The sequence below is a fragment of the Camelus dromedarius genome, chromosome X (assembly GCF_036321535.1).
Source record: "Camelus dromedarius isolate mCamDro1 chromosome X, mCamDro1.pat, whole genome shotgun sequence".
Taxonomy (NCBI): Eukaryota; Metazoa; Chordata; class Mammalia; order Artiodactyla; family Camelidae; genus Camelus; species Camelus dromedarius.
The window spans coordinates 71671768-71743856 of NC_087472.1; the positions used below are offsets into that span (position 1 = coordinate 71671768).

The window sequence follows — 72089 nt, forward strand, 5'->3', positions numbered from 1 at the left end:
GAGTCAAAATCTGTTTTGTATTTATGCTTTGATTTTTTCTATTTTGTTTTGTTTTGTTTTGTTCTTTTCAGATTCTACATATGCGTGATCTCATATGGTATTATCCGTTATCTTTCTGGCTTACTTCACTTTGAATGACATTCTCCAGGAGCATCCATGTTGCTACAAATGGCGTCATATTGTCACTTTTTATGGCTGAATAGTATTCCATTGTATAAATATACCACCAATTCTTTATCCAGTCATCTGTTGATGGATATTTAGGCTGTTTCCATGTCTTGGCTATTGTAAATAGTGCTGCTATGAATATTGCGGTGCAGGTGTCATCCTGAAGTAGGGTTCCTTCTGGATATAAGCCCAGGAATGGGACTTCTGGGTCATACAGTAAGTCTACTCCTAGCCTTTTGAGGAATCTCCATACTATTTTAAACAGTGGCTGCACCAAACGGCATTCTCACCAGTAGATAAGGAGGGTTCCCTTTTCTCCACAGACTATCCAGCATTTGTCATTTGTGGATATTTGAATGATGGCTGTTCTGACTGGTGTGAGGAGATATCTCATTGTAGTTTTGATTTGCATTTCTCTGATAATTTGTGATATTGATCATTTTTTTTCATGTGCCAATTGATCATTTGTATGTCTTCCCTAAAGAATTGCTTCTTTAGGTCTTCTGCCCATTTTTGGATTAGGTTATTTGGTTGTTTCTTACTAAGTCTTATGAGCTGCTGATATATTCTGGAGATCAAGCCTTTTTCGGTTTCATTTGCAAAAATTTTCTCCCATTCCAGACATTGTCATTTTGTTTTGCTTAGGGTTTCCTTTGCTGTGCAGAAGCTTGTAAGTTTTATTAGGTCCCATTTGTTTATTCTTGCTTTTATTTCAATTGCTTGATTAGACTGTTTTAGGAGAACATTTTTGAGATATATGTCAGATAATGTTTTGCCTATGTTTTCCTCTAGGAGGTTTATTGTATCTTGTCTGATGTTTATGTCTTCAATCCATTTTGACTTTATTTTTTGTGTATGATATAAGGGAGTGTTATAGCTTCATTGTTTTACATGCTGTTGTCCAGTTTTCCCAACACCATTTGCTGAAGAGACTGTCCTTATTCCATTATATATTCTTGCCGCCTTTGTCCAAGGTTAGTTGACCAAAATTTTGTGGGTTCATTTATGGGCTCTCTATTCTGTTCCATTGGTCTATATTTCTGGTTTTGTACCAATACCATGCTGTCTTGATGACTGTAGCTCTATAGTATTGTCTGAAGACTCGGAGAGTTATTTCATCAGCCTCTTTCTTTCTCTTCAGTAATGCTTTGGCAATTCTAGGTCTTTGATGGCTCCATATAAATTTTATTATGATTTATTCTAGTTCTGTGAAATATGTCCTGGGTAGTTTGATAGGGATTTCATTAAATCTGTAGATTACCTTGGACAGTGTGACCATTTTAACAATATTGATTCTTCAAATCCAAGAGCATGGAATATCTTTCCATTTTTTAAAGTCTTCTTTAATTTCCTTCATCAATGGTTTATAGTTTTCTGTGAATAATTCTTTCACCTCATTGGTTAGATTTATTCCTAGGTATTTTATTACTTTGGGTGCTAATTTAAAGGGGATTGTTTCTTTACTTTCTTTTCCTGTTGATTCCTTGTTAGTGTAAAGAAACACAACTGATTTTGAACATTAATCTTGTAACCTGCTACCTTGCTGAGTTCTTTGCTCAGCTCTAGCAGTTTTTGTGTGAACTTTTTAGGGTTTTCTATATATAGTAACATGTCTTTGGCATATAGTGACAGTTTTACCTCTTCTTTTCTAATTTGGATCCCTTTTGTTTCTCTCTCTTGCCTGATTGCTGAGCCTAGGACTTCCAAGACTATGTACAATAGGAGTGGTGCAAGTGGGTAGCCTTGCCTTGTCCCAGATTTTAGTGGGAAGCTTTTGAGATTTTCACCGTTGAGTACTATGCTGGCTGTAGGTTTGTCATATATAGCTTTTATTATGTTGAGACATGTTCCCTCTATACCCACTTTGGTGAGAATTTTTATTATAAATGGGTGTTGAATTTTGTCAAATGCTTTTTCTGCATCTATTGAGATGATCATGTGGTTTTTGTCTTTTCTCTTGTTGCTGTGATGTATTACTTTGATTGATTTGCGTATGTTGAACCACTCTTGTGTCCATGGGATGAATCCCACTTGGTCATGATATATAATATTTTTATGTGCTGTTGGATTCTATTTACTAATATTTCAGTGAGGAATTTTGCATCTATGTTCATCAGAGATATTGGCCTATAATTCTCTTTTTTGTTAGTGTCTTTGCCTGGTTTTGGAATCAGGGTGATGGTGGCTTCATAGAATGAGCTTGGGAGTATTCCCTTCTGTTTCATCTTCTGGAATATTTTGAAAAGGACTGGTATGAGTTCTTTGAATGTTTGGTAGAATTCCTCAGTGAAACCATCTGGTCTTGGACTTTTATTTTTTGGGAGGTTTTTTAATTCCTATTTCGATTTCATTTCAAGTGATTGGTATCCTCAAGTAGTCAGTTTCCTCATGATTGACTCTTGATGGACAGTATGCTTCCAGAAACTTGTTCATCTCCTCTAGGTTATCCAGTTTGATTCCATATCATTTTTCATAATATTCTCGTGATATTCTGTATTTCTATTTTTTGATGTAATTTCTCCATTTTGTTCTCTTATTTTGCTTATTTGTGCTCTCTCCTTTTTCTTCTTTCTGAGTTTGGCCAGAGGTTTGTCAATTTTATTTACTTTTTCAAAATACCACCTTCTGGTTTCATTAATTTATTTCTATGGTGTTTTAACTCTATTTTAATTATTTCCCCCTAATTTTTATAATTTTCATCCTTCTGTTGCCTTAGGATTTTTTATTCTTCTTTTTCTAGTACATTCAGCTAGTGGGTTAAATTGTTTATTTGAGATTTTTCTTCTTTTTTGAGGAAAGCCTGTATCGCTATAAACTTCCTTCTTAGCACAGCCTTTCTTCTGTCTCATAAATTTTGTGTGGCTGCCCTGTCATTTTCATTAGTCTCAAGGTATTTTTTAATTATAACTTTGATTTGCTCATTGACCCATGGGATTTTTAACAGCATGTTGTTTAATCTCCATTCTTTCCTTTTTTTTTCTCCTTTGTTTCTCTGTTATTGATTTCTACTTTCATGACATTGTGGTCAGTAAAGATGCTTGAGATAATTTCTAACTTCTTAAAATTGTTGAGGTTTCCTTTGTGCACAAGGACATGATCAATCTTAGAAAATATTCCATGTGCATTTGAAAGGAATGTATATACTATTTCTGGGGGGTGTAATGCTTTGAAAATATCCACCAAATCTAATTTTTCTACTGTATTATTTAGTGTTTCTGTTGTGTTATTTATTTTCTGTCTGGAAGATCTGTCTAGTGATGTTAATGCGGTGTTAAAATCTCCAACTATGATTGTATTCACATCAATATCCCCCTTTATCTCTGTTAGTAATAGTTTTATGTACTTAGATGCTCCTATGTAGGTGCATATATATTAACAAGTGTAATATCCTCATCTTGTATCACTCCTTTAATCATTATAAAATGTCCGTATTTACCTTTCTTTATGGTCTTTGTTTTAAAGTCTATTTTGTCTGAAATCAGTACTGCAACACCTGCTTTTTTGGTTTTCCCATTTGCATGGAATACCCTTTTCCATCCTTTCACTCTCAATCTATATGTGTCCTTCTCGCTAAAGTGGGTCTCTTTTATGCTGCATATTGAAGGTTCTTGCTTTATTATCCAGTCTGCCACTCTACGTCTTTTGACTGAAGCATTTAGTTTATTAACATTTATAGAAATTAGTGATAGATGTGTGTTTACTGCCATTTTGAACTTACCTTTGCAGTTGACCTGGTGTTCCCTCTTTCTTCCTTACTTCTTCTTTTTGTGGTTTGGTAATTTTCCTTTGTATTATCATGACTTTTATTTTGTTTTTGTGACTTCCTTTTAAGGTTTTGGTTTCTGGTTACCCTTCTTTGTAAGTCTATTAGCCCATTACTATAACTGTTTTTATTAAGCTGATAGTAACATGATCTCAAACCCATCCTACTGAAAGCAACATTTTAAAAAAGAAAGAAAAGAAATATTCTATTATTTCCTGCCTCCCTCTCCCACTCTCAATGATTTGCGTGTCTTCTTTTATAATTTTGTGTTTATTTTATTTGTAATTCATGAATTTTCACCTTTCCAGTTGTGAGTTTCTCATTTCTGTAGCATCCTGCTGCTTTTCTATTTAGAGTAGATATTTCAATATTTCTTTTAGCATGGGTTTAGTATTGCTAATCTCTTGTACCTTTTTCTTCTCTGTGAAATTATTTATGTCTCCTTGTAACCTAAAGTATAGCCTTGCTGGATAAAGTATCCCAGGCTGCATCTTTTTTTCATTCAAGACTTTGAATATATCTTTCCACACCCTTCTGGGCTGTAGTGTCTGCTTAGAGAAATCAGCTGAGAGCCTTATGGTGGTTCCCTTGTAACTCACTCTTTGCTTTTCTCTTGCTGCCTTTAGGATCATTTCTTTATCATTGACTCTGGCCATCTTGATTTTGGTATGTCCTGGTGTGGGTCTGTTTGGGTTCTTTCTATTTGGGACCCTCTGAGGTTCCTGTACTTGGATATCTGAGTCCTCCTTTAAGTTTGGAAAGTTTTCAATCATGATTTCTTCAAAAACCTTTTCAATTCCCTTTTATCTTTCTTCCCCTTCTGGGACCCCTATTATGTGAAGATTGGCATGATTTATATTATCCCAAAGGTCCCTTATGCTATTTTCATTTGTTTTATTTGTTTATCTTGTAGCTGTTCTGATTGGGTGCTTTCTATGTTCCTGACTTCTAAGTCACTAATTCATTCCTCTGAATTATCTAGTATGCTTTTCACAGCCTTTAGATCAATCCTCATCTCAGCCAATGAGTTTACCAATTCTTTGGCTCTTCTTTATAGCTTTGATTTCATTTTTGACATATTTTATATCTCTAAACACTATCTCTTTTAGTTCCTTCAATACTTTGATCACTCCTTTTTTGAAATCTTGATCTAGTAGGCTATCAATGTTTATTTCATTGATCATTCTTACAGGGGATTTCTCTCGTTATATTAATTGGGAATGGTTTTTCTGCTTCTTCATCTTGCTCATACCTCTCTGGCACTGTGGTTTATGGAGTATCAGTTATCTATTGTGATCCTTAAGGAGTTTATCTATCTAATTCCTATGTAGGAATAAAACTTAGAAAAAAAGAGAGAGAGAGAGAAAGAATTTTAAAAGAAGGGAGAAAAAAATTTGAAAAGAGTGTATGATGAATAATAGAAAATTAAGTTGAAGCAGAATAGCAATCGGGGTGAGATATCCTTAAAAACCTTTAAAAAAAGGAGAAAAGAGGAAAGGATGGATTTGAAACCTGTGTATAATCAATAACAGGGCATCAAAACCAAGAGAAATAAAAATGAAAAGATGTGGATTTTTTAAAATAATAATAACAAAAATATTTTTTAAAAATCTAAAAGGGATTAAAACTGGGGGTATATACAATTGTTTAAGAAGTAAAAATTAAAAGGGTAATAGAAAATAGAACAAGTAAAAACAGATTTAAAAAAATTGGGGGGGTCAGTGTTCTCCTGGAGACTACTTTTTCAATGTGAGTCTTTCTGTCTTAATAATGTTTTGGAAGCTCAGCTTGCTGTTTACAGAGATCCTTCATTGGCATCCTTGTCTGTGCTGTCCCAGTGCCTGTCAGAAAACAGATTGCACCTCCTCCCAACACTGGGTCAGATGCAGCTCTCCTTTGCTGTGGGCAGGTGTGTCACTGCCCCTCCCGATGCTACAGTCAGATGTTGCACACTGGCCAGGTAGGAGGCCGGGTCATGACCCCTCCCAGTACCACAGTCTGGGGCTGCGTTCCTGCCAGAAATGTGGGGAGCTGCCCACCCTCTCCTGGTACCAGTCGCTCCACTGCTCTGTGCCACTGTGCTCTGCCTCAGGTCGGCACTCCACAGACAGGCTTGGGGCAGACTGAGGAACATCCCTGTCTCTGCTCCGGGCCAAATCTCAGCTCCTTGTTTGTCTTGGAGCAGCAAGTTCTCTGAGGGACCAGAACTGAGGGATCCTATCTGCCTCAGGCTGTAGACAAGTCTCCCTCTGGCTTTTGAGGCTACTAAGTCCTTAGGTGCAGATGCAGGTTTCACCCCCACCCCCAGCTGGGTGCTAAGCACCAGAGGATATGGTGGCTGTGACTGAGCCCCGCCTCTCTTCACCTGAAAACTTTCTGCAGTTTTTCAGAGATGGAGGTATGCACCCTTACCCCCAGGGCACATGAGCCATGTTGTTTCATGAAAGGCCCTGGTTGTTCTGCCCTGTGCACCCACAGCCACGGCACACAGCCCCCTGAAGTCCCCAAGGCCTGCCTCATTGCAGCCATCCCCATTCTCCACCCATCTCAGTAAGCCTGGCCCTGTCCACACCTGCTGGGCCGCATCTCGGCCTGGGTGTCACGGGGACCCTCTCTGTTGGTTTAACTTAGTTCTGTCAGTCAAGGGCTGCTCTGAACAGATCCAAGCCTCAGAGGCTCCCTCTCTGTCCCACTGGACTCTCAGTTGGAGAGGAGTTACCCAGTGAATGAGCATCAGTCCTCCTTTGCCACTTCCTTCCCATGGGACCCTTCCCACTCTGTTTTCCCTTTTCTTCTTTCTTTTTTACTTTTCTCCTACCAGATTTTTAGCATCTCTATGTTTTGAAGAGGATGATGTTCTGTTGGAGTTCTGCAGGTGCTCTGGTTGGCTGAGTGGGTCTGTGGATGTGAGTCTTTGTGTATTTGTGGGAGAGGGTGAGCTAGAAGCATACTTCTACACTGCCATTTTGGCCTCCTCTAGGCTTCTATTTTTAATTCCTTTTAAATTTTTCTCTTAAAGTAGTTATATTATTTTTTTTTAAATCCACCTGTTTATATTTTCAATTCTTCTGGGATTGATCTCCTGTTATTGATTATAAATAGGCTTCAAATATCATTTTTTCGTATTTTTTCTTTTTTTAAGGGTTTTTAAAGAGATGTATCAACTTGAATGCTAGTCTGATTCAAATTGCTCTTCTATGTTTGAATATAAATTGTTTTCAAACCTTTTCTTCCTCCCTTATTTTAAAATTCTCTCTTTATGTTTTTTACTCTGTTCTATATTCTATTAACTTTTTAAATTTCTACATTCTAAACAATTGTATATGCTTCTTGTTTTAATTCCTTTTTAAATTTTTCTTATAGGTAGTTATATTATTTTTTTAAAAAAAAACTACATGTGGTTTCAATTTCATTTCTTTTGGTATTTATCTACTGTTACTGATTATATATAGGTTTCAAATATCGTTTCTGGATTTTTTTTTTTCCTTCTTTTCTTTAAGGTTTCAAAAAAAGACATTGCAACTCTAATGTTAGACTGATTCAAATTGCATTTCTATAATTGATTATACACTATTTTCAAACTGTTTTCTTCCTTCTTTTAAAATTCTCTTTCTCTCTCTCTCTTTTTTTGATGTTTTAAGTTTTATTTCTACATAGGTATTAGATAGATAAATAAATAAACTCCTTTAAGGACCAAAATAGATAACAGATACTCCATAAGACACAGTGCCAGAGAGATATGAGTAAGATGATGAAGTAGAGAAAGCATTCCCAATTAAGAGAACAAGAGAAATTCCCTGAAAGAATGATCAATGAAATAAGCATTGATAGCCTACTAGAACAAGATTTCAAAAAAGGAGTGATCAAAGTATTGAAGGAACTAAAAGAGATAATGTTTAGAGGTATAAAATATGTCAAAAATGAAATGGAAGCTATAAAGAAGAGCCAAGTAGAATTGGTAAACTCATTGGCTGAGATGAGGAATGATCTAAAGACTGTGAACAGCACACTACATAATTCAGAGGAATGAATTAGTGACTTAGAAGTCAGGAATATAGAAAGCACCCAATCAGAACAGCTACAAGATAAACAAAAACAAATGAAAGCAACATAAAGTTCCTATGAGATAATACAAAGAGTGCCAATCTTCACATAATAGGGGTCTGAGAAAGGAAAGAAAGATCAAAGGGGATTTAAAATGTTTTTGAGGAAATCATGACTGGAAACTTCCCAGACTTAAAGAAAGGATCAGATATCCAAATATAGGAAGTTCAAAGGGTCCCAAAGAGGAAAAACTTAAACAGACCCACACCAGGACATATCATAATCAAGACGGCCAGAGTCAATTATAAAGATATGACCCAAAAGGCAGCAAGAGAAAAGCAAAGAGTGAGTTACAAGGGAACCACCATAAGGCTCTCAGCTGATTTCTCTAAGCAGACACTACAGCCCAGAAGGGTGTGGAAAGATATATTCAAAGTCTTGAATGAAAAATAGATGCAGCCTGGGATACTTTATCCAGCAAGGCTATACTTTAAGTTACAAGAGACATAAATAATTTCACAGAGAAAAAAAGGCTACAAGAGATTAGCAACACTAAACTTATGCTAAAAGAAATATTGAAATGTCTACTCTAAATAGAAAAGCAGCAGGATGCTACAGAAATGAGAAACTCACAACTGGAAAGGTGAAAATTCATGAATTACAAATAAAATAAACATGAAATTATAAAAGAAGACACACAAATCATTGAGAGTGGGAAAGAGAGGCAAGAAAATATAGAATTTTTTCTTTCTTTTTTAAGTTTTTTGTTCTCAGTAGGATGGGTTTGAGATCATGTTACTATCAGCTTAATAAAAACAGTTATAGTAATGGGCTAATAGACTTACAAAGAAGGGTAACCAGAAACCAAAACCTTAAAAGGAAGTCACAAAAACAAAATAAAAGTCATGATAATACAAAGGAAAATTACCAAACCATAAAAGGAAGAAGTAAGGAAGAAAGAGGGAACACCAGATCAACTGCAAAAATAAGTTCAAAATGGCATTAAACACACATCTATCATTGATTATTGTAAATGTTAATGGACAGAATTCTCCAATCAAAATACATAGAGTGGCACACTGGATAATAAAGCATAACGTTCAATATGCAGCATAAAAGATACCCACATTAGGGAGGACACATATAGATTGAGAGTGAAAGGATGGAAAAGGATATTCCATGCAAATGGAAAAGCCGCAAAAAGCAAGTGTAGCAGTACTGATTTCAGACAAATTAGACGTCAAAACAAAGGCCATAAAGAAAGATAAAGAAAGACATTTTATAATGACTAAAGGAGTGATACAAGATGAGGATATTACACTCATTAATATATATGCACCCAATATAGGAGCATCGAAGTGCATAAAATAATTACTAATAGAGATAAAGAGAGATATTGATGGGATTACAATCATAGTTGGAGATTTTAACACCGCATTAACATCACTAGACAGATCTTCCAGACAGAAAATAAATAACTCAACAGAGACACTAAGAAATACAATAAAAAATTTAGATTTGGTGGATATTTTCAGAGCATTATACACCCGAAGATAGAATATTCTTTTCAAGTGCCCATGGAGCACTTTCTAGGATTGATCATGTCCTTGGGTACAAAAGAAACCTCAGCAATTTTAAGAAGATAGAAATTATCTCAAGCATCTTTACTGACCACAATGTCATGAAACTACAAATCAACAACAGAGAAACAAAGGAGAAAAAAAGGAAAACATAGAGATTAAACAATATGCTATTAAAAAACCAATTGTATAATGAGAAAATCAAAGCTGAAATTAAAAAACATCTTGAGGCAAATGAAAATGAAAGCACAACCACACAAAATTTATGGAACACAGTAAAGGCAGTGCTAAGAGTGAAGTTTATAGTGATAAAGGCCTTCCTAAAAAGGAACAACAATCTCAAATAAACAATTTAACCCACCAACTAAAAAACTAGAAAAAGAAGAACAAAAAAAAAAACAAAAAAGGCAGCAGAAGGAAGGGAATTTTAAAGATTAGGGAGGAAATAAATAAAATAGAGTTTTAAAATATGAGAAAAAAATCAATCAAACCAAAAGCTGGTTTTTTGGAAAAGTAAATTAAATTGACAAACCTCTGACCAAACTCACAAAGAAGAAAAAAGAGAGAGTACAAATAAGCAAAATAACAAAGGAAAATGGACAAATTACAATAAATAACAAAGAAATACAGAATATCATATGAGAATATTATGAAAAACTATGTGGAATGACACTGGATAATCTAGAGGAAGTGGACTAGTTTCTGGAAACATACTATCCAGCAAGACTGAATCAAGAAGAAACTGACCACTGGAGTAAACGGATCACTAGAAATGAAGTTGAAATGAAAATTAAAAACCTCCCAACAAATAAAAGTCCAGGAGAGGATGGCTTCACCCAGGAATTCTACCAAACATATATAGCAGAACTCATACCAGTCCTTCTCAAAATCTTCCAGAATATTGAAAAGGAGGGAATACCTCCAAACACATTCTATGAGGCCATCATCACCCTGATACCAAAACCAGGCAAAGGCAGCACCAAAAAAGAGACTTGCAGGCCAGTATCACTGATGAACATAGATGCAAAAATCCTCACTGAAATATTACCAAATAGAATCCAACAGCACATAAAAAAGATTATACATCTTGACTAAGAAAGGTCATTCCAGGGACACAAGGGTGGTTCAATATACTCAAATTGATCAATGCAGTCCTTCACACCAACAAGACAAAGGACAAAAACCACATAATCATCTCAATGGATGCAGGAAAAACTTTTAATAAAATTCAACACACATTTATGATAATAATTCTCACAAAACTGGGTATAGAGGTACCTTATCTCAACACAATAAAAGCTATATATGACAAAAATACAGCCAGCATAGTACTCAATGGTGAAAAACTCAAAATCATACCTCTAAAATCTGGGGCAAGACAAGGCTGCCCACTATCACCACTCCTATTGAACATAGACTTGGAATTCCTAGCCACAGCAATCAGGCAAGTGAGAGAAATAAAAGGGATCCAAATTGGAAAAGAAAAGGTAAAAGTGACACTACATGCCGACGATATGTTACTATATATAGAAAACCCTAAAAGGTCCAAATAAAAACTACTAGAGCTGATCAAAGAATTCACCAGAGTAGCAGGTTACAACATTAATGTTCAAAAATCAGTTGCATTTCTTTTCACTAATGATCAATCAATAGAAAATGAAGTAAGGGAATCAATCCCCTTTAAAATAGCACCCAAATTAATAAAATACATAGGAATAAATGTAACCAAGGAGGTGAAAGAATTGTACACAGAAAACTATAAACCATTGATGAAGGAAATGTAAGAAGACTTTAAAAAATGGATAGATATCCCATGCTCTTGGATTCGAAGAATCAATATTGTTAACGTAGTCACACTGCCCAAGGCAATCTACAGATTAATGTAATCTCTAACAAACTACCCAGGACATATTAAACAGAAATAGAATAAATCATAATAAAATTTATATGGAACCATCAAAGACCTAGAATTGCCAAAGCATTACTGAAGAGAATGAAAGGCTGGAGAAATAACTCTCCCAGACATCAGACAATACTATAGAGCTACAGTCATCAAGACAGCATGGTATTGGAGCAAAAACAGAAATATAGACCAATGGAACAGAATAGAGAGCCCAGAAATGAACCCACAAAATTTTGGTAAACTAATCTTTAACAAAGGAGGCAAGAATATACAATGGAATAAGGACTGTCTCTTCAGAAAGTGGTGTTGGGAAAACTGGACAGCAACATGTAAAGCAATGAAGCTAGAACTCTCCCTTACACCATACACAAAATAAACTGAAAATGGACCAAAGACTTAAACATAAGACAAGATACAATAAACCTCCTAGAAGAAAATACAGGCAAAACATTATCTGACATAAATCTCAAAAATGTTCTCCTAGAACAGTCTAATGAAGCAATAGAAATAAAAGCAAGAATAAAAAAATGGGACCTAATGAAACTTAAAATCTTCTGCACAGCAAAAGAAACCATAAGTAAAACAAAAAGACAACCTTCGGAATGGGAGAAAATTTTTGCAAAGGAAACTGACAAAGGCTTGGTCTCCATAATATACAAGCAGCTCATACAGCTTAATAAGAAACAACCAAACAACCCAATACAAAAATGGGCAAAAGACCTAAACAAGCAATTCTCCAAGGAAGACATACAAATGATCAATAGGCACATGAAAAAATGCTCAATATCACTGATTATCAGAGAAATGCAAATCAAAACTACAATGAGGTATCACCTCACACCAGTCAGAATGGCCGTCATTCAAAAATCCACAAACGACAAATGCTGGAGAGGCTGTGGAGAAAGGGGAACCCTCCTACACTCTGGTGGGAATGCAGTTTGGTGCAGCCACTGTGGAAAACAGTATGGAGATTCCTCAAAAGACTAGGAATAGACTTACCATATGACCCCGGAATCACGCTCCTGGGCATATCTCTAGAAGGAACCCTACCTCAGGATGACACCTGCACCCCAATTCTCATAGAAGCAGTATTTACAATAGCCAAGACATAGAGACAGCCTAAATGTCCATTAACGGATAACTGGATAAAGAAGAAGTGGTATATTTCTACAATGGAATACTACTGAGCCATAAACAGTGACAACATAACGCCATTTGCAGCAACATGGTTGCTCCTGGAGAATGTCATTCTAAGTGAAGTAAGCCAGAAAGAGAAAGAAAAATATCATATGTGGTCACTCGTTTGTGGAAACTTAAAAAGAAGTTAAAAAAACAAAAAAAAAAGCATAAATGCAAAACAGAAATAGACTCAAAGGCATAGAATATAAACTTGTGGTTGCCAAGGAGGCAGAGGCTGGGAAGGGATAGACGTGATTTCAAAATTGTAGAATAGATAAACAAAATTATACTGTATAGCACAGGGAAATACACACAAGATCTTATGGTATCTCACAGAGAAAAAAATGTGACAATGAATATATATATATGTTCATGTATAACTGAAAAATTATACTCTATACTGGAATTTGACACAATATTGTAAAATTATTATAAATCAATAAAAATTTTTAAATATATGAGAACTGACTCTAGGAAGCATATTAAGAATGGTGAAATGGGGTGTGGCCAACATGGTGGTGTAAAGGATGCTCATAGCTCATTCTCACAAGAATACACCAAGACTGACATCCATGGACACATCCTGCAAATCAGAGCTCCTGATAAACTTTGATGGAACATTATCTTCTTCAAAGGAGAAATTACACAATATGTTTTATTTCCACATCCACTTTAGATAGATAAATAAATAATTTCCTTAAGGACCAAAATAGATAATTGATACTCCACAAGCCATAGTGCCAGAGAGGTATGAGCAAAATGAAGAAACAAAGGAATCACGCCCAATTAAAAGAAGAATAAAAATCCCCTGAAAGAATTGTCAATGAAATAGGCATTGATGGAGTACTAGACCATGATTTCAAAAAAGGAGTGAACAAAGTACCGAAGGAACTAAAAGAAGTTGTGTGTAGAGACAGAGAACATGTTAAAAAGGAATTTGAAGCTATATAGAGGAGCCAGTTAATATTGGAAAACTCGTTTGCTGAGATGAGAGCTGACCTAAATGCTGTAAAAAGTAGGATAGATAATATTGAGGGAAGAAGAAGTGACTTACAGGACAGGACAAAAGAAATCACCCAATCACAACGGCTGAGAGAAAAACAACTAAAAACTAATGAAAGCAATATAATGGACCTAGTGGATAATATAAAGCATGCCAATCTAGCATAATGAGGATCCCAAAAGGAGAAGAAAAAGGAAAGGGGATAGAAAAGGTATTTGTAAAAATCATGACTGAAAATTTTCCAAACCTAAAGAGGAATCAGATATCCAAGTACAAGAAATACAGAGGGTCCCAAATGGGAAGAACCCAAACAGACCCACACGAAGACATATAATCAGGATGGCCAGTGTTACGAACAAAGAAATGATCCTAAAAGTAGCAAGAGGAAAACAAAGATTAAGTTACAAGAGAACCCCTATAAGGCTTTCAGCTGATTTCTCTACACAAACACTACAGGCCAGAAGGGAGTGGCAAGATATATACAAAGTCCTGAATGAAAAAAAAAAAAGATGCAGCCTATAATAAAGGCTGTTATAGTAAAGTTATCCTTTTGAATAAAAAATACATAAATATCTTCACATACAAGTAAAAACTAGAAGAGTTTAGCAAAACTAAACCCATACTAAAGGAAATGTTGAGAGGTCTACTCTAAATTAAAAAAAAAAATGCTATAGATATGTGAAAACCATAACTGGAGAATTGATAACTACCATGAATTACAATACAATAAACATGAAATTGTAAATGAAGACAACTTAATCATTAAGAGAGGGAGAGAAAAGCAAGAAAATATAGAGTTTCTTCTTTTTTCAATTGTTTGTTCTCAGTAGGATGAATTTCAGCTTTTATTACTATCTGTTTCATACAAAGAGTTATAATAATGGATTAATATACTCACAAAAAAGGGTAAACACAAGAAAATACCTTACAAGTGAGTCACAAAAACTAAATAAAATCCAAAATAATACAAAGGAAAATTATCAAACCAAAAAAGGAAGTAGAAAGGAACAAATAGGAAATACTGAGTCATCTGCAAAAATAAGTTCAAAATGGCAAAAAACACACATCTATCATTAACTACTGAATGTGTCAAAGGACTTAATGCTCCAATCAGAAGACATAGAGTGGCAGACTGGATAAGAAAACAAAAGCCTTCAATAAGCTGCATACAAGAGACCTACATTAAAGAGAAAGACACATATATGTTCAGAGTGAGAGGATGGAAAGGATATTCCACGTAAATGTAAATGACTAGAAAGCAGGAGTACCAATATTGATTTCAGATAAAATAGACTTTAAAACAAAGGCCATAAAGAAAGATAAAGTAGGACATTTATAATGAAATAAAGAAGTAGTAAAATATGAGGATATTACACTCATTAATATATATGTACACAATATAGGAGCACCTTAGTATATAAAGCTAATACTAACAGAGATTAAGGGGGAAATTGATGGGAATGTAAACATTGTCAGAAATTTTAACACCTAATTAACATAACTGGAAAAGTCTTCCAGACAGAAAATAAATAAGGCAGGAGAGAAATTAAATGATACAATAGAAGAAAAATACTTGGTTGATATTTACAGAATATTACACCCCCCAAAAATAGAATATTCATTCTCTTTAAGTGCACATGGAATATTTTCTAGAATTGATCATGTACTTGGGCACAAAAGAAGCCTCAACAATTTTAAGAAGATAGAAGTTATCTCAAGCATCTTTTCTGACCACAATGCCATGAAACTAGAAATCAATTACAGAAAAACAAAAGAAAAAATGACACCATAGGGAGTAAAAAACATGCTAGTAAAAAATCAACTGGTCAGTGGTGAAACCACTGATGAAATTAATAAATGCTTTGAGATGAATGACAATGAAAACACAGCCATACAAAATTTATGGGACACAACAAATGCAGTGGTAAGAGGGAAGTTTATAGTGATACAGGTCTTCCACAAAAAATAAGAACAATCTCAAATAAGCAATTTAACATACCAGCTAAAATAATTAGAAAAAGAAGAGCAAAAAACACAAAAAAAATCAGCAGAAGGAAGGAAACAATAAAGATTAGGCAGGAAATAAGTAAAATAGAGATTGAGAAAACTATAGGAAAAAATCAATCAAACCAAGAACTTGTTTTTTGAGAGAGTGAACAAAATTGAGAGATCTCTGGCTAAGCTCACAAAAAAGAGAAAATAGAGCACAAATAAGCAAAACAAGACAGGAAAATGAAGAAATTACAAAAAAAAACCCCACAGAAATACAAAATATCATACTGGAATACTAAGGACAATTATACAGAAATAAAATGGATAACCTAATAGAATTGGACAAGTATTTGGGAACACAGAAGTCACCAAGACTGAATCAAGAAGAAATTGACCACCTGAACAAACCGATCATGAGAAGTGAAATTAAAAAAGCAGTAGAAAATCACCCTACACATAAAAGTCCAGGACTGGACATCTTCACTGTGGAATTCTACAAAACATACAAAAAACACATACCAGTCCTTCTAAAACTCTTCCAGAAGATTGAAAAAGAGGGAATACTCTCAAACTCATTCTATGAAGCCACCATCACCCTGATACCAAAATCAGGCAATGACACTACCAAAAAAGAGAATTACAGACCAACGTCACTGATGAATATATATGCAAAAATCCTAAACAAAATATTATCAAATAGAATCCAGCAGCATATAAAAAAGATCATACACCATGATCAACTAGGGTTAATCTCAGGGATACAAAGATGGCTCAAAATATGCAAGTCAATCAATGTAATACATCACATCAACAGGAGAAAGGGCAAAAAACACTTCATCATCTCAGTAGATGCAGAAAAAGCATTTGATAAAATTCAACACCCATTTATGATAAAACCTCTCACAAAAGTGGGTATAATGGCAACATGTCTCAATATAATAAAAGCTATATATGAGCAACAACAGCCAGCATATTACTCAATGGTGAAAAACTGAAAAACTGTCCACTAAAATCTGGGACAAGACAAGGCTGTCCACTCCAACCACTCCTAATCAATATAGTCATGGAAGTCCTAGCCACAGCAATCAGGCATGAGAAAGAAAAAACAAGGGATCCAAATTGGAATAGAAGAAGTAAAAGTGTCACCCTATGCAGATGACATGGTACTATATATAGAAAACCCTAAAAGTTATACACAAAATCTTCTAGAGCTGATCAAAGAATTTAGCAAGGTAGCAGGTTACAAGATTAACGTACAAAAATCAGATACATTGCATTACACTCATGATGAATAACAGGAAGAGAAAGTAAAGAAACAATCTCCTTTAAAATAGCACCCAAAATAATAAAATAGCAAAGAATAAATATAACCAAGGAGGTGAAGGACTTATACGTGGAGAACTACAAATCATTGATTAAGGAAATCAATGAAGATTTAATAAAATGGAAAGCTATCCCATGCTCATGAATTGGAAGACTCAACATTGTAAAAATGGTCATACTGCCCAAAGCAATCTGCATATTTACTGCAATCCCTATCAAATTACCCAGGACATATTTCACAGAACAGGAAAAAATCATAATAAAGTTTATACAGAATCATAAAAGACCTAGAATTGCCAAAGCATTACTGAAGAGAAGGAAAGAGCCGGGAGGAATAACTCTCCCAGACTTCAGACAATACTATAAAGCTACAGTAATCAGGAAAGCACGGTATTAGTACAAAAACAGACATATGGACCAATGGAACAGAATAGAGAGCCCCAAAATGAACCCACAAGCTTCTGGATAATTAATCTTTGACAAGGAGGCAAGAATATACAATGGAATAAAGACAGTCTCTTCAGCAAATTGTGTTGGGAAAATTGGACAGCAGCATGTAAATCAATGAAGCTAGAACACTCTGTTACACCATACACAAAAATAAACTCAAAATGATTCAAAGACTTAAACATTAGGAGAAGAGGCCAAGATGGCAGAGTAGTAGGACGCTCGCAGCTCAACCTCTCCCACAAATACACCAAGTCTCACATCCACAGACCCACTCAGCCAACCAAAGCACCTGCAGAACTACAACAGAACAACGTCCTCTTCAAAAGAAAGAGATGCCAAAAATCTGGTAGGAGAAAAGAAAAAAGAAAGAAGAAAAGGCAAAACAGTGACGGACTGGTCCCACGGGGAGGGAGCAGCAAGGGGGACTGGTGCTCGTTTGCTGGGTCACCCCCCTCCAATGGAGAGGCCAGTGGGATGGAGGGGGAGCCTCCGAGGCTTCGATCTGACTGGAGCACCCCTTGACTGAAAGAACCAATTTAAATAGGCACAAAGTGTCTCTGCGACTCCCAGCCTGAAACAGAAGCCAGCATCTGAGGGCCAGGACAGGCTGCCCGAGCCTGGAGGAGGACTGAGGCAGCTACACTGAGGCAGCCCTGAGGACTGCAAGATGCTGTGTGCTGTGGATGAGTGGGTGCACAAGGCAGAACAACCTGGGCCCTCCATAAAACAACATGGATGATGTGCCCGGGGGGGAAGGGTGCATACCCCCATATCTGAAAACCCATGGAAGGTTTTTGGAGAAGAGATGTGGGGCTCAGGCACAGCCACCATATCCTCCGGTGCTTAGCACCCAGGTGGGGGCAGGGGTGAAACCTGAATCCGCACCTAAGGGCTCAGCAGCCTCAAAAGCCAGACAGTGACTTGTTTCCAGCCTGAGGCAGATAGGATCCTTCTGCCCTAGCACCTAACAGAATTCTGCCTCCAAGACAAACAAGGAGCTGAGTTTGGCACAGAGCAGGGGCTGGGCTGTTCTGTGGTCTTCCAGGGGCCCGGCTATGGAGAGCCGACCGGAGGTGGAACACACAGTGGCACAGAGCTGCAGAACAACAGAGGTCAGGAGGCAGCAGGTGGCCCCCTGCCTTTCCGGGAGGAATGCTGCACATGACAGCAGTGCTGGGAGGGGGCGTGATCCGCCCGGACAAGTGGCCAGTCTGCAACATCTGATTGTGGCATTGGGAAGGGCAGTGACCCGCCTGCCCACAGTGAAGGAGAGTTGCACCTGATCAAGTGTTGGGAGGGGTCGTGATCTGCTTGCTAACAGGCACTGAGAGCAGCACAGATGGGGGCACCAATGGAGGGCCTCTGGAAATAAGAAGCTGAGTTCGCAAAACAGGGCAAAGACAGAAAGACTTCTCATTAAGACCACACAGACTCCAGGAGACCACACTACTTTATTTTTAATCTGTTTTCACCTGTTCTATTTTCTATTAATTTTAAAATTTTTATGTTTTAAACAGTTATATATGCTCCCAGTTTTAATCCCTTTAATTTTTTTCTTTTAAAATAATGTTATTACTATTATTTTAAAAATCCGCATCATGTCATTTTTATTTCTCTTGGTTTTGATGGCCTGTTATTGATTATACACAGGTTTCAAATATATATTTTTCTCTTTTTTCCTTTTATAAAGGTATTTAAGAGACATCTCAACCCAATTGCTATTCTGCTTCACTTGTTCTTCTATTATTCATTATACACTGTTTTCAAACCTTTTTTTACTTCCTTTTTAAAAAAATTCTCTCTTTATTATATCTTTTCTTCCCTGTTCTATTTTATATTACCTTTTTAATTTCTATGTTCTAAACAATTGTAAATGCTTCCAGTTTTAATTCCTTTTAAATTTTTGTTGGAAAGAAGGAATATTATTATTATTTTTAAAAACCGACCTGATTTCATTTTCATTTCTTTTGGTTTTCATCTCTTATTATTGATTATACAGAGGTTTCAAATATTGTTTTTTGATTTTTTTCCCTTTTTTAAGGGTTTTTACAAAGACATCTCAACTCGATTGCTAATCTGATTCAAATTGCTTTTCTATATTTGATTATACACTGCTTCCAAAACTTTCTTTCTCCCTTCTTTTAAAATTTTCTTTCTTTCTCTCTCTTTTTCTTAAGATTTATTCCTACATAAGCATTAGATAGATAAATAAATAAACTCCTTAAGGACCAAAATAGGTAACTGATACTCCATAAGCCACAGTGCCAGAGAGATATGAGCAAGATGAAGAAGCAGAGAAACCATTCCCAATTAAAAGAACAAGAGAAATTACCTTAAATAATGATCAAAGAAATAGATGTTGATAGCCTACTAGATCAAGGTTCCAAAAAAGGAGTGATCAAATTACTGAATGAAGTAAAACAGATAGTGTTTAGAGATATACAATACATCAAAAATGAAATTGAAGCAATAAAGAAGAGCAAAGTAGAATTGGTAAACTCATTGGCTGAGATGAGAATGGATCTAAAGGCTGTGCAAAGCAGACTAGACAATGTAGAGGAACGAACAAGTGACCTAGAAGATAGGACAATAGGAAGCACCCAATCAGAACAACTGAGAGATGAACAAATAAAAATAAATGAAAACGACATAAGGGACCTATGGGATAATGGAAAGCATGCCAATCTTTGCATAATAGGGGTCCAAGAAGGGGAAGAAAGATCAAAGGGGATTGAAAAGGTTTTTGAAGAAATCATGACTGAAAACTTCCCAAACCTAAAGAAGGAATCAGATATCCAAGGACAGGAAGTTCAGAGGGTCCCAAACAGGAAGAACACAAACAGATCCACACTAAGACATATCATAATCAAGATGGCCAGAGTCAAGGATAAAGAAATAATCCTAAAGGCAGCAAGAGAACAGCAAAGAGTAAGTTACAAGGGAACCCCCATAAGGCTCTCAGCTGATTTCTCTACAAAAACACTACAGACCTGAAAGGAGTGGCTAGATATATTCAAAGCCTTGAATGAAAAAAAGGTGCAGCCTAGGATACTTTATCCAACAAGGCTATCCTTTAGGATAGAAGGAGAGGTAAAGAACTTCACAGACAAGAAAAAAGTAGAAGAGATTAGCAACAGCAACCCCATGCTGAAAAAAACATTGAAATTTGTAATCAAAATAGAAAAGCAGCAGGATGCTACAGAAATGAGAAACTTACAACTGGAAAGGTGGTAACTCATTAATTACAAATAAAATAAACACAAAATTGTAAAAGAAGACATCTAAATCATTAAGAGTGGGAGAGGGAAACAAGATAGTATACAGTCTTTCTTTTTTTTCTTTTTTAAATATTTTGTTCTTGGTAGCATGGGTTTGATATCATGTTACTACCTGTTTAATATAAACAGTTATAGTAATGGGCTAATAGACTTATAAAAAAGGTTAACCACAAGCCAAAAACTTACAAGGGAGTCACAAAAACTAATTAAAATCCATGGTAATACAAAGTAAAATTACCAAACCACAAAAGGAAGAAGAAAGGAACAAAGAGGGAATATCAAATCAATTGCAAAAATAAGATCAAAATGGCAATAAACAAACATCTATCATTAATTACTGTAAATGTTAATGGATTAAATGCTCCAGCCAAAAGACATAGAGTGGCAGAATGGAAAATAAAGCAAGAACCTTCACATGGAAACGGCCTAAATGTCCATCAACTGATGACTGGATAAAGAAGAAGTGGTATAATTATACAATGGAATACTAATCAGCCATAAAAACTGACAACATAACACCATTTGCAGCAACATGGATGCTCCTGAAGAATGTCATTCTAAGTGTAGTAAGCCAGAAAGAGAAAGAAAAATACCATATGCGATCACTCTTATATGAAATCTAGCAAACAAACAAGCAAAGCATAAATAAAAAACAGAAATAGAATCATAGACATAGAATACAAACTTCTGGTTGACAAAGGGGGAGGGGGTGGGAAGTGATAGACTGGGATTTCAAAATTATAGAATAGACAAACAAGATGATACTGTACAGCACAGGGAAATACATACAAGAAATTATGGTAGCTCACAGATAAAAATGTGACAATGAATATATATATGTTCATTTATAACTGAAATATTTCCCTCTATAGTGGAATTTTACACAACATTGCAAAATGATTATAAATAAATAAAAATATTTAAAAAATATAAATAGGAATAGAAAAAATAAAGCAAGAACCTTCAATATGCTGCATAGAAGAGACCCACATTAGGGATGAAGTGCAAATATAGATTGAGAGTGAAAGGATGGAAAAAGATATTCCATGCAAATGGAATGAAAAGAAAAGCAGATGTAGCATTATAGATTTCAGACAAAATAGACTTTAAAACAAGGGCCATAAAGAAAGATAAAGAATGACATTTTATAATGATTAGAAGAGTAATACAAGATGAGGATATTACACTTATTAATATATATGCACCCAATATAGGAGCATGTAAGTACATAAAACAACTACTAAGAGAGATAAAGGGGAATATTGATGGGAATACAATCATAGTTGGGGATTTTACCAATGCATTAACATCACTAGACAGATCTTTCAGACAGAAAATAAATAAGGCAACAGAGAAATTGAATAATACATTAAAAAAAATTTGATTTGGTGGAAATGTTCAGAGTATTAAACCCCCCCAAAATAGGATATACATTCTTCTCAAGTGTGCATGGGACATTTTCCAGGATTGATCATGTACTTGGGTACAAAAGAAACCTCAATAATTTTAAGAAGATAGAATTATCTCAAGCATCCTTACTGACCACAATGCCATGAAACTAGAAATCAACAACAGAGAAACAAACAACAAAAAAAGGAAAGCATTGACATTAAACAAAATGCTATTAAAAAACAAATGGCTTAATGAGGAAATCAAAGATAAATTTAAAAAATACTTTGAAAAACTGAAAATGAAAGCACAACCCCACAAAATTTATGGGACACTGCAAAGGCAGTGCTAAGAGAGAACTTTATAGCGATGCAAGCCTTCCTCAAAAAAGAACAAAAATCTCAAATAAACAATTTAACCCACCAACTAAAAAACTAGACAAAGAAGAACAAAAAAACCCAAAAGACAGCAGAAGGAAGGAAATTATAAAGATCAGGGAGGAAATAAATAAAACAGAGATTTAAAAACCATAGAAAAATCAATCAAACCAAAAGCTGGTTTTTTGAAAAAGTAAATGAAATCGACAAACCTCTGGCCAAACTCACAAAGAAGAAAAAAGAGAGAGCACAAATAAGCAAAATAACAAAGGAAAATGGAGAAATTACAACAAATGAAATAGAAATACAGAATATCATACAAGAATATTATGAAAAACTATATGGAACCAAACTGGATAACCTAGAGGAGATGGACAAGTTTCGGGAAACACACTGTTCACCAAGACTGAATCAAGAAGAAACTGACCACAGGAACAAATGGATCACTAGAAATGAAACAGAAATAGCAACAAAAAACCTCCCTATAAATAAAAGTCCACAACTGGATGGCTTCACCGGGAATTTCTACCAAACATACATAGAAGAATTCATACAAGTCCTTCTCAAACTCTTCCAGAAGATTGAAAGGAGGGAATACCCCCCAAACACATTCTATGAAGCCACCATAACCCTGATACCAAAACCAGGCAAAGACGCTACCAAAAAAGAGAACTATAGGACAATATCACTGATGAACATAGATGCAAAAATCCTTACTGAAATATTACCAAATAGAATCCAACAGCACATAAAAAAGATTATACATCATAACCAAGAGGGGTTCATCCCAGGGACAGAAGGGTGGTTCAGCATACACATATTAATCAATGTAATACATCACACCAACAAGACAAAGGACAAAAGCCACATGATCATCTCAATGGATGCAGACAAAGCCTTTGATAAAATTCAGCACCCATTTATGATAAAAATTCTCACAAAACTGGGTATAGAGGGAACTTCTCTCAACACAATAAAAGCTATATATGGCAAAACAACAGCCAGCATAATACTACTCAATGGTAAAAATCTCAAAAGCTTCCCACGAAAATCTGGGACAAGACAACGATGCCCACTATCACCACTACTATTGAACATAGCCTTGGGAGTCCTAGCCACAGCAATCAGACAAGAAAGAGAAATAAAAGGGATTCAAATTGGAAAAGAAGAGGTAAAAGTGTCACTATATGTCGACGACATGTTACTAAATATAGAAAGCTCTAAAAGCTCCACACAAAAACTACTAGAGCTGATCGAAGAATTCAGCAATGTATCAGGTTACAGGATTAACGTTCAAAAATTAGTTGCATATCTGTAAACTAATGAGGAATCAACAGTAAAAGAAATAAAGAAAAATCCCCTTTAAAATAGCACCCAAAGTAATAAAATACCTAGGAATAAATATAACCATGAAGGTGAAAAAAAATTGTACACAGAAAGTTATAAACCATTGAAAAAGGAAGTCAAAGAAGACTTTAAAAAATGGAATGATATCCCATGCTCTTGGATTCGAAGAATCAATATGGTTAAAATGGTCACACTGCCCAAGGCAATCTACAGATTTAATGCAATCCCTATAAAACTACCCAGGACATATTTCACAGAACTAGAATAAATCATAATAAATTTTTTATGGAACCATCAAAGACCTAGAATTGCCAAAGCATTACTGAAGAGAAAGAAAGAGGCTGGAGGAATAACTATCCCAGACTTCACACAATACTATAGAGCTACAGTCATCAAGACAGCATAGTATTGGTACAAAAACAGACATATAGTCCAATGGAACAGAATAGAGAGTGCAGAAATGAACCCACAAACTTTTGGGCAACTGATATTTGACAAAGGAGACAAGGATACACAATGAAATAAGGAAAGTCTCTTCAGCAAATGGTGTTGGGAAAACTGGACAGCAGCATGTAAAGCAGTGAAGCTAGAACACTCCCTTACATCATACACAAAAATAAACTCAAAGGTGATCAAAGACTTAAGTATAAGGCAAAATACAATAAAACTCCTAGAAGAAAATATAGGCTAAACATTATCTGACATACATCTCAAAAATGTTCTCCTAGAACAGTCTAATCAAGCGATAGAAATAAAAGCAAGAATAAACAAATGGGACCTAATGGAACCTACAAGCTTCTGCACAGCAAAAGAAACCATAAGTAAAACAAAAAGACAACCTTCGGAATGGGAGAAAATTTTTGCAAAGGAAACTGACAAAGGCTTGATCTCCAGAATATACAAGCAGCTTATACGACTTAATAAGAAACAACCAAACAACCCAATGCAAAAATGGGCAAAAGACCTAAACAAGGAATTCTCCAAGGAATCATATAAATGATCAATAGGCACATGAAAAAATGCTCAATATCACTAATTATCAGAGAAATGCAAATCAAAACTACAATGAGATACCACCTCACACCAGTCAGAATGGCCATCATTCAAAAATCCACAAATGACAAATGCTGGAGAGGCTGTGGAGAAAGGGGAACCCTCCTACACAGCTGGTGGGATGCAGGTTGGTGCAGCCACTGTGGAAAACAGTATGGAGATTCCTCAAAAGACTAGGAATAGACTTACCATATGACCCAGGAATCCCACTCCTGGGCATATATCCAGAGGGAACTCTACTTCAGGATGACACCTGCACCCCAATATTCATAGCAGCACTATCTACAGTAGCCAAGACATGGAAACAGCCTAAATGTCCATCAACAGATGACTGGATAAAGAAGTGGTGGTGTATTTATACATTGGAATACTATTCAGTCATAAAAACCGACAATATAACACCATTTCAGCAAAATGGATATTCTTGGGGAATGTCATTCTAAGTGAAGTAAGCCAGAAAGAGGAAGACAAACACCATACGATATTGCTTATATGTGGAATCTACAAAATAAAAAATAAAAACATTAAACAAAACAGAAATAGACTCATAGACATAGAATACTAACTTGTGGTTGCCAAGGTGTCAGGGGTTGGGAAGGGACATACTGGGATTTCAAAATGTAGAATTGATAAACAAGATTATACTGTATAGTACAGGGAAATATATACAAGATCTTGTGTTTGCTCACAGAGAAAAGTTTGTGACAATGAATATATGTATGTTCATCTATAACTGAAAAATTGTGCTCTACAGTAGAATTTTACACAACATTGTAAAATGACTATATATCAATAAAAAATGTTTAAAAATAACAGAAACAGACTCATAAACCTACAATACAAGTTTTGTTTGCCAGAGGGAAGGGATTTGGGAGGGACAGACTGCGAGTTCAAAATTTGTAGATACTGACAGTTATATATAAAAAAGATAAACATGTTTATACTTAGTAACATAGGGAAATACACACAACATCTTGTGGTAGCTCATGGTGCAATATAATGTGTCAATTAATATATATATATATATATATATTAATATATATATGTTGATATTTTGCTGAAAATTGTGCTCTACACTGGAAATGACACATTGTAAACTGACCATAACTTAATAAAATAAATTTTTAAGGAATATCTAAAAAAAGAAAGTTGAAAGTAGTGGTGTTAGGTGGAATTTATAGCTCATGTGGTAGAAAATATGCTTAGCATGCATGAGGTCCTATGACAATCCCCTTTACTTCCATTTAAAAAAAAAGAAAGAACAAAATTAAAATAAGTAAACCTGATTACCTCCCTCCCTGCCAAAAAATAAAATCCCAAAATTATACCTAACATTTAAAAAAAGAAACTAAAAAGTGGTGTTAGAAAGTCTTTTCAACATTAGCCTGGCTTCACCAAGTAGTGTACACATGTTTCATTAGGATTAATGAATGTGTGTGTAAAACTTCCTTCATCTGCATTTTTGGGAACACATATATTTTGTGTTTGAGAAACAAGCCTATCTTCATGTACTTGAAGGCCTTCTGTAAACTAGCCTTAGAATGCAAACTACTCTAAACTAGAAATTGTCTCTAGGAAGTATACAAGGAAAGGTGACAAAAGTGCTTTTAGAAAATTTCTTCAGCATTAGCCTAGCTGCACCAAATCATCTAATTCTGTCCCATTCTTAAAAATGAATATGTATATAAAATTTTCTTCATGTACATTGTTTGAAACACGTAGTTTTTGTGTTTGCAAATCAAGCCAATCTTCATGTTCCTAGAGAACATTGCTCAAACTAGCCTTTAGAATTCAAACTTAACTTGATGTAACTAGATTCTGTTGCTATAAAGCATATTAAGAAAGTTAAAAAAAAAAGTGTAGTTTGAAAGTGTCTTCAACATTAGCCTAGTTGCACCAAGTATTCTCGACATGTTCCATTCTGGAAAATGAATGAGTGCATAAAACTTCCTTCATCTGCATTGTTGGCAAAACATAGTATTTGTATTTTGGGAACATTCCTATTTCCATGTTCTGAGAGGCCTTGGTTCAAACTAGTCTTACAACACAAACTTGGCTTAACTAGGAAATTTCTTTAGGAAGTATAATAAGAAGAGTGAAAAGCGTGGTATTAAAAACCCTAGATGCACCAAATTTTCTCACATATTCTATTTTGGGAAATCAATATGTGTGTAAAACTTTCTCCATTTGAAATTTTGTGAAAACATTGTTTTTGTGTTTGGGAAACACGACTATCTTCATGTAATCTGAGCCATTTTCTAAGTTAGCTTTAGAATTCAAAATTGGATAAACTGGGAATTTTCTCTAAGAAACATTAAGAAAGGTCAAAAAAGCATTGTTAAATATTCTCTCAATATTATACAAGCTGCACCAAATCTTCCACACATGTTCCATTTTGGGAAATGAATATGAGTGTAAAACTTCCTTAATTTGCATTGTTAGAAACACATAGAATTTGTGTTTGGGAAAAAAGATGATATTCATGTTCTGAGAGGCCACTGCTCAAACTAGACTTAAGAATGCAAACTTGGCTTAACTAGATTCTGTCTGTATAAATCATAATAAGAAAGTTTAAAAAAAATGTGTTGTTTGAAAGTCTCTTCAACATTAGCCTAGCTGCACCAAGTGTTCTACACATGTTCCATTCAGGACAATGAATGTATGTGTATAATATCCTGCATCTGCATTGTTGGAAATACATATTATTTGTTTTTGGGATACAAGCTTATTTTATGTTCTGAAAGGCCCTCACTCGATCTAGATTTCAAAGCACAACTTGGCTTAACTAGGAATTGTCTGGAGAAAGTAGATTAAGAGAGGTGAAAAGAGTGGGTTTAGAAAGTCTCTAACATTTTAGTCTAGCTGCAACAAAGCTTCTACATATGTTCCATTAAAAGAAGTGAATGAGTGTGTAAAATTTCTTCATCCACATTGTTGGGGACATATAGTTTTTCTGTTTGGGAAATGAGTCTATCTTCATGTACTGTGAGGCCTTTGCCTAACAAGCTTCAGAACACAAAATAGTCTTAAATAGAAATTATTTCTAGAAAGTACACTAAGTAAGATTAAGAATGTGTTTTTAGAAACACACTAGCCTATCCGCACCAAATCTGTTTATTTTTTTAACATTTTTTATTGATTTATAATCATTTTACAATATTGTGCCAAATTCCAGTGGAGAGCACAATTTTTCAGTTATACATGAACATATATATATTTATTGCCACATTTTTTTCTGTGAGCTAACATAAGATATTGTGTATATTTTCCTGTGCTATACAGTATAAATTTTTTATCTATTCTAAAATTTGAAATCCCGTCTATCCCTTCCCACTCTCCACCCACTTGGCAAACACAAGTTTGTATTCTATGCCTTTGAGTCTATTTCTTTTTTGAATTTATGCCTTGTTTGTGTGTGTATTTTTGTTTTAGATTCCACATATGTAAGATCTCATATGATATTTTCTTCCTCTTTCTGCCTTACATCATTTAGAATGACATTCCCCAGGAGCATCCATGTTGCTGCAAATGGCGTTATTTTGTTGGTTTTTATGGCTGAGTAGTATTCCATTGTAGAAATATACCATCACTTCTTTATCCAGTCATCAGTTGATGGACATTTAGGCTGTTTCCATGTCTTGGCTACTGTAGATAGTGCTGCTATGAATATTGGGGTGCAGGTGTCATCCTGAAGTAGAGTTCCCTCTGGATATATGCCCAGGAGTGGGATTCCTGGGTCATATGGTAAGTCTATTCCTAGTCTTTTGAGGAATCTCCATACTGTTTTCCACAGTGGCTGCACCAACCTGCATCCCACCAGCTGTGTAGGAGGGTACCCTTTCTCCACAGCCTCTCCAGCATTTGTCATTTGTGGATTTTTGAATGATGGCCATTCTGACTGGTGTGAGGTGGTATCTCATTGTAGTTTTGATTTGCATTTCTCTGATAATTAGTGATATTGAGCATTTTTTCATGTGCCTATTGATCATTTATATGATTCCTTGGAGAATTCCTTGTTTAGGTCTTTTGCCCATTTTTGCATTGGGTTGTTTGGTTGTTTCTTATTAAGTCGTATAAGCTGCTTGTATATTCTGGAGATCAAGCCTTTGTCAGTTTCCTTTGCAAAAATTTTCTCCCATTCCGAAGGTTGTCTTTTTGTTTTACTTATGGTTTCTTTTGCTGTGCAGAAGCTTGTAGGTTCCATTAGGTCCCATTTGTTTATTCTTGCTTTTATTTCTATCGCTTGATTAGACTGTTCTAGGAGAACATTTTTGAGATGTATGTCAGATAATGTTTAGCCTATATTTTCTTCTAGAAGTTTTATTGTATTTTGCCTTATACTTAAGTCTTTGATCACCTTTGAGTTTATTTTTGTGTATGATGTAAGGGAGTGTTCTAGCTTCACTGCTTTACATGCTGCTGTCCAGTTTTCCCAACACCATTTGCTGAAGAGACTTTCCTTATTTCATTGTATATCCTTGTCTCCTTTGTCAAATATCAGTTGCCCAAAAGTTTGTGGGTTCATTTCTGCACTCTCTATTCTGTTCCATTGGACTATATGTCTGTTTTATTTTGTTTGTTTGTTTGTTTTTACCAATACCATGCTGTCTTGATAAATGTAGCTCTATAGTATTGTCTGAAGTCTGGGAGTGTTATTCCCTCAGCCTCTTTCTTTCTCTTTAGTAATGCTTTGGCAATTCTAGGTCTTTGATGGTTCCATATGAATTTTATTATGATTTGTTCTAGTTCTGTGAAATATGTCCTGGGTAATTTGATAGGGATTGCATTAAATCTGTAGATTGCCTTGGGCAGTGTGACCGTTTTAACCATATTGATTCTTCGAATCCAAGAGCATGGGATATCTTTCCATTTTTTAAAGTCTTCTTTAATTTCCTTCATCAATGGTTTATAGTTTTCTGTGTATAATTCTTTCACCTCTTTGGTTAGATTTATTCCTAGGTATTTTATTACCTTGGGTGCTATTTTAAAGGAGATTTTTCTTTACTTTCTTTTTCTGTTGACATTGTTAGTGTAAAGAAATGCAACTGATTTTTGAACATTAATCTTGTAACCTGCTACCTTGCTGAATTCTTCGATCAGCTCTATTATTTTTTGTCTGAGCTGTTAGGGGTCTCTATTTATATCATGTCGTCAGCATATAGTGACACTTCTACTTATTCTTTTCCAACTTGGATCCCTTTTATTTCTCTCTCTTGCCTGATTGCTGTGGCTAGGATATCCAAGACTATTTTGAATAGGAGTGGTGATAGTGGGCATCGTTGTCTTGTCCCAGATTTTAGTGGGAAGCTTTTGAGTTTTTCACCATTGAGTACTATGTTGCATGTAGGTTTGTCATATATAGCTTTTATTATGTTTCTGGAAACATACAGCCCACCAAGACTGAATCAAGTAGAAACTGACCACTTGAACAAACTGATTACTAGAAATGAAATCAAAATAGCAATAAAAAAAAAAAAAGCCTCCCTACAAATAAAAGTCCAGGGCTGGATGACTTCACTGGGGAATTCTACCAAACATACAAATAAGAATTCATACAAGTCCTTCTCAAACTCTTCCAGAAGGCTGAAAAGGAGAGAATACTCCCAAACTCATTCTATGAAGCCACCATCACCCTGATACCAAAATCAGGCAATGACGCTACCAAAAAAGAGAATTATAGACCAATATCACTGATGAACATAGATGCAAAAATCCTTGCCAAAATATTAGCAAATAGAATCCAACAACACATAGAAAAGATTATGCATCATGGCCAAGTGGGGTTCATCCCAAGGACACAAGGGTGGTTCAACATATGCAAATCAATCAATGTAATACATCACACCAACAAGAGAAAAGACAAAAACCACATGGTCATCTCAATAGATGCAAAGCCTTTGATAAAATTCAACACCGATTTATGATAAAAACTCTCACCAAAGTAAGTATAGAGGGAACATATTGCACCAAATCTTCTAATCCTTTTCCATTTCTACAAACGTATATGTGTGTAAAACTTCCTTCATGTACACTGTTGGGACCACATAGTTTTTGTGTTTGGGGACACAAGCCTATCATCATGTTCTGAGAAGCCTTCTCCAAACTAGTGCTTAGGGCACCTACTTCACTTTACTAGAAACTCTCTAAGAAGCATACTAAGAAAGTTTTTCACCTTTAGTTTCATAATTTTCAAATTATTTTCATAATTTTGTTAGAAAGCCTCTTCAATACTAACCTAGCTGAAGCTTATTTTCTACACCTTTTCCATTTTTGGTAATAAATTTTTGTGTAAACCTTCCTTCATCTGCATTCTTGGGAACACCTACTATTTGTGTTTGAGAAATAAACCTATCTTCATGTTTTGATAGGCCTTCCCTCAAATAAGATTTTAGAATGCAAACTTGACCATACTAGGAACTGTTGTAGGGAGCAAATTAAGGAAGAGGTAAAAAGTGATGTTCAAAATTCTGTACAACATTAGCCTTGCTGTACCAAAGCTTCTACATAGGTTCCATTCTGGGTAATAAATGTGTGTGTAAAAATTCCTTCATTATCATTGTTGGAAAGACATAGTATTTGTTTTGGGAATACAGGCCTATTTTTATGTTCTGAGAGGCCCTTACTCAAACTAGCCTTTAGAGAAAAACTTGGCTTAATTAGTACCTCTCTCTAGGAAGCATATTAAGAAATGTGAAAAGAGTGGTGTTAGAAAGTCTCTAAAATTTTAATCTAGCTGTGACAAAGCTTTTATACATGTTTCATAGTGGGAAAAGAATAAGTAAGTAAAATTTATTTATCTACAGTGTTGGAGACACATAATTTTTCTGTTTGGGAAACAAGCTTAGTTTCACGTACTGTGAGATCTTCATCTAAATAGCTAAGAACACAAAATAGTCTTAAATTGAAATTGTCTCTAGGAAGCATACTACGAAAAGTGAAAAGTGTGTTGTTAGAAAGTCTCTTCAATATTAGCCTAGCTGCTCCAAATCTTCTAATCCTGTTCCATCTTTACAAATGTATATGTGTGTAAACTGCCTTCATGTGCATTGTTGGGACCACATAGTTTTTGTATTTGGGGAACAAGTCTATCTTCATGTTCTGAGAGGCCTTTGCTCTAACTAGACTTTAGAATGCAAACTTCACTTAACTAGAAACTGTCTTCAGGAAGCAGATAAAAAAGATAAAAGTAGTGTTGTTAGAAAGTCTCTTCACCATTAGCCCAGCTGCATCTAGTCTTCTAAATTTTTCTATTCTGGGAAATAAGTATATGTGTAAACTTCCTTCATCTGCTTTTTTGGGGAAAAACAGTGTTTGTATTTGAGAAATAAGCCTATCTTCATGTTCTAAGAGGCATTCACTCAAACTAAACATAAAAAATGAAAACTTTGTTTAACTAGAAACTGTCTTTAGGAAGCATACTAAGAGGTGAAAACAGTGTTATTAGAAAATCTCTTAACTATTAGCCCAGCTGCACCAAATCTTTGACACCTGTTCCATTCTGGGAAATAAATATGTGTGTGTAAAAATACTTCACCTGCATAGTTAGGAACATATAGTTTCTCTGTTTGGGAAACATGTATATTTGCATGTTCTGTAAATCCTTCATTCAAATTTGCCTTTAGAACAAAACTTTGCCTAAGTTGAATTAGAATCTATGAAGTATTTTAAGAAACGTGAAAATAATGTTGTTAGAAAGTTTCCTCAACTTAATCTAGGTGCATTAAATCTTTTACATATATTCCTTTCTTGGAAATGAATGTCTATGTAAAACTTTCTTCATCTGCCTTGTTGGGAACACAGAGATACTGTGTTCAGAAATAAGCCTATCTTAATCTTCTGAGAAACCTTCATTCAAACTAGCATTTAGAATGCAAGCATCATTAAACTAGAAACGTTCCCTAGGGAGAAGGGCCAAAATGGTGGAGTAGAAAGATGCTCGTAGCTCACCCTCTCCAATGAATACAACAAGACTGATATCCATGGACCCAACCATCCAATCAGAACACCCGCTGAACTTTGACAGAACATCACCTTCTTCAAAAGGAAAAATATGCCACCAATCTGGTAGGAGAAAAGGAAAACAGAGGGAAGAAAATGGAAAATAGTTTGGGACTGGTCCCATGGAGGGGGGGAAGTGGCAAAGGAGTGTGAACAAAAAATGATGCAAACCATATCAGTAAACAAAGAATGCTGAAGCCATCAAGTCATCAGCCCCTGTTGCCACCCCCCAGTGAAGACAAGCCTGCAACCCAGCCTCTGCAGCCACACACAATGTGCACTCTGAGGGGGCTCAGAATAAGAAAGGACAGTATACTGGCCCTAGATAGCTGGATGCTTGTCAAAGGAATAATTTCAATAAGCCCAAATGTTTGTTCCTTCCCATACATAGAAAAGTGCTAAACTCTTTTACTTGAGATGTCTGGTTTTCTTCAGTTAACAAGTAATCTTTTAATGTTCCAACTACCTGGTCTTTGTTGTAAAACTCCTATATATATTAGCTCCTCCCCTACCTCTTCAGAGCAGTCCCTCAGAGCTATCTGAGGGGCTGTCATCCCGGCTTGAGTCCTCCTGTCAAATAAAACATAACTCTCAACTTTTAGGCTGCACATTTATTTCAATCAACTTGTAGGTCGCATTTATTGGCGACCATGAAAAGACCCAGAGGAGACTTCTCTCCTTCATCTGATCTACATGAGGAACCAGATCCTTCGTACCAGAAGAGGCCCTTTGTGCCCATCCATCTCCAGGGGGAGTCCAGACGAATTTGGTTTAGTCTCTCCTAGTTCTCAGATAGCCCATATTGGTTGACAATCCTGAGTTTTATTTGGCAGTGTATCCAGGTACCTGGCCCTTCAGTTAGAAGATACTGGGGCAAATACCCACCCAGTGGAGATGTGCTGGGTGAGGCTGGTTGAAAGACACCAGGGAAATACCCACCTAGAAGAGACATTCTTCTTGGAGTAGGTTGAAAGATATCAGGGAAATACCCACCCAGTGGAGATGTCCTGGGTGGGGACTGGTTGAAATATACCGGGGTCTGGACTGAGTGGTTAGGTAGGAGGCTGGGCTAATTCTTTCCTAAATTTAACTACCTCCATTGAATTTGTCAGGATAAAAGTAAGATTTTATGAAAAGTCTTTTGACTCCAAAGTTGGGACCCTCCTCCTGGCTGGCAATGGCTTTCTCAGGTGACTGCAAGACTTGCAGTAGTGGTGGAGACAAAGACCTCATGCCATTCAGGTGTCCCTGTGGGGGAAATCCACTAGGGAATTTATTCTTACAACTCAACCTTACAGTGGGAAATAGAGCTTTCAAAACAAAAGAAAAAGAAATGACAGATTGCCAGCCTCCAACTAATACCACAGTCAGGTTTATGTACATACAAAATTTACAACTTTCATTGGGAATTAAAGAAAGTCTCAACCTGAAATAACTAAGCCATGGCTCTTTCATTGTGTACGCGGCTAAGTTAAAAAAAATATTTTTGGCCTGATAAAAACTTTTTTTCGAAATTCTGACTTTACAAAAACAAAAGCCCTTTTAGGGGGAACTTGGGTTTCTCTTCCTGTGTCCTTGAAATGTAAATGTTTTATTTTTCTCTGAGTGTTTTTTGCATATATACGTATGTATGTGTTGTGTTGTTGTTTTTTTTTAAGAAAACTTGGACTCTGCCATCCAAAAGGTACAAGTATGATGTACATATGGCAGCCAAGCAAACAAATTGGGATTCTGAACAAACATTTGATTGTACCAATTCTCAGGCATTTTGCCATTTTAAACTTTGTTGCATCAGTCTAGACCACAAAGGCCTTTACATTATTGAGGAGTAAACTTTTTAATCTTAACTAGGTGGCACCCCGCTGCTCTCTTGTGGGAAAGCCTCTTTGTCTTATTGATTTAAAATAACTACTAATATATATGTATTGCACTGATGGCCAGATGATGGATCCTTTAAATTAGAACTACTTCTAAATTGGTAAAACTTTAGAGAGCTCTCATTATAAACAGCTGTTTTATTGGTACCTATAAAAAAATGATCAAATTTAAAATTGGAAAGCTATATATCTAATGATTAACCTAAGAACGTAGTTTTTAAAAAAAAAAAAAGTTTGAAAAGCTATATTTGTGTTTCTCCTTCCCCCTCAATGGGTTTTAGAGATGCTGTAAAAACACTAAAATAATTAATGTTAATTAGGTTGAGTAACTGGAAAAAGTAATGTAGAAAATGTCTAAAGATTTTATTTCTTAACAAGGAAAAAATTAAGGGACTTATCCCAAATGGATAAATATTTTTCAGATGGTTATTTTAAATGGGATAAATAAAATGGACATTTGTGGATTAGAATACAAGGTTTTGATAATACACTATGCAAGGTTAAAAATACCAGAGGGACCCACAACTGGTCCCCAGTATTTAAATTCAAGTAAGTCCATTCTATTTACCCAGTTTTATGCATATATATATATATGGCTGGAAAAAAATACACTGAAATACTTGATAAACAATTGAGGCAACAGTTAGACAAATTAATCAAATTTTTTAAATATTTTTATTGAGTTATAGTCATTTTACAATGTTGTGTCAAATTACACTGTAGAGCACAATCCTTCAGTTATACATGAACATACATATATTCTTTGCCACATTTTTTTCTCTGTGAACTACCACAAGATCTTGTACATATTTCCCTGTACTATACAGTATAGTCTTTAGCTATTCTACATATGTCTGTCAGTATCTACAAATTTTAAAATCCCAGTCTGTCCCTACCCAACTCTTTCCCCCTTGGCAACCACAAGTTTGTATTATATGTCTATGAGGCTGTTTCTGTTTTGTATTTATGTCCTTCTTTTTTTTTTTCTTTTCTTTTCTTTTTTTTTTTTTTTTTTTTTAGATTCCACATGTGAGGGCTCTCATATATTATTTTTCTTTCTCTTTCTGGCTTATTTCACTAAGAATAACATTCTCCAGGAACATCCATTTTGATGCAAATGGCGTTATGTTGTCATTTTTATCACTGAACAGTATTCCATTGTATAAATATACCACCACTTCTTTATCCAGTCATCCACGGATGGATATTTAGGCTGTTTCCATGTCTTGGCTATTGTAAATAGAGCTGCTATGAACATTGGGGTTCAGGTGTCTTTTCGAATTAAGATTTCCTATGGATATATGCCCAAGAGTGGGATTCCTGGGTCATACGGTAAGTCTAATCCTAATCTTTTGAGGAATCTCCATATTGTTTTCCACAGTGGCTGCACCAACCTGCATTCCAACCAGCAGTGTAGGAAGCTTCCTTTTTCTCCACAGCCTCTCTAGCATTTGTCATTTGTGGACTTTTGAATGATGGCCATTCTGACTGGTGTGAGGTGGTATCTCATTGTAGTTTTGATTTGCATTTCTCTGATAATTAGTGATATTGAGCATTTTCTCATGTGCCTATTGATCATTTGTATTTCTTCCTTGGAGAATTGCTTGTTTAGGTCTTCTACCCACTTTTGGGTTGGGTTGTTTGTTTTTTTCTTATTAAGTCATATGAGCTGCTTATATATTCAGGAGATCAAGCCTTTGTTGGTTTCATCATTTGCAAAAATTTTCTCCCATTCCATAGGTTGACGTTTTGTTTCACCTATGGTTTCCTTTACTGTGCAGAAGCTTGCATATTTAATTAGGTCTCATTTGTTTATTCTTGCTTTTACTTCTATGCTTGGGTAAACTGCCTAGGAGAACATTTTTGAGATGTATGTCAGATAATGTTTTGCCTATATTTTCTTCTAGGAATTTTATTGCATCTTGTCTTATGTTTAAATCTTTAAACCATTTTGAGTTTATTTTGGGGTATGGTGTAAGGGAGTGTTCTAGCTACATTGATTTACATGTGGCTATCCAGTTTTCCCAACACCATTTCCTGATGAGACTGTCTTTATTCTATTGCATGTTCTTGCCTCTTTTGTAGAAGATCAGTTGACCAAAAGTTTGGGGATTCATTTCTAGGCTCTCTATTCTTTTCCATTGGACCATATGTCTGTTTTTGTACCAATATCATGCTGTCTTGATAAATGTAGCTCTATAGTATTGTGTGAAGTCTGGGAGAGTTATTCCTCCAGCATCTGTCTTTTTCTTCAGTAATGTTTTGGCAATTCTTGGTATTTTGTGGTTCCATATAAATTTTATTATGATTTGTTCTAGTTCTGTGAAATAGGTCCTGGGTAATTTGATACGGATTGCATTAAATCGGTAGATTGCCTTGGGCAGTATGACCATTGTAACCATATTGATTCTTCGAATCCAAGAGCATGGGATATCTTTCCATTTTTTAAAGTCTTCCTTAATTTCCTTCATCAATGGTTTATAGTTTTCTGTGTATAAGTTTTTCACTTCCTTGGTTAGATTTACTCTTAGGTATTTATTACTTTGGGTGCTATTTTAAAGGGGATTGTTTCCTTACTTTCTTTTCTTGTTGATTCATCGTTAGTGTAAAGAAATGCCACTGATTTTTGAACATTAATCTTGTAACCTGCTACCTTGCTGAGTTCTTCGATCAGCTCTAGTAGTCTTTGTGTGGACCTTTTAGGGTTTTCTATATATAGTGTCATGTCATTGGCATATAGTGACACTTTTACCTCTTCTTTTCCAATTTGGATCCCTTTTATTTCTCTCTCTTGTCTGATTGCTGTGGCTAGGACTTCCAAGACTATGTTGAATAGGAGTAGTGTGAGTGGACAGCCTTGTCCCAGATTTTAGTGGGAAGCTTTTGAGTTTTTCACCATTGAGTACTATGCTGGATGTAGGTTTGTCATATATAGCTTTTATTATGTTGAAAGGTGTTCCCTCTATACCCACTTTGGTGAGAGTTTTTGTTATCAATGGGTGTTGAATTTTATCAATGCTTTTTCTGCGTCTATTGAGATAATCATGTGTTTTTTGTCCTTTCTCTTGTTAATGTGATGTATTACATTGATTGATTTGCATATGTTGAACCACCCTTCTGTCCCTGGGATGAATCCCACTTCGTCATGATGTATCATCTTTTTTATATGCTGTTGGATTCAATTTACTAATATTTTGGTAAGTATTTTTACAGGTATGTTCATCAGTCAAATTTGTCTGTAATTCTCTTTTTTGGTAGTATTTTTGTCTGTTTTTGGTATTGGAAGAATACATTCTGCATTGCCTATTAAAATCACTATATATAGGTATAAGCCTCTGCCAAATAATCATCAATATCCATTAAGGCAAGAAGCCATAGAAGGAGTAAAATCCTTGATATCAGCTTACATTGAGAAAGGGCTTATTTTACCCTGCACCAGTCCTTGTAATACTCTCATCTTACCAATTAAAAATCCAAATGGCAAAGGTTGGAGATTTGTAGAAAATTTGAAATCTATCAATGCTATTATTATTCCTTGCCATTCTGTAGTGTCAAACCCCCATATCTTACTGACCTACATTGCTAAAAATGGTGGATTCTTTTCTGTTATAGATCTCTGTAGTACATTTTTTAGAATCCTTGTACATCCAGATGATCAGTATCTTTTTGCCTTTATTTGTATTGAAAGGCAATATACATGAACTGTAATGCCATAGGGTTATAAAAAAAAGTCCTACTTACTTCTCTCAGATACCAAAAGCAGATCTAGATGATTTGGATTTACTTCATAAGTCAGTTTTGATACAATAAGTTGATGATTTGATGCTGTGTTCAGATTCCTTGGTAAACTGTCAGCAAGACACCCTATATTTACTTCAAAAGCTAGCCTTAAAAAGACATAAGTTGTCCACCTGCACCTCAGTGTTCATAGCGGTACTATTTACAGTAGCCAAGACATGGAAACAGCCTAAATTTCCATCAACTGATGACTGGATAAAGAAGTTGTGGTATATTTATACAATGGAATACTATTCAGCCATAAAAACTGACAACATAACGCCATTTGCAGCAACATGGATGTTCCTGGAGAATGTCATTTTAAGTCAAGTAAGCCGGAAAGAGAAATAAAAATACCATATGAGAGCCCTCATATATGGACTGTAAAAAAAAAAATAACACACACAAAACATAAATACAAAATAGAAACAGACTCATAGACATAGAATACAAACTTGTGGTTGCCAAGGGGGCGGAAGGTGGGAAGGAATAGACTGGGATTTCAAAATGTAGGATAGATAAATAAGATTATACTGTATTGCACAGGGAAATATATACAAGATCTCATGGTAGCTCACAGAGAAAAAACTGTAACAATGAATATATATATGTTCATGTATAACTGAAAGATTGTGCTCTACACTGCAATTTGACACAACATGTAAAATGATTATAAAGCAATAAAAAAGTTTAAAAAAAAAGACATAAGTTTTCCAAAGAGAAATTACAGTTCTGCAAGACTAGTGCAAAATATTTAGGCATAGACCATCTAAAGAAGGACTTTTAGTTGATATGGATAGAGTGAAAGATATTATAGCCTTCTCTGCCCTGAAAACAAAAAGACAATTAAGGGGATTTTTAGGCCCTGCAGTCTACTGGAGGAACTGGATTCCAAATTTTTCTTTAATAGCTCAGCCAGTATATAGTTTAATCAAACAAGACCAAATGAAACCCTTGGCTGTAATGTAGAACATTCTGAAACTATGGAGACTAAAATATCTCCTGGCCAAGGCCTTAGATCTGGGTCATCCAAATTATGATCTACCCTTCTCCCTCTTTGTTCATGAGAACAAAGGGACTCCATTAAAAGTGCTAACCCAGTAACATGGTTGTTATTATTCGCCAATAGGATACTATAGCCAACAGTTAGATTCAGTAACTGGGGGCCTCCCACCTTGCCTGCAAGCAATCACAGTGACAGCTGTGCTATGGCAGATCACAGAAGAGATAGTCATGAGTCACCCTTTCATTGTCTTTGTTTCTGATTCTGTGGAAGTTTTATTAAATTCTCATCACACACAGCATTATTCAGCAAGCCCATTAACCTCTCATGAAATTATCTTGCTCTCACCAAATATCATTCTTCACAGGTGTAACAAGCTTAATCCAGCTAATTTGCTACCAAAGGAATCAGATATCAATGATGAAAAATGTGATTGTATTGTTTTTACTGACCATCTCTTATCCCCCAGGATTGATCTCCAAGAAAGCCCTATAGATAATCCTGATTTGATATTATTCATTGATGGTTCTTATCTATAAGGACCTCATGGAAAGTATCAGGGTGGTTATGCTGTCATTTCTCCAGTGGCAATTCTTGAAAAGGGTCCCTTACCTACATTCTCTTCTGCCCAATAGGCTGAATTAATAGCATTAACAAGAGCTTGCCAGTTGGCAAAAGGGAAGTCCACTAACACTTACACTGACAGCTGCTATGCTTTCAGAGTTGCCCATGCTTTTGGCATGCTCAGGACAACCTATCAAAATTGGGAGACAAGTTGCAGAATTATTGGATGCAATTTTCTACCTAGTGCATTAGCTATTATTATTCAGGCAATTCAAAGGCTGACACCACAGAAGCAAAAGGGAATTCCTTGGATGATCATGCCACCAGAACAGCAGCCCTGGAAAATAACAGTGATCAATTAATAGCCATTTTCTCTTTCAGCTTCCCAATAACCTTACTGATACCCTGTTAAGTTTTCAGAGAACAACACCAAAAGAAGAAAAGAATGGTTGGAAACAAAAAAGAGGAATGTTTGACTCCAATAGAGTGCTCTGGATAGGGCCAAATTAAAATCCTATCCTTCCATTTGGAGCTCAATATTCCATTTTGCAATATATTCATGAGTTAACTCATTGGAACCCAGATAAGATGGTTTTGTGGGGAAACCAGTATTTTTGGAAGCCTTCTTTCACTATAGCTTGGAAGGTTTATTCTAGATGCATCACATGCCCATAATACAACCCAGGAAACCCATTACATAGTTCTCAAGGAAGCTTTCCATTACCTGCAGGTCCTTTTGAAATTTGGCAGATTAATTTCATCCAAATGCCTCATTCTCAAGGTTATCACTACATACTTGTTATGATTTGTATGTTTTCACACTGGGTTGAGGCATTTCCATGTGAAAGGGCCACTGCACAGTCAGTAGGCAAATTAATTTTAGAGAGGGTGATTCCCATTTGTGGAGTCCCTTCCAAAATACATAGTGATAGAAGAACCCACTTTACTGGACAAATTATTAAAGAAATTTTGGCCTATCATGCAGCATTTCAATTGTGTTTATCATCCCCAGTTATCTGGGTTAGCAGAAAGAACAAATGGAACAATTGAAATGCAATTGGCTAAACTTGTACATATTTACTCCTTATCATGGCCAAAGGCCCTTCTATTGGTCCTTCTCAACCTTAGATCTACCCATTTTGGGAAACATCATTTGTATCCTTTTGAAATTATCACAGGGAAACCAATGAGATTAGACAAAGGATTGTATGAACCTATATTATTAAAAGGAGATATGTTATGTTATTGTAAAGGTTTCATCGTACTTTTAAAAAGACATTCTAAGCTTGTTTCTGAATCTTATCATAGTAATCTATCTTTGGATGAGGATCAGATATCCCATGACCTACAACCACGAGATTATGTAATTGGAAAACACATCACCTAAAGAATTCACTACAACCCAGATGGAAAGGCCCTCACCAGGTACTCTTAACTAGCTCCTGTATAGCTAAACTAAAGGGAATTGACTCCTGGATTCATATCTCCCATCTAAAAAGGGTCTCTGCAGCAGATTGGTCTATAGAGAAATCTGCTGACCTCAGATTCACTCTAAAACACTCTTTGAATAGAGAAGAAACTGCACCAAGACGAGAAGTTGATGACATCAGATATGAGCAGCTTGCCCAAGATACTGGACCTGAGCTGAGTGATCATTTATAATGTTTTCTTAACTTTGTGGACTTTTGCATATGAATCATTTTTTTTTTACCATGGAAATGACCATATGCTAATTTTAAAAATTAATCGAATTGTTGGGTTTCTGGCCAATTATCTGTGTCTAGTACCTCTGGGATACCTTCATGGATTTCTCTTCTCCAGGGCTCAGATTGGATAGCCCTTTTGAAATTTATTTTAGAAGAAAGCAAGCTCAGCCCTATCCAAGCTATTGATCTTACTAGGTGGGATCCCCTCACTTGACCAATTAATAATACCTGTCTTGATCTTGGCCATAAATGTGAATTTTCTTATAGGGTCACTCTAGCTCAATCAAAACAATGAGCTAAATCTCAAAGATGGTAACCTCCCATATATTAAAAGGAAGCCTCCCACAATTATGGGATGGATTTATGTAGTTAACATCAGGATATGGTATTTTAAGCTTAAAAGCTCCTCTATGTTGGGAGCAGCTAAATCATACTAAGGATAATTAGGTTAGTAGCATTAGGAAATTAGGCTGGGTACCTAATGAACAATGTCTATATATCATTACCCTTAGAAATAGTGATTGGTATGGAACAGACTGTGTCAGACAACCAGAGATTCACTGGGTCACACCCAATGGAGCTCAGTGGATTTGTGGCACATATTTATGGCCTTGGCTTCCACCCAGATGGATAGGAAGATGGGCCCTAGGGTTCCCTTGGACCCAAGATCATATACATAACAATTTAGAGATGACATAAGCCAATTTGTCATTGATACCAGCCCACTGTGTCAAAGTGTCTATATTTCACTGGTATGACCATTTAGCAGCTATTTTTGCACTTTCAATAGGATGAGAGAATGTAATTGGCCATATCAAAGCTTTAACAAAATTCACTCAATAAGCCTTAAATGATAGCAATCAAGCTATTAGACTGATGAATTCTGAGCTCTCTATGATGAGGAAAGTGTTGCTACAAAACCGCATGGCCCTTGATATACTTACAGCATCTCAGGGAGGCACCTGTGCCATAATTCAAACTGAATGCTGCATTTTCATACCTGATGAATCCTCTAATAAAACACATTTAATGACCCATATGAAAAATCAGATTTCTACCTTAAGTGACCTAGTCCCCAGTCTCAATGACCTCTTCAAAAACTGGTTTGTAGTGGGAGGCTTTTGGCTTAAATACCTGCTTATTACTCTATTAACACTATTAATCATATTATTTGTATTTTGCCTGCTTTACAAGATTATTGTTTTTTGTACTACCAAATGTGTAGCTGAGCCTTCAGCAAAAATAATGATGACTAGATGACTTGAAGCAGTGAACCAGTTATACACCTTTGTGTCAAAACAATAATTGTAATAGTGTGATTCTAGGTATGGGAATGAGCAATGAGAGAAAAATATTTCCTGGATCATAATAGACTAGTAATACAGGTGGTCCCGATAATTTTTTTAGTATCAACATGGCCTGATCCAAAAATTAACACTTTTGAGTGGCATGTCAACAGAATCTTTGCCCAATCTAGAAATGAGCCTTCCTAGCACCGTGGGGCAAAATTGGTCATGAAATGTCTCCCAAAATATTGGTCAAATTTAGGGCCAAGGGGGAGCACTGTGAACAAAAAAAATAATGTGAATCGTATCAGTAAGCAAAGAATGTTGAAGCCATCAAGTCATCAGCTGCTGCCACACCCCCCCCAGTAAAGACAGACCTGCTGCCCAGCCTCTGCAGCCACTCATGATGGTGCACTCTGAGGCGACTCAGTATAAGAAAGGACAGTATACTGGCCCTAGATAGCTGGATGTTTGTCAAATGAATTATTTCAATAAGCCCAAATGTTTGCTCCCTCCCATACATAGAATAGTATTAAATTTCTTAATTGAGAATCTAGCTTTTTTCAGTTAACAACTAATCTTTTAATGTTCTGACTACCTTGTCTTTGTAGTAAAACACCTATTATCTTAGCTCCTCTCCTACCTCTTTAGAGCAGTCCCTCAGAGCGATCTGAGAGGCTGTCATCCTGGCTTGAGTGCTCCTGCCAAATAAAACATAATTCTCAACTTTTACGCTGTGCATTTATTTCAGTCAACAGGAGGAATATTGTTCATTCACTGGGTCTCCCCCTCTCCAAAGGAATGGTCAGCATGATGGAGGGGGAACCTCTGAGGCTCAGGTATGTATGGAATAGCCCTTGGCCAACAGAACTAAGCTAAATGGGCACAAAGACCACACAATCCCCAGCCCTAGAATTGAACTGGCAGGGGTGGGACTGGGCAGGCTACCCAAGCTGGGCAGAGGATTCAGGCCTACTGTACAGAGGCAACCTCAGGGGACTGCAGTGTGTGCTATGTGACATTGTTGGGAGGGTATACAGATCAGAAAAGCCTGGGTCCCCTATCAAATAATAATAATTAAAAAAGCAAACAACACTGCTGGTACACCCTGGTGGGAGGGGCACTGTAGAATTTGTCTCTGCAAACCCACGTCACCTTTACTGGCGTGTTCGTGGGAGAAGAGAGGCGGGGATCAGCCATAGCCACCAAATTCTCTGGTGCATGGTAATCAGGTAAAGACAGGTTCAAAACCTGAATAGGGTCTCCACAACCTCATAGCAGGGCTGAGATTCGTTTATAGCCCCAAGCAGAGGGGAACATTCTGCCAAGGTAACTCTGTGCACTTGGGCCTCTAAGAAAAATAAACAAGGAGCAGAGTTCTGCCACAGAGCAGGGACGAGTGCTGGTGTGGCCATTTTCTCCAAGACTGCCTACTGAGCTTGGAACCAACAAGGTGCCATGGGGAGCAGCACTGAACAAGGGAGTGATCAGCCCAACTACCATGCACAAGCTTGGTTCTGGACCACGATGTCAGAAGGGGGCATGACCCACCCCCCAACCTTACAGGAGCTCTGCACAGACACATGGCATTGGGAGGAGAGGTGATCCACCCACCTACTGGACCTGAGAGCAGCAAAGACAGGAGGCACAACCAGAGGGCCTCTGGAACCAGCAAGCAGAATTTGTGCTGCAGGGCGAGGGCAGGAGCAGCTACAACCACAGGGAAAAAAAGGAGCCCCTGCTCAATAAACAGGGCAAGCCCTGGTTACCAGAACACCAGCCACACCCCCAATCAAAGGGATAAAAGGGAAAAACCACAAAAAGAATACTTGGAAACCACTCATACTTAAGAAGGACTTCGGCAAAATTAATAAGAGCACACAGACTTGATGGGAATATATCAAGTATTTTTTTCTTTTCTTTTTTAAATTTTAATTTTTGAATTGAGTTAGTCAGTTTAAAATATTCTGTCAATTTCTGGTGTACAGCACAATTCTTCAGTCATAAATGAATATATGTATATTCATTTTCATATTCTTTTTCACCATGAGCTACTACAAGATATTGAATATATTTCCTTGTGCAATATGGTAAAATTTTGTTTATCTATTTTATATATACCAGTCAGTATCTGCAAGTCTTGAACTCCTAGTTTTTCCCTACCCACCTCCCTCCCCGCTGGCAACCACAAGTCTGTATTCTGTCTGTGAGTCTGTTTCTGTTTTATATATAAGATCATTTATCTATTTGTTTTTAGATTCCAGATATGAGTGATATCATATGGTATTTTTCTTTCTTTTTCTGGTTTACTTAAATTAGAATCATATTCTCTAGGGAGAACAATGCTGCTGCAAATGTCATTGCATTATCATTTTTATGTCTGAGTAGTATTCCATTATATAAATATACCATATCTTCTTTATCCAGTCATCAGTCCATGGACATTTAAGTGGTTACCATGTCTTCACAACTGTAAATAATGCTGCAATGAAAATTGGAGTGAAGGTGTCTTTTAGAATTAAGATTTCCTATGGATATATGCCCAAGAGGTGGATTGTTGGGTCATGTGGTAAGACTATTTTAGTCTTTTGAGGAATCTCCATACTGTTCTCCACAATGGATGCATCAAACTGCATTCCCACCAACAGTGTAAATGGGTTCCCTTTTCTCCACACCCTCCAAGCATTTATCATCTGTGGACTTCTGAATGATGGCCATTCTGACTAGTGTGAGGTGATACCTCATGATAATTTTGATTTGCATTTCTCTGATAATTAGTGATATTGAGTACTTTTTTGCTGTGCCTCTCAGTCATAATTATGTCTTCACTGGAGAATTGCTTGTTTAGGTGTTCTACCCGTTTTTGAATTAGGTTGTTTCTCTTTTTCTCATTAAGTTCTATGAGCTGTTTATATAATTCTGGAAATTAAGCTCTTGGCAGTTTTGACTTTTGCAAATATTTTCACCCAATTCCGTAAGTTGTCATTTTGTTTTACTAAAGGTTTCCTTTGCTATGCAAAAACTTGTAAGTTTAATTAGGTCACATTTGTTTATTTTTGGTTTTACTTCTATTTCTTGGGTAGACTATCCTAGGAGAATATTGCTGAGATGTGTGTCAGATAAAGTTTTGCCTATGTTTCCTTCTAGGAGGTTTATTGTAGCTTGTCTTATGTTTAAATCTTTGAAATATTTTGAGTTTAATTTTGTGTATGGTGTAAAGGATATTCTAACTTCATTGATTTAAATGCTGCGGTCCAGTTTTCCCAACACCATTTGCTGAAGAGACTGTCTTTATTCCATTGTATGTTCTTGCCTCCTTTGTCAAAGATTAATTGACCAAAAGCTTGTGGGTTCATTTCTAGGATCTCTACTCTGTTCCATTGAACCATATGTCTGTTTTTGTACAAATACCATGCTGTTCTGATTACTGTAGTTTTGTAGTATTGCCTGAAGTCTGGGAGGATTATTCCTCCAATCCCATTCTTTTCGTTCAGTAATGCTTTGGCAATTATAGGCCTTATGTGATCCTATATAAATTTTAATATTATTTATTCTACTTCTGTGAAATATGTTCTGGTTAATTTGATAGGGATTGCATTAAATCTGTAGATTGCTTTGGACAGTATGACCATTTTAACAATATTGATTCTTCCAATTCCAGGAGCATGGGATATCTTTCCATTTTTTTCAGTCTTCTTTAATTCCCTTAATCAGTGTTTTGTAATACTCCATGTATAGGATTTTCACCTCCTTGGTTAGATTTCTTCCTAGGTATTTTATTACTTTGACAGCTATTTTAAAAAGGATTGTTTCTTTATTTTCTTTTACTTTTGATTCATCATGAGTGTAAAGCAATGCAACTGATTTATACACATTAATCTTGTATCCTGCTACTTTGGTGAGTTCTTTTATTGCTTCTAGTAGTTTTTTGGTGAAGTCTTTAGGACTTTCTATATACAGTGTCATGTGATCTGGATACAATGACAATTTTACCTCATTTCCCAATTTCATTTGCTTTTATTTCTTTTTCTTCATGATTGAGGTAGCTAAGACTTCCAGGACTATGCTGAATAGAAGTGGTGAGGGTGCACAATTGTGACTTTTCCTAAATTTTAGTGGAAAGGTTTTAACTTTTACAGCATTGAATACTATGCTGGCTGTAGGTTTGTCATAAACAGCATTTATTATGTTCAGATATGTCCCCTCTATACACATACTGGTAAGAGCTTTTATCATAAATCAGTGTTGAATTTTGTTAAATGATCTTTCTGCATTTATTGAGGTGATCATGTGTTTTTTATCTTTTCTCTTGTTGATGTGATGTATTACATTGATCGATTTGCATATGTTGAAAACTTATGTCCCTGGGATTAACCCCACTTCATCATGATGCATAACCTTTTTTATGTGCTGTTGGATTCTATTTGCTAATAATTTGGTAAGGATATTTGCACCTTGTTCATCAGTGATATTGGTCTATAATTCTCTTTCCAATTATGGTAGTTCCTCTCTCTAGTTTTGGTATCAAGGTGATGGTGGCTTCATAGAATGAGTTTAGGAGTATTCCCTCCTTTTCAATCTTCTGGAATAGTTTGAGAAGGACTGGTATGAGTTCTTCTTTGTATGTTTGGTAGAATTCCTTGTCAAAGCCATTTGGTCCTGGACTTTTATTTGTAGGGAGGTTTTTATTGCTATTTTGATTTCATTTCTAGTGATTGGTTTGTTAAACTGGTCAGTTTCTTCTTGATTCAGTCTTGGTGGACTGTATGTTTCCAGAAACTTGTCCATCTCCTCTAGGTTATACATTTTGGTCCCGTATACTTTTTCATAACATTCTCGAAGGATATTCTGAATTTCTTTTTTTTTTAAATTAGCTAAGAACATTTTTTTTCAGGGTAAGTATTTTTCTTTATTTTTTTCTTTAATTTAAACATTTTTTATTGATTTATAATCATTTTACAATGTTGTGTCAAATTCCAATGTTCAGCAAAATTTTTCAGTTATACATGAACATATATATATTCATTGTCAAATTTTTTCCTGTAAGAGCTACCATAAGAATTTGTGTATATTTCCCTGTGCTTTACAGTATAATCTTGTTTATCTATTCTACAATTTTGAAATCCCATTTATCCCCTCGCACTCTCTGCCCCCTTGGCAGCCACAAGTTTGTATTCTATGTCTATGAGTCTACTTCTGTTTTGTATTTATGCTTTGTTTTTGTTGTTGTTGTTTTTGGTTTTGGTTTTTAGATTCCACATATGAGCGACCTCATATGGTATTTTTCTTTCTCTTTCTGGCTTACTTCACTTAGAATGACATTCTCCAGGAGCATCCATGTTGCTGCAAATGGTGTTATATTGTCGGGTTTTATGGTTGAGTAGTATTCCATTGTATAAATATACCACCACTTCTTTATCCAGTCATCTGTCGATGGACATTTAGGCTGTTTCCATGTCTTGGCTATTGTAAATAGTGCTGCTATGAACATTGGGGTGCAGGTGTCATCCTGAAGTAGAGTTCCCTCTGGATATATGCCCAGGAGCAGGATTCCTGGGTCATATGGTAAGACTATTCCTAGTCTTTTGAGGACTCTCCATACTGTTTTCCACAGTGGCTGCACTAAATTGCATTCCCACCAACAGTGAAGGAGTGTTCTCTTTTCTCCACAGCCTTTCCAGTATTTGTCATTTGTGGATTTTTGAATGATGGCCATTCTGACTGGTGTGAGGTGATACATCATTGTAGTTTTGATTTGCTGATAATTAGTGATATTGAGCATTTTTTCATGTGCCTATTGATCATTTGTATGTCTTCCTTGGAGAATTGCTTGTTTAAGTCTTCTGACCATTTTTGGTTTGTGTTGTTTATTTTTTTTCTTATTGAGTCGTATAAGCTGCTTGTATATTCTGGAGATCAAGCCTTTGTCTGTTTCATTTGCAATTTTTTTTCCCATTCCGTAGGTTGTCTTTCTGTTATATTTATGTTTTCCTTTGCTGTGCAGAAGCTTGTAAGTTTCACTAGGTCCCATTTGTTTATTCTTGCTTTTATTTCTTCTAGGAGAAAATTTTTGAGATGTATGTCAGATAATGTTTTGCCTATATTTTCCTCTAGGAGGTTTAATGTATCTTCTTTTATGTTTAAGTATTTGATCCACCTTGAGTTTATTTTTGTGTATGCTGTAAGGGAGTGTTCTAGCTTCATTGTTTTACATGCTGCTGTCCAGTTTTCCCAACACCATTTGCTGAAGAGACTGTCTTTATTCCATTGTGTATTCTTGTCTGCTTTGTCAAGATTAGTTGACCAAAACTTTGTGTGTTCATTTCTGGGCTCTCTGTTCTGTTCCATTGGTCTATATGTCAGCTTTTGTACCAATACTATGTTGTCTTGATGGCTGTAGCTCCATAGTATTGCCTTGGACAGATTGACCACTTTAACAATATTGATTTTTCGATTCCAAGAGCATGGGATATCTTTCCGTTTTTTAAAATCTTCTTTAATTTCCTTCATCAATGGTTTATAGTTTTCTGTGTATAATTCTTTCACCTCCTTGGTTAGATTTATTCCAAGGTATTTTATTACTTTGGGTGACATTTTAAAGGGGATTGTTTCTTTACTTTCTTTTTACATTGATTCATCATTTTTGTAAAGAAATGCCACTGATTTTTGAATGTTAATCTTGTAACCTGCTACCTTGCTGAATGCTTTGATCAGCTCTAGTAGTTTTTGTGTGGACCTTATAGGGTTTTCTATATATAGTAACATGTCTTTGGCATATAGTGACACTTTTACCTCTTCTTTTCCAATTTGAATCCCATTTGTTTCTCTCTCTTGACTGATTGCTGTGGCTAGGACTTCCAAAACTATGATGAATAGGAGAGGTGATAGTGGGCATCCTTGTCTTGTCCCAGATTTTAGTGGGAAGCTTTTGAGTTTTTCACCGTTGAGTACTATCCTGGCTGTAGGTTTGCCATATATAGCTTTTATTATGTTGAGATATGTTCCCTCTATACCCACTTTGGTGAGAGTTTTTATCATAAATGGGTGTTGAATTTTATCAAATGCTTTTTCTGCACCGATTGAGATGATCATGTGGTTTTTGTCTTTTCTTTTGTTGATGATATGTATTACATAGATTGATTTGCATATGTTGAACCACCCTTGTGTCCCTGGGATGAACCCCAGTTGGTCATGATGTATAATCTTTTTTATGTGTTCTTAGATTCTATTTGCTAATATTTTGGTGAGGATTTTTGCATCTTGCCCATCAGTGATATTGGTCTATAATTCTCTTTCCAATTATGGTAGTGCCTTTCTCTGGTTTTGGTATCAGGTTGATGGTTGCTTCTTTGAATGAGTTTAGGAGTATTCCCTCCTTTTCAGTCTTCTGGAAGAGTTTGAGAAGTACTGGCATGTGTTCTTCTTTGTATGTTTGTTAGAATTCCTCGGTGAAGCCGTCTGGTCCTGGACTTTTATTTGTACGGAGGTTTTTTATTGCTATTTCGATTTCATTTCTAGTGATTTGTTTGTTAAAGTGGTCAATTTCTTCTTGATTCAGTCTTGGTGGACTGTATGTTTCCAGAAACTTGCCCATCTCCTCTAGGTTATCCAGTTTGATTCCATATAATTTTTTGTAATATCTTGTATGATATTCTGTATTTCTATGTTATTTGTTGTAATTTCTCCATTCTCCTTTCTTATTTTGTTATTTATGCTCTCTCTTTTTTCTTCTTTGTGAGTTTGGCCAGAGGTTTGTCGATTTTATTTTTTCAAAAAAACAGCTGTTGGTTTGGTTGATTTTTTCTATGGTCTTTTCAAACTGTATTTTATTTATTTCCTCCCTAATCTTTATAATTTCCTTCCTTCTGCTGCCTTTTGGGAATTTTTGTTCTGTTTCTAGTTCATTCAGGTGGTGGGTTAAATTGATTATTTGAGATTGTTCTTTTTTAAGGAAGGTCTGTATCTCTATAAACACCCCTCTTAACACTGCCTTTGCAGTGTCCCATAAATTTTGTGTGGTTGTCCTCTCATTTTCATTTGTCTCAAGGTATTTTTTTAATTTCAGCTTTGATTTCCACATTTACCCATTGTTTTCTCAATAACATATTGTTTAATCTCCATGTCTTCCACTTGTTCTCCTTTGTTTCTCTGTTGTTTATTTCTAGTTTCATGGCATTTTGGTCAGGAAAGATGCTTGAGATAATTTCTATCTTCTTAAAATTGCTTAGGTTTCTTTTGTGCCCAAGTACATGATCAATCCTGGAAAATGTTCCATGTGCACTTGAAAAGAATGTATATCCTATTTGGGGGGGGTGTAATGCTCTGAAAATATCCACCGAATCTAATATTTCCATTGTATTATTTAATTTGTCTGTTGCCTTATATATTTTCTGTCTGGAAGATCTGTCTAGTGATGTTAATGTGGTGTTGAAATCTCCAACTATGATTGTATTTCCATGTATATCCCACTTTCTCTCTGTTAGTATTTGATTTATATACTTAGGTGGTCCTATATTGGTGCATATATATTAACGAGAGTAATATCCTCATCTTGTATCATTCCTTTAATCATTATAAAATGTCCTTCTTTATTTTTCTTTATGGCCTTTGTTTTAAAGTCTATTTTTTCTGAAATCAGTACTGCTACACCTGCTTTTTAGGATTTTCCATTTGCATGGAATATCCTTTTCCATCCTTTCACTCTCAATCTATATGTGTCCTTCTCCCTAAAGTGGGTCTCTTGCATGCAGCATATTGAAGGTTCTTGCTTTATTATCCAGTCTGCCACTCTATGTCTTTTGACTGGAGCATTTTGTCCATTAACATTTACAGTAATTAATGATAGATGTATGCTTGTTGCCATTTTGAACTTATCTTTGCAGTTGATTTGGTATTTCCTCTTTGTTCCTTTCTTCTTCCTTTTATGGTTTGGTAATTTTCCTTTGTGTTATCATGGATTTTATTTATATTTTGTGACTCCCTTGTAAGTTTTTGGCTTTTGGTTACCCTTTTTTGTAAGTTTGTTAGCCAATTACTATAACTGTTTTTATTAAAGTGATAGTAACATAATCTCAAACCCATCCAACCAAGAAGAAAAAATTTTAAAAAGAAAGAAAAAAATTTTCTATGTTTTCCTGCGTCCCTCTCCCACTCAATGATTTGTACCTTCTTTTATAATTTCTTGTTTATTTTATTTGTAATTCATGAGGTCTCACCTTTCCAGTTGTGAGTTTCTCATTTCTGTAGCATCCTGCTGCTTTTCTATTTAGAGTATACCTTGCAATATCTCTTTTAGTATGGGTTTAATGTTGCTAAACTCTTGTAGGTTTTTCTTGTCTGTGAAGTTTTTATGTCTCCTTGTAACCTAAAGTATAGCCTTGCTGGATAAAGTATCCTAGGCTGTAATTCTTTTTCATTCAGGACTTTGAATATATCTTGCCACTCCCTTATGGCCTGTAGTGTTTGTGTAATCAGCCAAGAGCCTTATGAGGGATCCCTTGTAACTCACTCTTTGTTTTTATCTTGCTGCCTTTAGGATCATTTTTTTATCCTTGACTCTGGCCATCTTCATTATGATATGTCTTAGTGTGGGTCTGTTTGGGTTCTTCTGTTTTGGGTCCTCTGAGCTTCCTGTACTTGGATATGTGACTCTTTCTTTAAGTTTGGGAAGTTTTCAGTCATGATTTCTTCTAAAACCTTTTCAATCCCCTTTGATCATTCTTCCCCTTCTGGAACCCCTATTGTGCAAAAATTGCAATGCTTTATAGTATCCCATAGGTCCCTTATACTATCTTCATTTGCTTTTATTTGTTTATCTTGTAGCTCTTCTGATTCAGTGCTTTCTATTGTCCTGTCTTCTAGGTCACTAATTCATTCCTCTGCATTATGTAGCCAGCTTTGCACAGCCTTTAGATCATTCCTCATCTCAGCCAATGAGCTTACCTATTCTTCTTGGCTCTTCTTTATAGCTTCAATTTCATTTTTGACATATTTTATATCTCTAAACACTATCTCTTTTAGTTCCTTCAGTACTTTGATCACTCCTTTTTTGAAACCTTGATCTAGTGGGTTATCGATGTCTATTTCATTGATCATTCTTTCAGAGGATTTCTCTTGTTCTTTTAATTGGGAATGGTTTCTCTGCTTCTTCATCTTGCTAATATCTCTCTGGCATTGTGGTTTATTGAGTATCAGTTTTTTATTGTATAATATAACTAATTTAACAGAAAATTTTAAAAAGGAATTAAAACTAGAAGCATATAAAACTGTTTAGAAAGTAGAAATCAAAAAGGAAATAGAAAATAGAACAGATAAAAAAGATAAAATAAAGAAATAATTTTAAGAGAAGGGAGAAAAAAAAGGCCTGAAAATAGTGTATAGTCAATTATAGAAGAGCAATTTGAATTACACTAGCATTCAAGTTGAGATCTCTTTAAAAACCCTCAGAAAAAAATAAAAAAGGAAAAAAAGATCAAAAACTGACACCTGAAACCCGTTTACAATCAACAAGAGGAGACCAAACCCAAAAGAAGTGAAAATGCAATGAAGTGGATTCTCTTTAAAATACAACAATATAACTACTTTAAGAGAAAAACCCAAAAGGAATCAAACCTAGAAGCAAATACAATTGCCTAGAAAGACAAATTCAAAAAGGAACCAAAACTAGAAGCATACACAACCATTCAGAAATTAGAATTCAAAAAGGTAATAAAAAAATAGAACAGATTTTAAAAAAAGATATGATAAAGAGAGAATTCTGAAGATGGGGAGGGGAAAAAAGCCCTGAAAACAGCATACAAAGAACAACTGAAGAATAAGTTGAAGCAGAATAGCAATCGGGTTGAGACCTCTCCCCAAAAGCTCCAAAATAGGACAAAAGAGGAAAAAAACACATTTGAAACTTGTGTACAATGAACAACAGGCGATCAAAACCAAGACGGAGAAAAATGACACGACGTGGATCTTTCAAAATAACAATAATACCATTTTAAAAGAAAAATTCAAAAGGGACCAAAACTGGGAGGATATACAACTATTTAAAAAGCAAAAATCAAAAAGGTAACAGAGAATACAACAGGCAAAAACAGATCAAAATAACTAAAAAGGGGAGAGGGTGTTCTCCTGGAGACTATGTGCTCTTAATGAGAAGTCTTTCTGTCTTCGCCGTGTTTCGCGAGCTCAGCTTGTTGTTTCCCGAGGCCCTCTGTTGGTGCCCTCGTCTGTGCTGCTCCCAGTGCCTGTTGGCAAGCAGATTGTGCCCCCTCCCAGCACAGCATTCTTGCCGGAAAGGGTAGGGGCCACCAGCCATCTCTCAGTGCTGATCGCTCCACAGCTCCGTGCCTCAGCGCTCAGCCCCGGGTTAGCGCTCTGCAGGTGGGCCCCGGGGAGACTGCGGAACAGCCCAGCTCCTGCTCCATGTCCAAACTCAGCTCCTTGTTTGTTCTGGCGGCGCGATCTTTGCGAGGTACCAGGGCAGAAGGATCCTATCTGATTCGGGCTGCAAACAAGTCACTGTCTGGCCTCCTGGGCTGCCAAGCCCCCAGGCGTGGACTCAGGTTTCTCCCCCACCCCACCTGAGTGCCAAGTGCCAGAGGACATGGTGGCTGCGCTTGAGACCAGCCTCTCCTCGCCGAAAACTTTCCCTGGGTTTTCAGAGATGGGGGTATGCACCCTTCTCCCCAGGGCACATCAGCTATGCTGTTTCATGGAGGGCCCAGGTTGTTCTACCCTGTGCACCCAGTCATCCACGTTGTGTAGCCCCGTGCAGTCCCCAGGGGCTGCCTCACCGCAGCCGTCCCCGTCCTCCACCCTGCTCAGGCAGCCTGTCCCAGCCCCCAACTCCCGGCTCGAGTCTTGAGCTGGGTGTCGCAGGGACCCTCTGTGTCCATTCAACCCAGTTCTGTCGGTCAAGGGCTGCTCCATACAGATCCGAGCCTCAGAGAGTCCCTCTCCTTCTCACTGGCCTCTCCATTGGAGAGGGGAGACCAAGCAAGCAAGCGCCAGTCCTCCTTTGCCACTTACTCCCCGCGGGACTGGCCCTGCACTGTTTTGCCTTTTCCTCTTCCTTTTTTTTTTTTTTTTTCTCTTTTTCCTACCAGATTTTTGGCATCTCTGTCTTTTGAAGAAGACAATGTTCTGTCCGAGTTCCACAGGTGCTCTGGTTGGCTGAGTGGGTCCATAGATGTGTTGTGTGTATGTGTAGGGTGTGAGTGGAGAGTGTATTGTGTGTGTTGTGTGTGTGTATGTGTGGTGTGTGTGTGGTATGTGGTGTGTTGCGTGTGTATGTGTGGGGTGTGAGTGGAGAGTGTATTGTGTGTATCTGGTGTATCTGTGGGAGAGGGTAAGCTACATGCATCCTACTACTCCACCATCTTGGCCTCCAATGGATATTCTGTATTTCTATGTTATTTGTTGTAATTTCTCCATCTTCTTTTCTTATTTTGCTTATTTGTGCTCTCTCTTTTTTCTTCTTTGTGAGCTTGGCCAGAGGTTTGTCGATTTTACTTACTCTTTCAAAAATCAGCTTTTGGTTTGATTGATTTTTTCTATTGTATTTATAATCTCTATTTTATTAATTTCCTCCCTGTTCTTCATTATTTCCTTCCTTCTACGGAATTTTGGGATTTTTTGCTCTCCATTTTCTAATTCTTTTAGCTTGTAAGTTAGATGGGTTATTTGAGATTGTTCTTCATTTTTGAGGAAAGCATGTATCGCTATAAACTTCCCTCTTAGCACAACATTTGCTGTGTCCCATAAATTTTGTGTAGTCATGTTTTAATTTTATTTCTCTTAAGGTATTTTTTACTTTCAACTTTGAAGTCATCATTGACCCATTGTTTTTTTAATAGCATGTTGTTTCATCTCCATGCTTTCCTTTTTTTCTCCTTTGTTTCTCTGTAATTGATTTGTAGTTTCATGACATTGTGGTCAGTAAAGATGCTTGAGATAATTTCTATCTTCTTAAAATTGCTGAGGCTTCTTTTGTGCCCAAGGACATGATCAATCCTAGAAAATGTTCCATTTGCACTTGAAAAGAATGTATATCCTATTTGCGGGGGTGTAATTCTCTGAAAATATTCACCAAATCTAATTTTTCTATTGTATCATTTAATTTCTCTGTTGTGCTTTTTTATTTTCTGTCTGGAAGTTCTGTCTAGAGATGTTAATGTAGTGTTAAAATCTCTGACAATGATTGTATTCCCATCAGTATCCCCCTTTATCTCTGTTAGTAATTGTTTTATGTACTTATGTGCTCCTAAATTGGGTGCATATATATTAACGAGTGTAATATCCTCATCTTGTATCACTCCTTAAGCATTATAAAATGTCCTTCTTTATCTTTTCTTATGGCCTTTGTTTTAAAGTCCATTTTGTCTGAAATCAGTATTGCTACACCTGCTTTTTTGGCTATTCTATTTGCATGGAATATTCTTTTCCATCTTTTCACTCTCAATCTATATGTGTCCTTCTCCCTAAAGTGGGTCTCTTGTATGCAGCATCTTGAACGTTCTTGTTTTATTACCTAGTTTGACACTCTATGTCTTTTCATTGGATCATTTAGTCCATTAACATTTACAGTAATTAATGATAGATGTGTGTTTATTGCCATTTTGAACTTATGTTTGCAGTTGATTTGGTATTTCCTTTGTTCCTTTCTTCTTCTGTTTGTGGCTTGTTAAATTTCCTTTGTATTATCATGGATTTTATTTAGTTTTTGTGACTCTCTTGTAAGTTTTTAGCTTGTGGTTACCCTTTCTTATAAGTCTGTTAACCCATTACTATAACTGTTTGTATTAGATGGATAATAATATAAGCTCAAACCCATCCTACCAATAACAAAAAAAGTAAAAAAGAAAAAAAAACTCTATATTTTCTTGCTTCCTTCTCCCACTCTTAATGATTTAGATGTCTTCTTCTACAATTTTGTGTTTATTTTATTTGTAATTCATTTAGTTATTACCTTTCCAGTTATGAATTTCTCACTTCTGTAGCCTCATGCTGCTTTTCTATTTAAAGTAGACCTTTCAATATTTCTTTTAGCATGGGTTTAGTGTTGCTAAACTCTTCAATTGTTCTTGTCTGGGAAATTCTTTATCTCTTCTATTCTAAAGGATAGCCTTGTTCAATAAAGTATCCTAGGTTGTATCTTTTTTTCATTCAGGACTTTGAATTTATCTTGCCACTCCCTTCTGGCCTATATTGTTTGTGTAGAGAAATCAGCTGACAGCCTTATGGGGATTCCCTTGTAACTCACTCTTTGTTTTTCTCTTGCTGCTTTTAGGATCAATTCTTTATCCTTGACTCTGGCCGTCTTGATTATGATATGCCTTTGTGTGGGTCTATTTGAGTTCTTCCTGTTTGGGGCCCTCTGAAGTATCTGTACTTGGATATCTCATTCCTTCTTTAAGTTTGGGAAGTTTTCAATCATGATTTGTTGAAATACCTTTTCAATCCCCTTTGTTCTTTCTCCCCCTTCTGGACCTTCTATTATGCATAGATTGGCATGCTATATATTATCCCATAGGTCCCTTATACTGTTTTCATTGGTTTTTATTTGCTTTTCTCTCAGGTGTTCTGATTGGGTGCTTTCTGTTATCCCGTCTTCTAGGTCACTTATTCGTTCCTCTGCATTATCTAGTCTGCTTTTTACAGCCTTTAGATCAGCTCTCATCTCAGCCAATGAGTTTATCAATTCTACTTGTCTCTTATTTATAGCTTCAATTTCATTTTTGACATATGTTTTATCTCTAAACACTATCTCCTTTAGTTCCTTCAGTGCTTTTATTACTCCTTTTTTGAAATCTTGATCTAGTAGGACATCAATGTCTATTTCATTGATCATCCTTTCAGAGGGTTTCTCTTGCTCTTTTAATTAGTAGTGATTCTTCTGCTTCTTCATCTTGCTCATATCTCTCTAGCAGTGTGGCTTATGGTGTATCAGTTATCCATTGTGGTCCTTAAGGAGTTTATTTATCTATCTGTCTAAAGCCTATGCAGGAATAAAACTTAAGAAAGAAAAAAGACAGAGATAATTTTAAAAGAAGGGAGAAAAAAGTTTGAAAACAGTGTATAATCAATAATAGAAGAGAAATGTGAATCAGACTAGCCATCGAGTTGAGATGTCTTTTAAAAACCTTAAAAAATGGAGAACAGAGCAAAAAACAGTTTTTAAACCCTGTGTATAATCAATAACAGGAGATAAAAAGCAAGAGAAATGAAAATGAAACCAGGTGAATTTTTTAAAAGTTTGGTAATAAAAATATTTTAAAAGAAAAATTTTAAGGTCATTAAAACTGGAGACATGTACAATTGTTTGAAAAGTAAAAATTAAAAAGTTAATAGAGAATAGAACAGATAAAAAAGATAAAATAAAAATAGAGAAATTTAAAAGAAGGGAGGAAAAAAACCTTAATAAAAGGAGAAAAGAGCAGAAAGAATATTTAAAGCCTGTGTACAATCAATAACAGGAGTTCAAAGCCAAGAGAAATATAAATGAAATGAGTTGGATTTTAAAAAATAATAAAAATATTTTTAAAGAAAAATCTTAAAGGGCTAGAAACTGGAAGCATACACAGTTGTTTAAAAAGTAAAAATTAAATAGGTAATAGAAAATAGAACAGATAAAAAAGATTTTAAAAAAGGTAGATGTGTTCCCATTGAGACTGTGCACTCTTTATAATTTTATTGAGAAGTCTTTCTGTCTTCGACCTGTTTCACTTACTCAGCTTGCTGCTTCCAGAGGCCCTCTGTTGGCATGCTTCATCTGTGCTGCTTCCAGTGTCTGTCGGCAAGTAGATTACAATCCCTCCCAACACTGTTTTCAGGTGCTGCACTCTTACACTGTGGGTGGGTAGGTCACTCCCCCTACTGACGCCACAGTCTATTGTAATTCATGGGAGTTATCTCCTTTCCAATTATGGTTTTCTTCTTACTGTAGCATCCTGGTTCTTTTCTATTTAGAAAGAACTTTCAATATTTCTTTTAACAAGTTTCTGGAAATATACAGTCCACTAAGACTGAATCAAGGTAAATAGATCACTTGAACAGTCCAATCACTAGAAATGACATCAAATTAGCAATAAAAACCTCCGTACAAATAAAAGTTCAGGAGTGGATGGATTCACTGGGGAGATCTATGAAACAGACAAAAGAACCCATACCAGTCCTTCTCAAACTCTTCCAGAAGATTGAAAAGGATGAAGTACTCACAAACCCATACTATGAAGCCACTATCACCCTGATACCCAAACCAAAGACACTACCAAAAGTGGGAATTATAGGCCAATATCACTGATGAACATAGATGCAGATATCCTCAACAAAATATTAGCAAAGTCCAACAGCACACAAAAAGGATCAAACACCATGTTCACGTTGGATTCATCCCAGGAACAAAAGGATGGTTCAACATACTCAAATCAACCAATGTAATACAGACATCAACAAGAGAAAGGATAAAAACCACATGATTATCTCAATTGATGCAGAAAAAACATTTGATAAAATTCAACACCCATTTATGACAAAAACTCTTACAAAAGTGAGTACAGAAGGAACATATATCAATATATGAAAAGCTATTTATGACTAACTTACAGTCAGCATAGTACTCAATGGTGAAAAAATGAAAACCTTCCCACTAAAATCAGGGGAAAGACAAGGTTGTCAACCCTCACTACTCTTAATAATTACATTCTTAGAATTCCAAGCCACAGGAAACAAGCAAAATAAAAGAAATAAATGGGATCCAAGTTGGAAAAGAATAAGTAAAATTGTCACTATATGCAGATGACATGATAGATTATATACAAAACCCTAAACATTCTGCACAAAAACTACTAGAACTAATAAAAGAATTTGGCAAGGTAGCAGGATAATAGATTAATGTACAAAAATCAGTTGCATTTCTTTACACTATTGATGAACCAACAGGAAAAGAAAGTAAAGAAATAATTTCCTTTAATATAGCACCCAAAGTAATAAAATACCTAGGAATAAATCTAACCAAGGATGTGAAAGTCTTATACATGAAGAACTACAAAACACTAATTAAGGAATTTAAAGAAGACTTGAAAAATGGAAAGATATCTCATGCTCCTGGATTGGAAAAATCAGTATTGTTACAATGGCCATACTGCCCAAGGAAATCTACAGATTTAATTCAATCACTATGAAATTACCTAGGACATTTTTCACAGAACTAGAGCAAATCATAATAAAATTTGCATGGAATTACAAAAAAAAAAAAAAAAAACACACACACACACACACAAAAAAAATAGAATTCCCAAAACATTACTGAAGAAAATGAGTGAGGCTGGAGGAATAATCCTTCCAGACTTCAGACATTGTTACAGAGCTACAGTAATTAAAACAGCATGGCTTTGGTACAAAAATAGACATATGGATCAATGGAATAGAATAGAGAGCCCAGAAATAAACCCACAAACTTTTGGTCAATTAATCTTTGACAAAGAAGGCAATAACATACTATGGTATAAAGACAGTCTCTCCAGCAAATGGTGTGAAAACTGGACAGCAGCATATAAATCAGTGAAGCTAGAATACTCCCTCATACCATACACAAAAATAAATTAAAAATGGCTTAAAGACTTAAACATAAGACAAGACACAATAAACCTCCTAGAAGCAAATACGGACAAAACATTATCTCACACACATCTCAGCAAGATTCTCCTATGACAATGTACCCAAAAAGTAGAAATAAAAGCAGGAATAAACAAATGGGACTTAATTAAACTTACAAGCTTTCATAAAGCAAATGAAACCATACGAAAACCAAAACGATAACCTACAGAATGAGAGAAGATATTTGCAAAAGATAAAACTGACAATGGTTTGATTTCCAGAATATAGAAACAGCTCATATGAATTAATAAGAAAAAACATACAAACAATTCAGAAATGGGCAGAAGACCTAAACAACCAATTCTCCAATGAAGACATATGAATGACCAATAGGCACACGAAAAAATGCTCAATATCACTAATTATTAGAGAAATGCAAATCAAAACTACAATGAGGTATCACCTCACACCAGTCAGAATGGCCGTTCTTCAAAAGTGCACAGATGATAAATGCTGGAGAGGGTGAGAAGAAAAGGGAACCCTCCTACACTTTGGATGGGAATGCAGTTTGGTGTATCCATTGAAGAAAACAGTATGGAGATTCCTCAAAAGTCTAGGAATAGTCTTACCATATGGCCCAGCAATCCCATGCCTAAGCATATATCCAGAAGGAACCCTAATTCAAAAAGACCCCCCCAACCCCAATGCTCATAGCAGCACTATATACAATAGCCAAGACATGGAAACAACCTAAATGTCCATCAACCGATGACTGAATAAAGAAGTTGTGGTATATTTATACGATGGTAGCCATAAAAAATAACAAAAAAGAAAATAAATAAAGCCATAAAAAACGACAACATAACGCCATTTGCAGCAACATGGATGCCCCTGGAGAATGTCATTCTAAGTGAAGTAAGGCAAAAAGAGAAAAAATAATGCCATATGAGATCGCTCATTTGTGGAATCTAAAAAAAAAAAGAAAAAAAAGAAAGAAAAAATGAAGTGAACATAAATACAAAACAGAAACAGACTCACAGACATAGAATACAAACTTATGGTTGCCAAGGGGGTGGGGAGTGGGAAAGGACAGACTGGGATTTCAAAATGTGTAGATACTGACAGGCATATGTAGACTAGATAAACAAAATTATACTGTATAGAACAGGGAAATATATACAAGATCTTGTGGTAGCTCACAGTGAAAAAAAGTCACAATGGATATATGTATGTTCATGTATAACTGAAGAATTGTACTCTACAGTGTGATTTGACACAACATTGTAAAATTACTATAACTCAATAAAAATGTTAAAAAAGAAATAAAACTAAAAAAGAAATTTTAAAAAGTGTAAACATTTTATGAAGAAAAGAATATTTTTAAAAGATTAGGACCATAACAAAATTAAAAAAGAAAAAATATTAAATTAGAAATGAAAAGAAAAAAATAAAGACAAAAAAGAAGAATTTGTTCCTTGTTAGGCTGTGCACCCCTAATAATTTTGTCACGAGGTCTGTTTTAAGTACGGATTGTTGCCAAGTCTTCCTTCCCCGTCTTTTGGCTGTTATCCCTGTGATTGCGGGTCTGGCCAGTGTTGTGGCCAGAGTCTCCCCTGGCTATTTAGTGCAATCTTTTAGTGTGGTGGTGGTCACAGCCCTGAGAGAGGTCAGATCTGTTCCCCTTTTGTTGAAATGGAGGCTTCTAGACCTGGTTTTGAACTGTAGTATGTAGTAGGCTGGGTTGGAGTGCTTTAAGCACTCTTTGTTGACACATCCATTGTACCTCCTTTAGCTGCAGCAATGTTTGGTGTCCCCCGGTTTCTCTGCCCTCAGAGCTCCCAGTCCAATTTTGCCGATTTCTAGATTGCACAGCTGGATTATGGGACGCTGTTGGATTAGCACCTTTCCAAGTGCCAATTTCCACTTCTGCCTTTGCCATTGAACAAACTCCACTCATTTGTTCCAGTGCATGGTGAGTGCCATTTCCAGCACTGTGTGCATGATAGGCAAGCTCGCAGAAAATGGCAGCACCAGCACTCACCCTTGCTGTGTGCCCAAACTCCACTCCTTGCTAGTTTGTCTTGGAGGCACTGGTCCACAAAGGCAACCATGGAGCAGAACGGTCCCCTCTGCCTGGGGCTGTAAACAAATCTCATTCCCACCTATGAAGTTGTGGAGCTCCTGGGTATGGATTCTATTTTCAACCCCATCTCTCCATGGGAGCTGCACACCTGTGAAAATGGTGGCTGTAGCTGAGCCCTGCTCTCTTCTCTGGAGAAAGAGCCAGCAAGGTTGCCTTAGGTCTGTGGAGACAAAAGGCTACAGTGCCCCTCCCCACAGTGCACACCAGCAGTGTTGCTTTGCTTTTTTAAAAAAATTTTATGGGGGACCTAATCTATTCTGTTCTGTGTACCCTCCCAGCCACAGAATACAGCACATTCCAGTCCCCTGAGTTTGCCTCTGTACACTTGGCCCCAGTCCTCTGCCTGACTCAGGCAGCCTGTCCAGTCCCACCCCCACCAGTTTGCATCTAGGACTAGAAGTTTCCAGGACCCTTTGTGACTGTTTCACTTAGTTCTGTCAGTCAAGGCCTGTTCTGTACAGATCTGTGCCTTGGGGGTTTCTGCTACATTTCCACTTACCTCTCCATTGGAGAAGGGGAAATCCAGCATATGAGCACTATTCCTCCTTTGGCACTCTCTCCCTGTGAGACTGGTCTCACACTAATTTCCTTTTCCTTCTTTTTTTTTTCCTCCTACCAGAGTTGTGATTTTGTGTTTTGAAGAAGGTGATGTTCTGTCAAAGTTCAGCGAGTGTTCCGGGTAAATGAGTAGGTCAATGGATGTCTCTCAGTGTATTTGTGGGAGAGGGTGAGCTAAGAGTATCCTACTCTGCCATCTTCACCACTCTCTGGCAAGGATATCTCAAATAGATTGCCAATAGAATTAAGTACAACAGACAAAAATCAATAAGTTGGACTTCTTCTAAATTAAAATAATCTGTTTTAATAAGAACATTGTTAGGAAAAAGAAAAGAAAGACACAAAATGGGAGAAAATATTTGTAAAACATATAACTATCAAAGATTTTGCAATTAGAATATATTACAAACTGTTAAAAAGTTAACAACTTAACAAAATATACAATTATAATGGGCAATATTTGAACAGAAATTTCACCAAATAAGATAAATAGACAGAAATTAAGCACAGGAAAAGATACTCAGCATTATAAGTAATTAGGGAAATGCTAATTAAAACTAAAATTGCATACCACAAAACACCTATTAGTTGGCTCAAATTAAGAAGATTGACTAGCCTGGAGGGAGGTCAAGATGGTGGAATAGTTGGATGTGGTGCTCACATCCCCTAATGAACACATCAAAAATACATTTACATGTGCAAAAATTCTCATGGAAACTGGAAGAAGGACTCCTGTACAACCAATGATTTAAGAAAGATACACACATAATTGGGTAAAATAAAAAGAAAAGCATTGCTTTAGAACCTGTGCCCCTGGGAAGGCACTCAGAGGAAAATGGAGTTTGCATACATAGACCTTTTCCCTGGGAAGGGTTGAGACACAGAATGGGCATCCCAGTGCTGGAGTCCTACATGTAGGAGAGAAGCCCCCTTGGCTGCTTAGAGAAGTGCTGAGATAGAAAGGCCAGAGGAGCCTATAACGAGGAGTGTACGGATGCTTCTGTGCCCTCAGGCAGGGAAGAGCAAGGCCTGCCTAGTGGCTGCTGCTTTGCTGGCTGCCCAGTCTGAGACAAGTGAATGCCTCAGCACCGCTCTTTCCACACCACAGCTTGGCACAGGATCTAGAACAACAGGCCCTATGAAAAGACTTGACCTACAGATGAAGAGGTGACCAGGGGGCCTGGGGCATAGCCCAGGTAGGAAAATGGTGTATATTACTGGCATTTAACTAAGAAGCATCCCAGAAGCATACCAGACTTCTGATAGTGGCATGTCTGACAGAATTCCTGTGACAATCTCATCATGCTCCCAGGTCCCAGTTGAATAAATACTCTGGCAATGTTCACTTCATGCCACAACTTGGCACTGGGTCTAGGGTGGACAGGACCTGGTAAAAGAATTGATCTAGGGATGCAGCGGTCACCCGGGGCCCCAGGCAAATCCCAGGTGAGACCATGGTGGACATTGTTGGAACTTTTCAAGTGTCACACCAGAAGCAGCTCAGACTTCTAATGGCAATAGTGTTGCTAGAAATCCTGTGACCACATTGCTCCATGCTCCAACCCAAGCCAAGGAAATGCTCCACCCCTGTTCACTGCATACCACAAACTTGGACTAGATCTTGGATAGCCACAACAGAGGAAATACACAATCATGGGTTACAGTGGAGATGTAGTCACTTACACAGGCAGAGCATTGAAACTCTATGCACAGGAACTCCACTTGCTTCAGCAGTCCCCTCCTTTGGGGCAAATGTCCCATTGTGGTGAAGAGAAAACCACACAAAAAGGAAAGAGAGCCAGCTTGAGCCTGACCTTCAAGGCCTCTGTTCCAGTAACTTTGGATCAGACCATGGCAATGACAGGGTGATAATGGCCACTAAGCAGATAGGTAGTCCCACCTTACACTCTGAACAAGCTCTAGTTCTTTCATGACCAGCCCCACAATCTACCAAGGTGATAGCAGGCAGTATACCCTAAGGAAAAATGTAAAACTGGCATCCACATCAAATCCAGCCCTCACATCAAATGCACTGGGCACACACAGTCTGCATAGGGACACTCCCACATAAGAACAACCCTTCAAGACCATAGTAGGTAATAGTTTCACCTAAATTCATAGAGGCAGGGAAAGTTAAGTAAAATTAAAAGGGAAAGGAACTATTCTCAACTGAAAAAAAACAAGAGAAAAACTCTGAAAAAAATAGTGAAACGGGATAAGCAATTTATCAGATAAGTACTCATAAGATTAGTAATAAAAGTGCTAACTGAATTAGGGGAGGGACTTATTCTAAACACAGATGATTTTATAAGGAACTAAGAAGCATAAAAAATATCACATCGAAAATATATAGGACAATATCTTAGTTTAAAAAAAAAACACTAGAAGAAATGAACAGCAGACTAAATGACACAGAAGAATACATAAGTGATTTGAAACCAGAATAATGGAAATCACTCAACTAGAACAGCAGACAGAGAGACACATTTAAAAATGCCTTCTATATTTGAGATCTCTGGGATAACACCAAGTGTGCCAACATTTATACTACAGAGGTTCCAGAATGAGAAGGGAAAAGGGTGTTGATAGTATATTTGAAGAAATTATTACTGAAAATTTCCCAAACCTAAAGAAGGAAACAGATATCCAGGTACAGGAAGCACACCTGGTACAAAACAAATAAACCCAAACAGACCAACACCAGTATGTATTATAATTAAAGTGGTAAAAGTCAAAGATAAAGAGAGAATTCTAAAGGCACCAGGAGAAAAATAAAAGAGTCATATACAAAGGAATTCTTATAAGGCTATCAGATGCTTTCTCTTCAGAAAATTTGCAGGCCAGAAGGGACTTGCATTATATATTTAAAGTGTTCAAAGGGAAAAGCCTGCAACCTAGAATATGTACCCAGCAAGGTTATCATTTAGAATGGAAGGGGAGGTAAAGAACACCTCAGGTGGCAAAGTCTAAAATGATTCAGCAATACTACACCTATCCTCAAAGAAATGTTTAAAAATCTCCTCTAAGTGAAAAAGAAGTAAGAATCTATAGGAGAGAGAAAATATCAATCAGAAAGGCAAATATACAGGAAAGATTGAAGATCACTTAAATAAACCAGTACATAGCTAAAAAGAGAAAAAATATTAAAGCAAGTTTAATTTCAATAAACAGAAAGGGAAAGAATGAAGATGTAATATATGACATCCAAAACACCAAAAAATGGTGGAGGGGAGTAAGATGTAGATCTTTTACAATGTGTTTGAACTTAAATGACTATCATATTAAATCATGTAGATATAATTTTGGGTCAACACACATAACTGCCATAGTAACCACCAATCAAAAACCTACAATAGATTCACAAAACCAAAAAGAAAGAAACCCAAGCATAATACTAAAAAAATCATCAAACCACAATGGGAAGCACAAAGAAGAAAAATAAACAGAGAAGAAATACAAGACCAACCAAAAACAAGTAATAAAATGATGGTAAATACATACTTATCAATAGTTATTTTAAATATCAATGTACTACATGCTTTGATCAAAAGGCATAGGATGGGTGATTTGATATAAAAATAAGACCCTTCAACATGCTGCATACAAGATAATCACTTTAGGGCTAAAGACACACACAGACTGAAAGTGAGGGGATGGAAAAAGATATTTTATGCAAATGGAAACAACAAGAAAGCAGAGGTAGTAATATATCAAATATAATAGACTTCAAAACAAAGACTCAACAAAAGATAAACAAGGATTATATAATGATAAAGGGATCAATAAAAGAAAACAAAAGGATATTACACTAATTAAAGTATATGCATCCAATACAGGAGCAATTAAATATATAAAGTAAGTAATAAGAGACAGAAAGATTTTAATTGACAGTAATGCAGTAATAGTAGGGAACTTTAATAGCCTACTTATATCAATTGACAGAATATCTAGATAGAAAATCTATAAGTCAACATTAGTCTTAAAAAACTCAATATACCAGTTGGATTTAATAGATATTTACATAACATTACATCAAAAATCAACAGAATACACATTCTTTTCAAATGCACATGGACTGTTCTCCAGGATATACTACATAATACTCCACAAAACAAGTATCAACAAATTTAAGAGGATAAAAATCATATCAAGTATTTTTTCCAACCACAACAATATGAAAATACAAAACAACTAGAAAAATTAAAACGGAAAATGGATAAATACGTGGAAACTAAACAACATTCTGCTAAAACAAACAAACAAACAAACAAAAAAGCAATGGATCGATTATAAAATCAAAGAGTAAAACAGAAAATACTTCCAGGCAAATGAAAATAAAAACACAACTTCCCAAAGCCCATGGGATGAAAGAAAAGCAGTTCTAAGAGGGAAATTAATAGGGATACAGCAAAATAAACAACCTAATTTACCACTAAGAAAATCAGAGACAAAAAAAGAACAAAGCCCAAAGTCAGGAGAAGGAAGGAAATAATAGAGCTCAGAGAAGAAATGAATAAAGTAGAGATCAAAAAACAATAGAAAAGATCAAAGATCAGTTTTCCCCCAATGTGGATAATTAGGCAAACATGAAACAGGCCTGAGGAACATGATCTAGACCCAAGGCAGGCAAGTGATGGCCACCCTGACTTTGACAGATATGTTCTAGTCTGTTGAAGGATTTGCAATCAAAAGAGGAAATGATGGAAAAATCTTACTGAGGTATAGGGAAGTCATTCTGGCTTACACATGGTTTAACTTAAACTTCGCTGACCAAAGTGGCCTGTTTTCTAGCCTTTCAGACATGCATTGTACATCTTCTTTTGCCGTTAAACAGAGAAGTGCACTTGAAAGTCAGAATGAAGTATCTGTGTTTCAACATCCAAGATAAAACTAGGAAGTGATTTAAGGCAAGTTTCTGTATTGCTGAGTACTTGAGTTTTCTGAGCTATGTCAGACTTGGGACACCACCAGCCATTCTCAAAACAGTGTCTTTATGATTTCAAGGTCTCCTCTCATAATTATTAAATTTTTAGGCAATGAAATTGCTTTAGATCAGATATTAACAGCCGAGACTTATGTGTAGTGGCTGTTATATATAATTAATACCTATAGAAAAGTTAAAACCTAAATATAGAATTTGAAAAGCTACTTGGTTACTGAATAAATATGGGGGAAAAAAAAAACTCCAAAACCTATTTTCCTGGTGTCATCTAAAATAGGAGGACTGTTTTGAGAAATACTATAAAGATGCATTTTGACTATTATCCTCATTATAATATGTCTATTAATTTTCAAATGTTGTCTAGGTGCTATAACAAAACAAAGAGAAAAATGTTTACTTAATACAAAATATTAATACTAATCTTGGAACTTGGGACTATTTCCAACTCTGTATCCATTCCCCAAATTAGGCAGGACTATGTTCCATTTCAGTAGGAAGTAACCAGAGCAGTTTTCACCCCCATTCCCTCAAAGAGTTGGGGAACTATTGAAACACACGGAAACTAAAATCAAGTTATTCCGTCAAGTTTATGATTGACCTCTCTTGTTCTGCACCTGCTTTTCCTCAAGATGGGGGAGTATCAAAGAAAAGAGGTGAACTGTAACCAAACAGGACCATATTGTCATCAGTGACCATCTGATATCTGTAATGGTGTTTGTAATTGTCTAACTGTATAATGGTTTAAAAGATTTTCCTTATCCTATTGCTGACCAGGGTTAGGCTGGAGAGGAGGGAGGTGTGGGTTGTCTGCCCAGTCCCTTTGTGGGGCTGCATGTGAGGATCATGTTCAGTGCCCTGCTTTTGCCCTCAGTGCCATCCTCTTGACCTCGACACCTCAGAAAAGGCAGTTGCATGTTTTCTGCATCTTGTTCATAACTCGCCCCACCTGTGCATATTTACAGTTGTTTTGGCCCCTTGTGGTTTCCCTGTATCCTTTTGTTTGGGCTGCAGGCCTCAGCCTGCAGCAGGAGATCCCAGGCCTCAGCCTGCTTAAAAGGCAAAAAGCATTATCAACTTGACTTTAAACCGTACAAGTTTTTCTCTAGAGCTTTTTCCCACAGACCTACCTCCTATGCAAACTTTGTTTTAGGTAAAAGAGTAGCAAGAGTCTTAAAGCCAGAGGTGAGCATCATACCAAGCAGAGGGGAAGGTACCACTGCATCTGTAAAAATAAGATCAATCTTGCAACAACTTGTTACCATGTATATGAACTCTACGGAAACTAGCTCCACCCCTTGAACTCTTGAACTTTTACTAGAAAATCCCCTGCCTTCTCTCCCCAGCAGGCTCCTAGTCTTAGAGGCATTAGCCCAATGTGACCTCCTTTGCCTAGCAAAGGAATAAAGCTGCCTCACCTACTTCATCCAAAATTCTGTCCTTGAGTCTCAATTCAGTAAGTGGAGAACATAGGCAGTGTTTCAGCAACACCAGGGCAGGGACAGATTCCTTGAAACAAAACAGAACTAACTATAAAAAAAAGATAAATCGGACTGTGCTACAATTAAGATCTTCTGTCACAAAGCACAGCATAAAGCAAGAGAAAATACAAACACAAAGCAAAGGAATATTTTGGCCAGACATATAATCACTGATGGACTGGTATTTAAAATGCATAAATAGCGGGGGAGGGTATAGCTCCAGTGGTAGAGTGTAGGCTCAGCATGCACAAGGTCTTGGGTTCCATCTCCAGTACCTCCTCTAAAAATAAATAAGCCTAATTACCTCCTCCCCTCAAAAAAATTTAAAATACAATGAAAACACATAAATAACACATTGGATCAGTAACTACAAGATGGAAAATAGAATAGAAAAATGGTGAAACAGTTGAACATGAGCAAGCCTTTCACAGCAGAGAAAAGCCAAAAGGCTCATAAACATGAGCATGTGCAAAAAATTAATAGCAGCAGTAAAAAAGGTAAATTAAATTCTGGCAATACTTGGTGTAGATGAAGATGTGCAGGAGCAGGAACTCTCTCTGTCACTAGAGGGATTGTAAATTGGTACAACCACTACAGAACACAATTTGGCATCATTGAGAAAAGCCAAAGATATCCATACTCTATGGGCCAGTGATTCTGTTCTTGGGTGTATACCCAAGAGACTTTTAAACATGTGTCCCATGGAAAATGCCCAAGAATGCTCATTGCACCATTGTTCATAATAATGGTCCCAAACTAAAAACAACCCTAGTGTCCATCAACTGTAGAATGGTAACAGTGTATCATAATCACTTTGCTAAAGTCATACACCGGAATGCTAGTCAACAATGGAGACAAAAGATCTATGGCTACTATGAACAACACAGATAAGTCTCTCAAATGAATACGATACAGAGTGAAAGAAGCAGGCCATAAAAGGGATCATGCAGTATGATTCCACTGATCTAACTTCATATAAACTGTACTGCTTAGGAATGCATACAAAAGTTGTATTAAAAAACATCAAAAAAAAGCACTGAAATGATTATCACAAAGTCAAGATAGTGACTATATCCTTAGGGGAGGGTGTGGGTTGCAATTGGGAAGAACACAGTGGCTGTATTCTGGAAGGCTGGCAATGGTCTATTTCTTGATCTCGGTCCTGGTTACATGGGTGTTTGCTTTTATAAATCATCTAAACCTGGCAGATATATTTTATGCACTCCTCTATATCTCAGGTTTGAAAAATACTTCTTCCAAAAAATGAAATACAGAGAAAAATATGTGATGTAGAAGTTTGGATGAGGTTTGATTTGCTATGGACGAAAAACTTGATCTTTTAATCAAGAGATCAGCAGGTGCCCATTATCATTGAAAGAAGAGGAAAGAAGGGATTATTTAAACTATAGATACCCCATCATCTAGTCATCACTCCAAGCCTTTCTCTTGCCAGATAATTCAGCCTATATTTATATCAATTCCCAGTTCACTGATGACAGACAAACTGGATCATCATCATCATCATCATCACCATCATCATCATCGTTTACAAGAGCATTATTAGCCATCAGTGGCCAAATCCATTACAGTGAGACTGGGGGACCACACTTAACTGCACGCAGGCTCAATGGGGCTCTTGGGCATGGTCATCTGTGCCTTTTTCTCAGAAGAGTCCATTGCAGTGACTTAGGGTCTAACCTTGTCCCACTTAACTGGTACATCTCGTCTTGTGCACCTTATAGGGAGAACCCAGGAGTGGGTTGGGTTTTCCAGATTTCAATATAAATTGTTTCATCCTCCAAGCTTTGCATTCTAGGCTGAACAGTGCTAATCCGTTCTGGCCCCACCTCTCATTCTAATCTCTGCATCAGCAGGACAAAAAATTTAACTGTGCGACAAATTTTCCTGAGGACGTTGCTCAAGACAGTTCTGGATATGGAAGTTGTCCAGGAAAAAAATTTTAAAAGACATCATTTTCAGTAGGAATTGGTAGCACTATGGTAGGTTAATGTTGACACATAGTGTATTCTCTCAGGAATTTTTTCTCATCTTCTCATCTATCAATCCAGCCAGCCATCCAGTAAACACTGTTTCGCACCTGAGAAGCACTAATCACCATACTTAGCAATGGGAGGGGCTGGGGGTGTGTTTACTTTAGTACATACAGTGAGGTTGCGTTTAGCAGATAGATATCTAAGGTATTCCAGCACCAGTTACTGAGTGAGGTCATTTCTCCTGTACCTGGGAAGACTTCCTTGATTTCTTACTAATATTAAACGTGGAACTTATTTCTGAATACCAGGCGCTGCCCCTGGGCTT

At 36.3% G+C, this 72089-nt stretch overlaps 1 protein-coding gene across 1 annotated transcript in view; it reads left to right on the forward strand.

The window, feature by feature from the left end:
* The first annotated feature begins 72059 nt into the window (after positions 1-72059).
* Positions 72060-72089, forward strand: part of ZXDB (zinc finger X-linked duplicated B) — a 3222-nt gene continuing 3192 nt past the window's right edge. The window contains exon 1 of the mRNA XM_064483099.1: positions 72060-72089. This exon is cut by the window's right edge and continues 3192 nt beyond it. The gene's annotated coding sequence lies outside the window, so the exon portion shown is untranslated.